Below are 72,089 nucleotides of genomic sequence, written 5' to 3' on the forward strand. Positions count from 1 at the left end.
TCAACTTTTCTGTGACTTCTACAAAAGAACCAGACACACCGAGAAGTTCTGCCATGCCAAAAAAAGGTCCGAGAAGGCCTATCTTGCTACATCTAAAGAAGAAGAAGACCATGGAGCAAAAGAAGAAGAAGAAGACCACCAGGAGAAGGACAAGCCTCATCAGTCTTCTATTCTAATCATGACTTTTTTAGCCTTGTATTGCCTAGCCCTAATGCTTCAAACATAAGCTTGTAAACTCCTATGTAGCCTAGTACTATAGCCTCTGTACACTTTGTGAGGCCCCTGTTACAGCCTCTAGATGTCCATCATGTTTATGGTATCCACACTTAGCCTTTTCTATGACAGCCTCTGGTGTTTTCCATGTTTATGGTGTGCCTACGCTTTGCAGGTGTTGCTTTCACTAAAGCCTCTACATGCTTTGTACTTCTAGTTATGATTGAGGAGAGGTGTTGAGATATTTGCAATCACAGCTACTTCAATCTCTTTAGATGGAGCAGTGCGGGGTCAGGACAATAATCCCATAAGTACACTAGGAGGATGTGCTACCTAGACTTTCCTATAAAGCATTGTACTTGCTTATCATTTTCACATGAGATAAATACAATGTCATTGTCAGTCTTATACACAAGAATGTGTTTATGAGTCCAAGTCTCAATCTTGGAATCTAATTCACTTGTGTAACTGGCTAAGTTCTTGTCTTTGTCTATGTCATCATGATCTTAATCTTCATCTTTCATCCACCATAGCATCTGCCATGCTCTAGATCCCGCATCTTTTACAAAACACACTCTTCTCCATATACTAATTTAAAAGGGGTGTGGCTTGTAGCTCTTATGAATATCATATTATAAGCCCAAACATCCATATGAAACTTCTTATCATGATCACGCTTACCTTCAGATATAGTCAGATCAAATCCCCACAAGTTGCTTATCAGTACTCTCTACTTGCCCATTAGCTTGGGGGTTGTAAGGCGTGGTCTTATTATGTTTAATCTTCAAAGCTTCTATTCGAGCCTCAATTACTTTATTCAAAAAATGTGTCCCGTGGTCAAACACAAACTCCTTAGGTAGACCAAACTGGCAAACAATCTGTTCTAAAATAAAACTAGGCATTTCCTTTGTATTATCATTTATAATAGCATGGGCTTCAAACCACTTCATGAAATAGTTTATTGCCATAATGATATAATGCTTTTGTATAGTTAACGAAGAATGTATAGGTCCTACAAAATCAATAATCTACTTCTCAAATGGTAGTATAGTCATAATAGGAGTCAATGGGTGCTTCATATTCTCTGTATTGTCATGCCTCTGACAAGTAACACATCTCTTGACATGCGCAAATACATCTTGGAAAATGGATGGCCACCAATATATGACTCTCAAAGCTTTCTGTGCAGTCAACCGTCCAACAAAGCACCCTTCACAAGGGGAGTCAAGACACTCCTCCAAGATAAATGGAACCTTATCAAGCATGACACATTAGTAATAAATATCATCGATCCCTTGCTGATATAGTGTTCTTGTAAGAATCAATGCAAATTTTAAAGCTTGTTATCTCATTTTTCTCTTTTGAGCCTTCGACAAAGTAGCTCCAATCTCTCCTGTGGATAGATAGTGCATTATGGCAATATACCAGAATGGAATGCATGCCGTATCGATTTTCAATAGATCTTCAAGGTCACTATCTTCAGCCAAGACTTCCTTCGGCTTCCTGAAATCCACAAGGCATTCAACGATGATCTACAACTTCGGTGTCTTACTCACAATTTCATAGTCAAAATCTTGCAAAGTGATCACCCACTTTGCTAAGCAGTCTAGTGGGTTGCAACTTACTAAATAATCACCTCAACCCCTCTATCTTCATATAAAATACTACCTTGTAATACAGGATGTAGTGCTTGAATTTCTTTATTGCAAAGACCATTCCAAGGCACAGTTTCTCAATGTATGTATATTTAATCTCAGAGACTCCCAATTTGCAAACTAGCAAACATAATCAAGTGGTACCATTCTCCTCCCAAATCTGGGCTAAACAATAGCTGATATTATACATCGTAGCCCCATTGAAAATATGTAAAATATCATCCCTTTTAGGTTCTTTCAAGACTATCCCTTTTCCCAATTTCTTCTTCACATCCTCGAAGGATACTTGATAATAAACAGTTTATGGACAATAGAGTCATCAATGGCAATGTCCTCACAACCAAATGCATTAATAAAATGTTGATAATATCTTACTAACAACAAAAAGCTATACACTTCTTTAGGAGTACATAGCAGACTCATGGCGACGATAACCTTTACCTTTTTAGAATTGGTCGCAATACCAGCCGAGCTAACGACATGGCCCAACGACAATCCATAGCACACTCCAAACATGCATTTTATTGGGTTAAGAGTAATATAGAGCTGCCTACATTGCTTAAAACATTTTCTTAGAATAATCAGCTATCTCTCCTCCCTTGAGGTGGATACCCCCGAGTCATCAATAAAAACTTTTAGCTCCTCTTTGGAAAATATCACTGAAATTTTTATCAGTCGTACGTTGCCAAGACCATAGCGCATTGCATAATCCAAAAGCCATCACATGATACGCAAAGGTGTCAAATCTAGTGATAATGTCATTTTCAACTTATCTTCCTTTGTGATAGCCATTTGGCTATACCTACCAAAGCAATCCATAAACGAATAGATATACCTACCCGTTAACTAATCTAGAATTTATGATCAATAAATGGCAACAAATAGTAATCTTTAACTATCTATTTATTGAGCTTCCTAAAATCTATGGATTGCCAAAAGAATCCTCTAATATCTAATTCTGTCGAAGATAAAGGTACCTCGCTTTGAAAAGATTTAGGATATGCATCCACTATTACGCATCTTACACCTCTACCAAAAATCAAACGACCAATAGGTATATCAACTCGACAGACGGATTACAAGATCCATGGCCTTCCTGATAATACTTTGATAACTTGGCCACCCTGCAAACCTAATAATCCTAAAGTCCAAAATGCATTCCATATTAGCAACAGTCACATGGACTTTGGTAATGCAACCTTATGTTTACCTTAAATTATCATCAACCATCCAAAGAATTGTGGTTGCATCCTTTTGGATTTCCAATCCAGCCTTTCCATCAATTTTGAACTCATAATATTGATAGAGGATCCCATATCCATAATGGCATGATCCACTAATATGACATCAATATATGCTACCACCCTTGGGCAATACTTTTTAGCATGTTCAAACCAGTTGTCTCCCATACGGGCTATTCCCAAGGAATTGACCATGTGTCCAATGTGAAGAATCTTCTTGAACTCTTTACCCACTCCTGTAGATAACTTGATCAACTGCATGAGGTTTACATTACGCTTTACATTACAAAGAGAATCGGCTAAGTCAAATTCATGATAATTAGCAATGGTTCTCTTCTCCCACCAGACCATTCTTTCTCTTGGTTCGTTGAACATGCTTACGTGCCTCTTTCTTAGCTTTAACCTTCTTCTTTGGCAGCTCCTTATTGAAGTCAACTTTGCCATTATCAACCTTTAAAAGGACCAGCTTCCACTTCAGGATTAAGGACTTATATCCCCTTATCATCTTGTTTAGGATTTTTCTCAATAGTTTTTACATTATCTCTAATTCTTCTTTAACCTTCTGTCCTCTTGTAATGGCTCGTAAATTGGAAGCCTCCTCTTCAACATTCTGCATTATGCTTCCTCTTCCATTTGAATTGATCATAGATGTAGTAGTTGCACCTTGACTTCCATTAATCAATGCCAAATTATTTATAGGACCTAGACTCGAATTTAGGTTTACCCTAGATAGATAGGCTGCTTGTAAGTTGGACTCTACCTCCTCTGCTAGTGTAATAACAAAGTCTGTATCAGTAAGAGCAACACTACTCAACTACACTTGGAAGTTGAAGTCTAATCCATGTAAAAAGTATTGCAATTGTATAGCATGCGGAGTAGGAATAGAGGTTTGCAATTTGTAAAACACCTCTTTCAATTTCTTGGCATATGCTCAAGCATTCTCATGGGGCTCTTGATGTGTCACATTCAAAATGCAACCAATACTGACCTCCTCTCTCAAGGGTAAACTCTCTTTAGAAGGCTACAAAGAATAAGTCGATCATGGTTATGGTTCCGGCTTCCAAGCCATATTACCACATTATAGCTCTTCCTTTCAAAGTCATGTTGAAAAACATCATAAGATTCCCTTCATCCTAAATTTGGCAATTAAACTTTACTTTTTGGAACTCGCTTAAGTAAAGCTTTGCATTTTTCTCTACTAACCCACTAAAAATAAATAGAGAAAAACCTAAGGCTGGCAAATCCGACGTTCCTATAAGTTTTGCAATGGGTTGCACTATCATGATAGTTGGGTTTACTCTAAAGGTTTGTACTCGAGGGGTTACACTCCCACTCAAGGTAGATTAACTTTTCAAGAAAATGGGAATGCTAGAGCTTCCTCCTCTCCCTAATAAACTGACTAGGATATTAATTGGGTCGACAAGATCTCTCTTTCTCAAGGATATTCAACTACTACGCTTAAGAGAATACCTCCAAATGATCTCAACTCACCATCTATCCCTTTCATCTCTTTCTTGTCGTTGCATCTCGACTTGATGGTATCTATCGCAAAATAACACGTCTACTTCAATGCTCTTTGATATACACTAAACAATTGGTCCCTATTAACTAAGATTCGAAAACTGCCACTTACTAGCATCTCTCGATAAGCGCATCACATGTTGGGAGCTAAAACGGGCCTGACACTAGCTCTAAGGCTCTAGCCCAACCTCTATGCTTATCAAATCATCCTCACGACCTTGCGCCAAGAAGTGTCTGGAGGCTATACACTACTCTAACTAAATCATGTGTTTGTATCAATTGCAATCCAAGAGTTTCCATTCCCAACTCCAACAAAGAGAGTACCCAAACATTCAAGTGATCAACACTTTGATTCACATACATAAAGGGCTCTCCCCAACAGAATATTGTGGCTCCTACAAGCTCTCCTATACCCTAAGGATTGGCCCAAGGATGTGTCGTTTTAGACATAGAATACGAACGTAACAGAGTTCTCTCATAATATAAATGTAGTGATCCATGAGACTATATATTCCTAAATATCTTTCCATTTCAGTTGCACGTCTTCTACTATTTATATTTTACTTGTACAAATATAAGGAGATTTCGTAATGATTTTTCATTTAAACAAGCCCTAAAACACCCACTTTGACACATAAATAAAAGTAAATCGAGACAATCCTTATGCTTTATCTTCATTACACATTCACAAATATTCTTCTAATTTTTGGTAATTTTAAACACTTAAACTAATTTTTTCTTAATTTTTTCTTCATTTAACTATTTTCAAACTAATTTTTTACGCTCTTAAACTAATTTTGAACGCACTTAAACTAATTTTTTCTTATTTTTTTCCTTTATTTGACTTTTTTTATGATTTTTTTATTCATTTCAATATAAATTATTGATTTCTTTAAGTTTCTTGATTTGTATAACTTATGTAATCTATCAATAGACTCATTTTCATGTCATGTGAATATCATTCGATTCCCCGAACCTAAGAACAATCTCATTTTCCATTAAATCTCGTGTTTTAAGTTTTATAGTTTTATTGTTTTTAATATATGCAAAGAAAAATGAATAATTTTTTGAAATTACAGACATCAATAAACATATTTCAATCATTTGCAATCATCTTTCTATCATATGTACTAACGATTCATCATAAAAATTAAATAAAGATCACTTACTCGAAAATTCGTATACATATGTCTTGTATTTTGAGAAAATAGAGCCAACTGACACTATTTCCAAGCCTGCTAACGCATCCAAATTACTCGATCTACTTTGCATTACACTTTCAAACCATTGTCCATCACATTGATTCGTCAAATCATCCCTCCCTCTCTTTCTCATACGCAACTATATGAACAAGGAACAAAGAGGAGAGAGAAACACGAGAGACAGACATACAGAGAGACTAAATTTTTATCTCTTCATTTATTATATCATTTTATGCAAGAATCGAAGCAATGGAGAGTGAGAAAATGATGGGATTTAATTATCATGACAATCAAAAAAAGTATTTTTTAATGAAAGAAAGGGGCGCCAAAAAAAAACACGTTCCTCTTCTATCTCATGAGCTTTTGGTGGACTTTGACCTCTTAATCATGGTTAGCTTTAACCTTTAACTTATCTAATTCAACTTTTGGCTTTTCACACTTGGCTACAAGTGATTTTATCTTGGACAAAGGAGCAAACGGCCCTAAGAATCGTGATCTGACTAGATGAACGACTTTTTGGTATCAAAATCTATCACAGTGGCCTCTATCACATGGGTTTCGGCTTTCGGATCTAGTAGCTACTTCATAACACCAAACCTTGCGGCCATTAAAAGGGAAGTCAAACAAACTCCGATTGATGAGTGGACACTCGCATTGGATTCCTCACATCAAAATGCATCTAGGAAAACTCTGACTCCTTGATTCATGATTGTTTCATTTTGCACCAAAAATGCCCCTTTTACAGGTCTTGGGTCACTTTCGCACTTGAATTCTAGCTTTAAAATCCAGTCCCAAATATGACTCTACTTCCCACAATAATGGCATGTAAAAGACTTACGACTATGGGACTTACTATGAGACTATCCATGAGACTAAGACCTTTGTGATTCTCTATCACAGCAGTCATTACCGCTCTTAGCATCATGTATACCTCTAACATTCAATGCATGAGAAGGATAGGTCGCATCCACATTCTTTCTATTTGTATCCTTTGTGAGTAAAGCACCCTAAACATCCTAGAGTTTCAAGCCATCCTTAGGCATATTAGCACACATGGCAATATGGAAAGTATCATTTGTGACTAAAGCACCCTCAACATCCTAAAGTTTCAAGCCATCATTAGGTATATTAGCACACATGGCAATATGGAAAGTATCTCATGACTTAGAAAGTATCACAAGCAAAAACAAGGGAGATATATTATCCTTGAACTCAATGCCTTATAAAGTCAACTGGCTAAAAAATGAATAATATTCATTCTAATATGTGGACGCACTAGTATCTTCCTTCATGCGAAGGTCCATGAGATATTTTAACCAATACATTTATGATGTAGAAGTTTACTTATCATAAATATTACACATCTTTTCCCATATCCGCTGGGCATTATCCTCAAGTGCCACAACATTGAAATAAACCTATTTAGATAATGATAGTATAAGAGTGGATTTACATTGCTCATCCAACTCATCCCAATCATCCTGATCTATATCTTTGGGCTTTATATTCTTGGTTTTGAACGGCCTAACTTACTTCTTTTGAACCAAAATACTTGCGTACTCCAATAAGTAAAATTAGTGTCATCAAGCTTTTGAAAATAGTACTGTTATTCAAAGATCCAGCTATAATGACAATATACTATTGCAAAATCCAAGAGAGTGAAATGCCCAAAATGACTACTAAGCAATCCCAAAACTCAGCCAAACCAAAACAGGAGAAAATATCAAATTAGAGAGTTTCCACCAAGTGTGAGCAATAGACTACTAAACTACAATGCTTTCTCTCCAAAAGACAATGTTGAAAACTGTACTAATAATACTATTGTAATAAATGCAAAAGTATGTCAATACCACTGTGAAAAAATAATCAAAATTTTACCAAGCTCCCACTTCCAAGAATATCCGAGTAACAACCAAGATAGATAAGAGCAACAAGTTGTAAAGATGCATACAACCCATACTAAAATATGTCATAAACACAAGGGGATCATCAACCAATACATCCCATAGGCATATGTTGAGATATTTGCAATTACACCTACTTCAATCTCTTTGTAAGGAGCAGTGAGGGCTCACAACTAGAATCCCATATGCACAATAGGAGAAGTGCTACCATCCAGTTTCCTATAAAGCATTATACTTGCTTTCTTTTCTAATGCAATGTCATAGTACTTTTGTCCTTCAGTAAAGTCTCTATGTCATTGTCAATCAATACACAAGATTGTGTTTATGAGTCCAAGCTTCCATCTTGGAACCTAATTCACTTGTGTAACAACCAGTCATGTCAATGTCTTCATAAACTCACTCTTTCTCTTCCAACCTCCATAGCTTACGCATCTGCCATGCTCTAGATCCCACATCTTTGACATGGTATTAGAGCTCAATTGAGCATGGCGTTAGCTCAATCCAGCTCTTCTCTCTGCTCTTCCAGCTTCTCCTAACCTTAGGTCAACTCATGTTTCCAATTTTCACTCTACCTTCAGAGTGAAGCTTCAATGGCTGCCATAGCCAGACAGGACCCTACTCACTCGGAGGAGTTGGATCTCTCCATCCAAGCAATATCTCCTCTTGCTTTCTTCTAGAGGATCATTCCTCAAGTCAAGGCGCTCCTCCCTGGCCCATCAAACATCAATATTACTCATCGCTAAGCCCAACATCGTCGTTCTTGCATATCAATTCCCAAAATGTGCCTGCTGTCATTCGTACTGATACCACCATCACTACAGTTCGTGATATTGATGACCACCATAGGGCATTGATAGCCCATCACTCAAGCTTCATTTCCATTTTTTAAAAAAATTAAAATCATCAAATATAGCTCCTACAATGTCAGAAAAACCAAGCTGTCCCCACAAACCCTAATTGTGACTCCATAGCCATTTTCACCTAAGCTTAAAAATCTCATCATTTTCTCTCTCTTGCCACCTGGAGCAACCCACTGCCACTCTGATATACTTTCCCAGCATCAAATCAAGAAGGAGAAGGACCTAGAAAGATTGAAGAAGGATCAACGACCCCGAACTAAGAAAATTCAAGTTCGACATCAACTCAAACATAGTCTTAAATTACATAATGTGTTTTCACACTATCATTACTTGTGTCTCTTGACACACTATAATCTGCTTGTGTCATTACTTGTGTCTCAAGTTGATTTACTGATGTCCTTGCAAATCCAACATGGGAAAAGACTCTCCAACAGCTCGCTTCAAAAGAGTCGGGTTTCACACCTAGCAAACCCACATCAAACTCATCCTAATAAAGAAGGGCCTCTGGGCCATTACCATTGGAGAATAAAAGAAGCCTCATGATGCAGCAAAAGAATGATGATAAGGCTTAGGCCATTATCAAACTGGAGCCAGACAACACCTATATCCACCATGTGGATAACTGTGATACTTCATAGGATACATGGAAGAGACTTGAGACTTTGTTTGGTGCACAGTCTAAGTCATCAAAGTATGGTCTCTTAATTGAACTTTTCACGCTTGAAATGAAGTCTAGCACATCAATTGCCACACATCTAAATTACATGAAATGACTTCTAACCCAACTTGCAAGAATCAACATTAAAATGGAAGAAGATGTTTGCATTGGTGGTACTTTAGGTGTTTATATAGCCATTGGAGGAGTTAGGGTTAGGGTTTCTCCTGTTCTCCAGTCTTTTTACACCTAGCTATCCTTATCCTCTCTAATGTAGGGAGAGTTCCTGTGCTTACCTTTCAATACCCCCCCTCAATGCCAGGTGGCATTGGATACAAACATAACAAGATGCCTCCCCTTAATTCTCAATGAGATGCCTTTATAAATCAGGCTACAAGAAAAGGTTATAGGTAGAGAGTATTACAAGACTAAAAAAAGTCGATCACCTATGGATTGGGAGGCAAAGTTGACCTTCAATTGCTTAGGTACTTCTAGAACACTGGGACACTTACTGGTGATATGCCCGGTCTTTTTGCATTTATTGCACTTCATTTTGTCATGATATTTCTTCCAACAGTTGCTCATAATATGCCCCTTTTTGTGATAGAATGAGCACTTAGTAGAAGTTGTATGAACTAACACTTGCTCACTGAAAGTAAACGTTGAAGACCCTTCAGTATGGTTTCTCTTCTCTTCATCCAGGCATAACTGGATGGTACTTGCTAAAGTTGGGGTCGAGATATTAGTTAGGATAGTCATAAGGGTTGGAAAAACCTTCTTCACAGACTTTAACAAGATGGCAATGGCATCTTCATCATGGATAGGTGTCTGAACATAGGCAAGCTGTGCCATAAGCCCCTTCATATGTGAAATGAACTTGCTTAGATTTTCTCCCTGTTTGTATTCCAAGCTAAAAAACGCAATCTTGAGAAATATCTTGAAGTTCTTCTATGTAGCACCGTAGAGCCTTTCAAGCTCATCCTATTTTTCTTTTGCAATTATGAGCTTGTCAATGTGATGAATTAAGGATTTATCTAAATGAAGCATGATGATGACCTGAGTGTTCATCATCTTCTACATCAAGGGGATTAGATGGGTCAATTACTTTGGTTCCTTTTATGAAGGGCCTATATCCTCTTTCCATCATTTTATATTTGATCAAAACCTGCCAAGGATGGAAATCTTTTCCATTAAATTTTCAAATTTGAGAACGGACATCAGCATATGTTGTGGCCATTGGGAAGGTCTTACCACTTGTTAGAACAAGGGCAGTGTCTAGTCCCTTACAACCTTGCCACTGAATGCGGAAGCAAATCAAACAATTGATATCAAAATTGTAATGAGGAAAAAGGCTAAAAATCATACATATGTAATATTTTAAAATATGACTTGGGTGGTCCTTTCTTATGTATAGTCTTCTTTCGAGGTTTAATGGTCTTTTTACGCTTCAATGATGTGAACCTAAACTGGACTTATGGCTCCTCCTTATGGTATGCCTTAGTGGATGAACCTTGTGTTAGGCAAGGATGGTCTATGATTTCAATGCTTATTGCTGTAGTAGGAGCTCATGCTCAACCACCAAGACCCACGAACCGCTTATTGTTTCAAGGATTTCAAGCGAGCTCTCATGGCTATATCTCACCTAGCCGACGCGCCGTCGATCCTCTCGAGGTGTAGTGAGCTTAACTTACTGCTAAAATGAGTTGCCTCCTGTCTCACACACGCCGGTAGCTCCACGATCCTAGATGCTAGCTTGAGCATCCTCAAGCCTCCTCCATCTCCAAGCTCCATCCACCATAGCCACGCACGCGGGAAAAGAGAAGAGAAGGGAAGAGAGAAGAAGAGAGAAGAGGAGATGATGAAGAGCTTCATCCTCTTGATCCCTCACTCCCACACACGTGCTCACTCCCTCACACTCTCTCTCAAGAGCACACACACAAGCAAGGTGAAGAGAAGAATGGAAGAAGAGAGAACTCTTGTTAGCCACATACCAAAGAATAAGCTTCTCATTCACTTTTCAACTTTATATACAAAACCCTAAAATCCCATGGGCATCCATCCCTTTTTACATGACCGGCCATTGTGGCAAGGTCCCTTTTTCTAATTCCATCTTCTTGCTTCATGCCCTAAGCCTATACGCGTCTTTTCTTTTACAAATGGCACAGGAGGGAGCCTGGCGCTCTTTTACAAGAGTGTTTAGAGTTTTTTGAGGCGCCTTTCATTTAAAATTGCGCTTTTCGCCTCGGCTTAGCTTTAGGGGCCGCCTCTACGCCTTTGCTCTTTTTCCATTCTTTTTCCGCTTTTTCCTTCATTTTTCCACCATCTCGAATTGAGGTTAACATTACCCCCCTCCGAGATGGGTGCCAGTCCCATGGCACTTCTAGCTGTTTGTTGGGAAAGGGTAGGCGATTGGCAAGTTGTTGGTCAGGTGATGGTAGGGCCACATGTGGACTCAGATGCTTTGGAAGCTTTGGCAATGATAGTTGACGAAGAAGCCAATCAAATGTCAAGTGGATGATAGGGCCTCCGAAGTTGGTGGTTTGCCACATTTTGTAGTGCCTGAAAGGAGAAGATGCGATGCTCTACCTAAGGGAAGTATCTACCTTATTGTGTGATGCATTGTGCTCGTGCTGGTGGAACGGGGAGCTGGGTCTAACCGCAAGCAGGCCTGGGTGATGTCCCACACTTAAGGACCCCATTCATGCGGTAGGGAGGTGTAGTGTGTATAGCGTAGGGTGAGAAGTCTAACCATAGGCGAGTGTTACATCCCTAGGTATGTCCTACCCTTGATGTGCCCTAAGCGTGAAGTGGGGGGTCAAAAAAGGGCTAGGGGGTTAGGAGTGGATCCGGCCGACCAAAGCCACCGTACATGCCTAACTTGAGGACCCCTAGGTGCAGTGATCGTGTCCTGTGTGGTCCTGGTTGTGTCTTCATGTGAGTCTTTATTTCCATGTCTTTTTCTTTTTGTGATGTGTTTTCTTGCCTTCCTTTCTTTCTTTTATTTTTCTTTTCTTTTCTTATTCATATTTTTTTAAAGCCAGGATGACAACCAGTTTCTAACTTTCATCCTCAGAGTAAGGTGGAGAAGGGGGGCGGATAGATTTACTTAAAAACCGCCAGCTCTGCATGTATCCCTTGAGATTCATGTAAACATGGAGTGAAATGGTGGAGAGAAAGGGGTGATGGCGTTAGAATTAAAAAAAAGGGGTGGGAGGCCAGGTTCTTGTGGGGTAGGGTCCTGCTTAAGTAAAAGTTTAAGAAGCCTAAGGTAGTTACAGGTGGCTATGAAGGTTGGATCGGGGCAAGAGGAAAAGTCGACGAGGAAGCAGGTCATGGAAACGTCTAGGCTTTCAAAGGTGAAGGTGAGAGCTTGTTCAAAAGAGGCACAGTTAGGATTATAGATAATGGGGAAGTCATAGCATCCATGGAGGATAGCGTCAAAATCCACTCCTACCCTACGAGGGTACGCCATAAATGTAGGGTTGTTCCTCTCGTAGGGTAAGGTGTTGCAAAACGCCATCCAGGCGAGCATGCTAATGTCACACACTCGTCTCCTCCACATGGGCTGGCAGTTATAGCCTTGTACAGAATGTGGCACTTCAAAGACCTTATTCTACCAAAAGTCTGTACAAGGCTATAACTGCCAGCCCTTCCTCTCAGTGGGTGGTATCCATTAGTGTATTCAAGAAGGCTTTCTCTAAGTGGGTGGTATCTCCTTCCTCTGAGTGGATGGTATCCATTAGTGTATTCAAGAAGGCTTTCTGTTGAGGATTGAAGGCTACTTGGGCAGCCTCTGCTCTGCTCTCTATGAGAATTTTCTCTTTTTCCACGAGAGCCAGGGGACGCGCCAAGGTCTTCATCTTCTGTTCATTCTGTCCCGCCCATTCTTCAGCTCTCTTCTTCATTTCCTCCATGCCTTCCCCCTGCCTTTGCACCAGAGCTATGAGTCTTTGCTCCTCGTCTTTCAATTCTTTGCTCATTCTCTCCTCCTCTTTTCTTTCTAAGTTTAGCTTCTCAATCATGGTCTCCATCTCCTTGTAATGTTCTTCTTCCTCTTGCTTCCTTTTCTCTTCTTTGGCGGCAAACTCCTCCAGGCCTCGTTCGATCTGATCATTCTTTGTGGTTAACTCTTCATGTTGCATGATCAAGAGTTTATACACCCTCTCCATTTTTACCAACTCTTGATTCTCATCTTCCAACCGCTGCCTCCAACTTTCCTCCTTGTTGTCCTTAGCCTTCAGCTCTTGTTTGAGATCAAAGATCTCCTTTTGTTGCATGGCTATCTGTCGGGTCTTTTCAAGCCAAAAAGCAGCTACCAACTCTTTTTCCGCAGCTAACTCAGCCATAGCTATCTTACTCTCCTCTTTAGCTTTCTCTAGTTGAGAGAGCAATTCAGCAACATATTCGTCATAGTTAGTTGGTGGCATGATTGTCGTGTGGATAGGAGTGGTTGAGGCCCCAACTTTCTAGCGTGGTAAGGAGGTCGTTGGATGCTCGTCTTTCTCCTATTCCAGATTGTCTTGGCCAACAGCCGTGACTGATTTGTTGGCCTATAGCATCAAGGCTTTGCCTAAGCGGTACAGCTTGCGGCACAGCCGCATCTATCGATTTTGGTCGAGGGGGTGAGACTGGTGTGCTTATGCTGGAGAGATCTTTGATCTTGTCCTCTAGGATGGACTCAACGTATTTTAGGTGCTCTTGGGTCTCTTTTACCCATTCCTTCACTTTCTTGATAGCCTCTAGTTGGCACTTCGGATCCGGGTATTCCCCTACCTTAGCACTTCCCTTTTCTGCCACTGTGTTAATAACCTTCCTTCCAGCTGGCAGAGTCATGGCACTCTCAGTTTTTAGCGTGATCTTAGTTTTGGTTTCTCTCCCCATCGAGGTTCTCGACGCCGAATAGCCCCAATGGGACAGATGGCATGTTGGCTACACTTGAGGATGGTTTTCGCTTGGGACAGTCAATGAAGAGGAGTGATTCTACACTCAAGGCACCTTAGGTTTGCCTTGTCTCTATTTGGTTGCTCCCTTTTAGGACAACGTGATGAGACGTGCCCTGAATGACCGCAAGTCCAATATATGATTGGATCCTGCGTCTGCACTCCTAGGCCTCTACCTCGGCCTCTTCCTAACGCCATCACCGGTACTGGTTGATAGTCCATAAGGACTATGTTGCTCTCGTCGTCGTGCGAAACGTATGGATATACGTAAGTCTCTTCCTCATTTGGCTCCTCCACGTAGTGGACTAGAGCATCACTCGGTGGATGGGTCACGTAGGGACCATGCGGTCTAGGTATGCTTATAGGGTTTATGACCATTCTAGGAACAGCCAGTTTAACATCGTTAGGCGCAGGAAGAGCCAATGGGGCTCCCCTTTCGAAGAATTGTTGGGGTCTGCTCACTAGATATGGCTGGCCGTATGGTTATGAGTACGGAAGTCTTCTCGGTATCCATTAGTGTACACTCCCCTTCCTCTGAGTGGGTGGTATCCATTAGTGTATTCAAGAAGGCTTTCTATTGAGGGTTGAAGGCTACTTGGGCAGCCTCTGCTCTACTCTCTACGAGAATTTTCTCTTTTTCCACGAGAGCCAGGCGACGCGCCAAGGCCTTCATCCTCTATTCATTCTGTCCTGCCCATTCTTCAGCTCTCTTCTTCATTTCCTCCATGCCTTCCCCCTGCCTTTGCACCAGAGCTATGAGTCTTTGCTCATGGTCTTTCAATTCTTTGCTCATTCTCTCCTCCTCTTTTCTTTCTAAGTTCAGCTTCTCAATCATGGTCTCCATCTCCTTGTGATGTTTTTCTTCCTCTTGCTTCCTTTCCTCTTCTTTGGCGACAAACTCCTCCATGCCTCCTTCGATCTGATCAGTCTTTGCGGTTAGCTCTTCATGTTGCATGATCAAGAGTTTATACTCCCTTTGCATTTTTACCAACTCTTGATTCTTATCTTTTAGCCGATGCCTTCAGCTTTCCTCCCTGTTGTCCTTAGCCTTCAGCTCATGTTTGAGATCAAAGATCTCCTTTTGTTGCATGTCTATCTGTCGGGTCTTTTCAAGCTAAAAAGCAGCTACCAACTCTTTTTCCGCAGCTAACTCAGCCATAGATATCACAATCACTTCCTCCACTACTTTAAGTGACATGACTCTCCTCAAGCTGTTGGGCAGAAGGAAGCTAAAGGAGAAGGGTTTTTTGTCCCTTTCCTATCGCTCCCAAACTATTAATTCAGTGTGGAAACCTGTTAGGAGGTCATCTGGGCATGGTGGTAGGGGTACGGATTGTTGCACAACCAGCTTGGCTCTCATTTGTTTCGTGGTTTCTTCCACCAGTTTCTTTCTCCTTTCCCTGAGGGCGGCTTGTCTTTCCGCAGATGTGTCAATTGATGGTTGCTCTTGGGAATGTGGCGAGCGGGGTTGTGGGATCACCTCTTCTTTAAATCTGCCCATATCAAATTGGAGTTCAGCTTCGTCCCTCTGTTGGTCTGCTTGCTGTGTTTCCTCTTCAAAGCCTAGTGCATCGACCTCCTGGGGGGTTAGGCCGGCCGTCAATAAGTACTTCTATTGATCATCAAGGCTCAGTCCCATGACATCGGGTTGGGGTAGCATGTGCAGTCTTACTTACAGGGCCGTGCGGGCTATGCTTAATTTCTTATTTACCACCTTGAGGGACTCCCCTTTCTCTGAGTGGGTGGTATCCATTAGTGTATTCAAGAAGGCTTTCTATTGAGGGTTGAAGGCTACTTGGACAGCCTCTGCTCTGCTCTCTACGAGAATTTTCTCTTTTTCCACGAGAGCTAGGCGACGCGCCAATGTCCTCATCCTCTGTTTATTCTGTCCCACCCATTCTTCAGCTCTCTTCTTCATTTCCTCCATGCCTTCCCCCTGCCTTTGCACCAGAGCTATGAGTCTTTGCTCCTGGTCTTTCAATTCTTTGCTCATTCTCTCCTCCTCTTTTCTTTCTAAGTTCAGCTTCTCAATCATGGTCTCCATCTCCTTATGATGTTCTTCTTCCTCTTGCTTCCTTTCCTCTTCTTTGGTGGCAAACTCCTCCATGCCTCGTTCGATCTGATCAGTCTTTGCGGTTAGCTCTTCATGTTGCATGATCAAGAGTTTATACTCCCTCTATATTTTTACCAACTCTTGATTCTCATTTTCCAACCGTTGCCTCCAGCTTTCCTCCCTGTTGTTCTTAGCCTTCAACTCTTGTTTGAGATTAAAGATCTCCTTTTGTTGCATGGCTAATTGTCGGGTCTTTTCAAGCTAAAAAGCAGCTACCAACTCTTTTTCCGCAACTAACTTGGCCATAGCTATCTTCCTCTCCTCTTTAGCTTTTGAGAGAGCAATTCAGCAGCGTATTCGTCATAGTTAGCTGGTGGCGTTATTGTCGTGTGGATAGGAGTGGTTGAGGCCTCCACTTTCTAGCGTTTTGGATCTTGTCTAGATTCGGCGTCTGCGGCCGGCCTCTTCTACCCCGTGGCCATGGTTTCCATGCTCTTCCCTTGGGCTAATTCTTTATTGATGAAATATTACATCCAGGCCACAAAGTTTGAGGCATCGGTACTAGTGGAGATGCTTGAGGTGAGGGTGGCTTCTTCGGTGGTAGACACCAAGAGGGTCGGGATAGGACCGATCGAGGCTACATCGAGGTTGCTAGGACCTGGCAACAATATGTCGGCTTGCTTCGGTCATGACATGCAATGGGATAGGTGTGGCCTCCCCATCGAGGTTCTCGACGCCGAACAACCCCAATGGGACAGATGGCATGTTGGCTACACTTGAGGATGGTTTTCGCTTGGGACAGTCAATGAAGAGGAGTGATTCCGCACTCAAGGCACCTTAGGTCTGCCTTGTCTCTATTTGGTTGCTCCCTTTTAGGACAATGTGATGAGACGTGCCCTGAATGACCGCAAGTCCAATATATGATTGGATCATGTGTCTGCCCTCCTAGGCCTCTACCTCGGCCTCTTCCTAACACCATCACCGGTACTGGTCGATAGTCCATAAGGATTGTGTTGCTCTCATCGTCGTGCGAAACGTATGGATATACGTAAGTCTCTTCCTCATTTGGCTCCTCCACGTAGTGGACTGGAGCGTCACTCGGTGGATGGGTCACGTAGGGACCAAGCGGTCTAGGTATGCCTGTAGGGTTTATGTCCATTCTAGGAACAGCCAATTTAACATCGTTAGGCGCAGGAAGGGCCAATGGGGCTCCCCTTTCGAAGAATTGTTAGGGTCTCCTTGCTAGATATGGCTGGCCGTATGGTTGTGAGTACGGAAGTCTTCTCAATAATCTGCAATGCACGATGTCGTGACCGAATCTACCGCAATTAATGCAAGGTCGTAACCTAGGGACTTGACACTCGACCGGCAAGTGGTTTCCGCCACAGTACACGCATTGGACGTGTGGGCATGTTGGTCATCTCAACATATCCTTCAGTTTGGCTATCTCCATTTTTACCTCAGCCAAGTCTTGGTTTGTTTCAATGGCTTTTCCTTTGTCCTAGGCCGTTGGACCTGATCGTCCACTAGAAGCTGATGCTCTCTCTGAACTCCGCGAGTTGGTATCTTCTGAATTTGAGCTCCTGGAGCTCCGCTCATTCAGCTAGTCGTCTACTCAAATGGCCTCTTTAAACACCCTAGCTAGCAAGTCTCGCTGCAAGCTCGAGTTGCCTGCCAAGGCCTTATACAATTCCTCACTCTGTATTCCACTGATAAACACGGTGGACACCCCTCTTTCGGTAGGTCGTTCGCCCATGGGGATTCTCTTGAAGAGGCTCCTCACGTGGGTGACATAGTCGCAGATGTCCTCTTTCTCTTTCTGCTTGACATTCATCAGTCTTACTAGCAGATCGTTAGAGTATCCGGGCTCGGAGAATCTCTTGATGAAGAGGTTTTAGAGGCCGTTAAAGTCCGCTCATTCTCCAACATCTAGAATCGTGTACCAAGTCCTACCCTTGTCGCCTAAGCAAAGCCTGAATGCTTGAGAGCGTTGAGTCAAGTCGGTGAGGCCGTTGGCCTCACAAACTTGCTCGAATTGCTCTACAAAGCTGTATGGATCATCATGGGGTTGGTACTTGTCGAGTTGCTTTGCAACAATTGGGATTTTAGACTAGCCCTTAGAGCCTTGGTTTGCTCCTAATCCTGCTAGTAATGATGTCGCTAGTGCTACAACACTACTCCGTTGCTATGTTGTCGAGCAGCCGCTTCATGAGAAGCTCACTCAATGTCAAGTCTCCTTCAAGGGCTCTCTCATGATCGGTCCGATTCCCACTTGCTAGGTTCACCACCCACTGTATCTCGCACAATTCTGCATTCTGCCTTAAGCTCCTAGCATGCTGGTCTTGGTGGCATTTCACTATACCTTGTAGCACCTTGTGGGCTAGCTTCCATTCCTCTGTCATTCTGTCGCAATACTCATATCAAGCGTGCGCATCGTAGCTGCTCACTAGCTGCTGAATTGCCTCTGGAAAAACTCCTAAGTCGAGTTCCTCGTTCGGCCTGCGGTCAGAGCTTTTCTCTGTCATGATCATGTTCTCGTGCTCCACCAAGCTGTCGATCAGGTTGAGCAAGTTGGTCAGATCCACTTCTCTAGCACCACTTGCTTGGTCCTACTCTGTGCTTTGGTCGTCCATCTATGTCTTGGGATCTTCTCCTATTGGTGGATTCCTTGAGGTATTTATCTGAGTGAGTTCCTTGACTTATTGCATCCAATCCTCAATTTATCTCTACTCAGTGTGTGTGTGTTCTTTCCCGTGCACTTATGCTCAATCAGGCTTTCAGTTGTCCTTAAGTGTACTTCAAGTGCGGAAATTCAGGGTGAGTGCGGAAAACAAGTATATAAGCGGCTTACGCACTCTCGCTTCGTTTTAGGCCTGATAGGCTTGTTGATCCACTTCTGGTCGTCTTGTCAGGTTTTAGGATTTCTCGTTGCGTTGTCTTACCCGTTTAAGATTTGTTTAGGGTCTTTGGCTCAGCTGGCTGTCACTAGGACTTTGGGTCTCGCAATAGCCTACTCAAACTGCTAAGTGACTGCATCCTATGAATTTGCCTATTCTCTGCACCAGAATTGAGTTATGCACATCGGGAGGACACACAAAGGTTTACGCAGCCAAAGTCAGGTCTGGTCTAATTTCCTAAAAATTTGGAAAAATCCTTACTCGGTCCAACTCGTTCGATTTGCAGGAGCCGAGTGATGGATTCAGACGGGCTGAGGGCCGAATGGAAATTGTGGGCCGAGTGATGGATTCAAATGGGCCAAGGACCAAATGGAAATTATGGGCCGAGTATGTCACTCGGATAAATTCCGGGCCGAGTTGTCGTGGCCGAGGGCCAAATGGGAAGCTCGGACAGGGTGACTCGAAAGGGGTGATTCGGACGGGCCAAGGAGATTCACTCGAACGGACCGAGGAGGCAGGGCGAGGACTAAGTTTCGATATGGCCGAGTGAACTTTTAACCGAATTGGTTCGCTGGGGACGGGCCGAGGGCCGAATGGGGTAGAATGGCCGAGGGCCAAGTTGCGAGTGGACCAAGTGATATGCTTGGACGGGGTGACTCAACTAGTGGGCCAAGTCGGCCGAGGGCCGATTTTGGGACTCGGCCGCCTAGGAACCGGCCGCTCGGACGGACCGAACGACGCGCGACGACGGCAACGAAGGCACTAATTTGCTCAAATCTTGTGACACATGCAATCGTATCACACAAGCTTCTAGATCAATACCAAGGCATAAGGGGAAGGGCTTAATATACTTGGAACGCGCGGTAGACTCCCTAGCAGCAAGATCGAATCGAATCTCCAAGAGCTCTCTCTCTCTCTCTCTCTCTCTCTCTCTCTCTCTCTCTCTCTCTCTCTCTCTATGTCAGGGTATGAAATGAGCTCTTCCTTGATCTCTTGGCTCTTAAACCCCTTCTCGAGTAAGGTTTTGATATCCTCAATCACTCACTTGCCGACATTAAACATCCCAAGTACTCTTTTTTTCCATTTTTGCATGATTTATGCCCTGTTTTACAGTAGCAAACCCTATGCTTTTCTGATCTGATTTCCTAATCCTAACCTACGCTAAATGCAACAAAGATCGAAGGCAAAAAACTGAAATGTTTTCTCCCATCTTTCCCAATCATCAAACCAACAAAATAACCCAAAATACTTACTTGTTTCGAAGATCAAAAACCCAAACTTTCTACCTATCTCAAGCTCCATTTCGGGGATGAATCGCTTACTTCGATGCTCGATATGAGGTTCGCAAGTGCTCAAGCTTGAATCGGTTGGTCCCGGCAATGGAACCAAAATGAGGTGGGAGCTCACACTCAACCGCCAAAACCCACGGACCGCTTATTGTTTCAAGCGTTTCAAGCAAGCTCTCATGGCTATCTCTCACCTAGCTGACGCGCTGTCGATCCTCTCGGGGTGTAGTGAGCTTAACTTGATGCCAAAATGAGTTGCCTTCTCTCTCGCACATGCCGGTAGCTCCACGATCCTAGATGCTAGCTCAAGCATCCTCAAGCCTCCTCCATCTCCAAGCTCCATCCACCATAGCCGCGCACACAAGAAAAGAGAAGAGAATAGAGAATAAGAGAGAAGAGGAGATGGTGAAGAGCTTCACCCTCTTGATCCCCACTCCCACACACTCGCTCACTCCCTCTATCAAGAGCACACACACAAGCAAAGTGAAGAGAAGAAGAAAAGAAAAGAGGACTCTTATTAGCCACACACCAAAGAATGAGCTTCTCATTCACTTTTTCAACTTTATATACAAAACCCTAAAATCCCATGGACATCCATCCCTTTTTACATGACCGGCCATTGTGGCAAGGTCCCTTTTTCTAATTCCCTCTTTTTGCTTCATGCCCTAAGCCTATACCCGTCTATTCTTTTACAAATGGCACAGAAGGGAGCTCTGCGCTCTTTTACAAGAGTGTTTAGAGTTTTTTAAGGCGCCTTTCATTTAAAATTGCGCTTTTGGCCTCAGCTTAGATTTAGGGGCCGCCTCTACGCCTTTGCTCTTTTTCCATCTTTTTTCCGCTTTTTCCTTCATTTTTCCGCCATCTCGAATTGAGGTTAACAATTGCTAATGATTCCGAGGAGAGTACAATGACACTCATCCCTCTGATTTCATTGACCAATGTACTTGAAAAATGTCACACAAGATATGCAATATAATTTTAGTGTATGATGGTCTATGTGTTTATAATTGTACACATAGCACTCAATTGTTTTAATTTCCTGATAAAAACATTCAGATTGTGTAAGTACCAGCAGCAGTGATGATTAAGCATTGTGCCTTAGTTCTTACAAGCACTCATCTGTGGCTCGTGTTGCTAGAGATGGTAGATGTCAGTCTTGATGAGCTTGATGATGACTTTCCAAGTACAATAACCTTTGAGATAAGGTTCCCAGATTAGTAACTGACTCAAAAAGAGTTGACTCAGTGAAAATCATTGTTAATGACCAAACATTGAAAATTTTGAAAGTTAAAGAAGCTTGAAGCTTCCTGGCTATGGTTGCCAAGAAACTGAGAGTTAGGGTTTGGCTTCTAGCAGCCAGCAAAGATGAAATTTGCCCAAGCCCTCTTAGGGGGAGATGGCCCACTAAGGGGGCTATAAAAGCCCTATGGTAGCCAAGGAGATTGCGCCGCCTACTGCCAACGCCATGCCTGGAAGCGTCACGCTGCCCAAAACTGCGCCGATTCTGAGTTTGATGCAATGTCGTCCTTCTGCATGGTTAATGTGGAGGTTTATGGTGCTGAGCTGTTGCGCCCTGAGCTGGAGAAGAGTTCCTTAGAAGGGGCCTTGAGCTGAAACCTCCTCCTTTGTTCTCCCCAAGTCCTCCATCAGAGGTGGATCTGGTTTGGCTATGGAGGCAAGAGGTAAAAGATGAAGATGATGGAAAAATCATGTGCACTTAGTGAAGTTGAGAGTATAGGAAGCTAAAGGGATCAGAGAAGGCTCTGATACCATGTTGTAAATCAGAGTTGGAGGCTTGAGAGAGTGTGCACAAGAGGGAGAGAGAGAGAGCTCAAGTACAAGAGAAGATCTTGTTTAGTTAGTTGCTCAAAGTACAACTAGTACACTCTCCTCATCTTGAGTGTGTACTTTAGGTTGTTTATATAGCCACTGGAGGAGTTAGGGTTAGGGTTTCCCCTGTCCTCTAGCCCTTTTACACCTAGCTACCCTTATCCTCTCTAATGTAGGGAGAGTTCCTATGCTTACCTTTCAACACATGTATGAATATGCTTATGGGAGTTGCAGATCTAAACTACATTTGTTACTTGGAGTTTGGTTACACTATGACTGATTGTGGTAAATACACTTAGTTTATGTCTTGAGCAATTGATGATATTTGCAGCTACAGCTAGTAAACCGTAACTGGGTTGTGGAAACTATTTGAAGGCACTATTGTTGCCTAGTTGAAAAGACATTGCATTGTCTTAAGCTGGTAGCATTATGGCTAATGTAACAAGCATTGACAATATCACTCAGACTGTGGGGGAGAAGCTTGACAATAAGAACTTCAATCTATGGAAGTTTAGAATGCAAAACTTCCTAATTGGAAAAGGTTATTGGGATTTATGAACTAGAGATGAAGTTGAATCGAGATCGCCTGATAAATATCCTACTCCTGAGCAACAAAGAGCTCATGAGTAGTGGATGGAAAGAGCTAGTAAAGTTCTACATTGGTTCTCCTTATGCATATCAAATGCTATGGCCATGCAAATCACTAATTGTTTAACTCCAAAGGATGCATGGGAGATTCTTATAAAAAACTATGGTAATGTCACTCATGCACGAAAAATTCAATTGAAGCAGCAGTTCGATAACATATCAAAAGAAATGGCAAAAACATACAACCTTATACCACAAAAATTAAAACCATTGCAGATCAGCTTGCTTCTATTGGATCAAAGGTTGAGGATGATGATATAATTGCAGTTATTCTGAATGACTTGGATAAGGAATACAAAGCCTTTGACATATTGATTTTTGTGAGACCAAAACCCCCTGATTGATATGAGTTACTTGCATTGTTGCTACATGAAGAAGTCAAACTTGGTTTGAATACAAGTTCAAGTATCTCTTAGAGTAGAGATACCATCTTTTACTCTAGTCAAAGAGCTAGAGGTGGCGTGAAGCGTCTCGAGGTTGTGGTGACACTCGAAATGCTTATGGATAGCAGCAACAAAATGCTTGGCAGAATCAAAATGCACAAGGTCAAACAGGATCGGGATCTTTTAGAGGCAGGGGGAGATTACCTAGAGGCAAAGGTGCAGCGCATTAATGAGCCAACGGGTGCAAGAGCAGTGAAGACCGTCTGGCACGGCACATGGGCAGCGAGAATGTTGCAGCAGGCAGTGGGCCATATAAGGAAGGGAACGAAGTTATCAAGGGTTGTTAATTCCAAGAGTTTAAGGATCGAGTATCCAAGGGAAATTAGGATTTGAAGGCAAAGGGCTCTCATGCTTGACGGTTAGACCCTTCACGAGCCCTTTCGGTCAATCTCTTGACTAGCATCCTGAGTGCTCTCTATCAGCAGAGCTAGTTATTGTATTATCCATAGTCACAACATTTGGCAATGGTACTACCACAATTATTCCCTGATTCCACACTAGTTTTTCCCTTAGCACTGTGTCACTATCACTTTCCATCTCACTTGAGACAATTGTATTGTTCTTTCATATAGCAATATATTTTTGGGTTGATCGTTTGAGTACACTTTGGTATCTAAGTTCATTGTTGTGACTGTGTCAAGCTCTGAACCCTGAACACTGACTGTAGAGTATGGTCACTGTCCACCTGTGTCAGTTCTGAGTATGACCGAGCTCTTTCCAGTGGCAATACTGCTCAGACCCGATCACACTGACTGTAGAGTATGGTGTCACTGTCCACCTGTGTCGGTTCTGAGTATGACCGAGCTCTTTCCAGTGGCAATACTGCTCAGACCCGATTACACTTACGTGTCACACCACCATTAGGACATCTCCTATAATATGGATGATGGACGGGCAGGCAAATTCAAATACACATAGAGCGGATGATTGGGAGTCTACTCGTACTGGGCAGAGCAGAGCATGACAGAGCTTTTCAAATGGACATTTTGGAAGCACTTACAAGGAGGGTCTCATACAATCTATGGCTAGTTGCTCACGGGGTACTGGTTATGGGCACCTGGTTAACACAAATGCAGGAGAGTTCATGCCATCATTGCCCCAGACAATGTTTGGAGACCCTGAAGCATTGCCTTTGGTCTTGAAAGGGGTCTTAAACAGTGTGGAGAGGGACCTGCAGGCTTCTGTGATTGGCGGAGTCAAGCCTAGGGTGCATTATCTGGGATGCTTTCTGCTGACACTCAGTTGGACAGGACTGTGATCTACTCTGCAAGGCAGTGACACACTACCTGCATCATTGAGGCCAGACCATGCACTGTGGCAGGATTAGATGCCCTTCCCAGTCAGCAGGTGCTACAGCCCTCAGCATCAAGGTCAGAGGTCTGGGAACCTGTTAGAGACCTCACAAGATAGCAAATCTGAAAGGGCCTGTTGTGAGCTAGTCGTCAGTGAAGGGAGCCCTACAGTCTAAACCACTATGCCAGGGCTTTGATTCCTACATCATTCACTTGTTGCAGGGGTGATGGGAGCAGCTCCAGGGAGGGTGATTCTTGCCACCAATAGGAGCAGTGGCAGAGGTTTCTCCCAACCTGGAGTCACCAGGGCCTGTTTTTCATGCTACAAGATGGCCACGCCCAATCGTAAAATACCCCCCTCCTTGGCTTCCATCCCCATCCCCACCAGAAGCCCTAACAAACAGTGCATATATTAGATGCATATACTTTTGCTCCAGCTACACTAGTGAACCATGAACTTCTTGGATTTTAAGTGATATAACCAGACACATCTTATTTTTTCCCCCCTTCCTGCCAGCTCCCACTCCCAAAAAGAAAAAAGGGAAAAGATTGGGAGCCAATTGAAAAATTGAAGTCCTGCATAGCACAAGAAATTCGCCAATTTTCAAGGTTATTTAGAATTGGGGCCTTTAAAAATGATGGTTTCCAACAAATCATTGAGGAACATCTATGAAAGCAACCAACAAAAGCACCAAACTTCTACCCTGTGGAAAAAATCACAGTATCTCTAAAACCATTTTTCACCTTTGAACAAGAAGGGCTGGTAGCTTTGGTCCAAATGAATGATTTGCACTAAACAAATTTTACCAATCTATTGTTCAGGATTGGATCCCATTATCCTAGACATAAAACCCTCTAGTTTGTTCAGAAATTCCTCCCTGCACACCACAGGAAATAACTTAGTACAACATTTGCAGTAAAGAAATTCTAGAGACCTGCAAATTGTTATCAGACAGCAATTTGGCACCTGTCAGGTTTGAACAGGAGATATCTATATACAAACCACTGAAAAAACCAAGCTTTTATCAGTAAATAATAAAAGGATCCCTTTAAGGACCTATGGAACAGAAAATTAGAAGGAAAAAATGACATGTGTAGTCGTTTAAGGCTAAAATGCCTGGGGCATTGGTGATGCAAGATATTGTAGCCCCAGACATTTTCAGACCATGTTGTAAGGCCATACTTTTGAGAAGGGAGACGGAAATTGAAATTTCAAAATGAACAAACAATTCATAAGAAAGTGTCAAATTTTGGGATAAAGGAGGGTGGCAAAAATCCTTACCACTGAATAGAAGATACCCACCAACTCAAAGAGACTTGGGAAAAGAGGTAACTTGTCAATGGCCTGTACATATTCGAAAGCATCTCCAATAAGCAGCAAGATCAAAATAGTAAAATATAATTTACTAGGAAATCATGGATCTTCTTTAAGAACAAGTAACACCAGGGTCCTGAGAATAATATAATATCCTAAGATGTAGGCACCAGTTTAAATTTCCTGATTCAAGGAGTTCTGGCATTAACATAAAGGCTGTTAAGGATTGATTGATTGCTTTGGCTAGCCTGTGTGCATGAATGTGCACATGAGTGTGTGTGTGATGCATGGAGATGGAGCAATTGCAAGGGGCCTCATGGGCACCTGCTACCTGTATACCTAGTGTGTATGCATGCATGTATATGGGTGAATGTGTGATGCTTCATCTGCACCTGCTACCCATATGCCTAGTGTATATGCATGCATGCATCTGGGTGTATGTGATGGCATGGTGATGGAGCAATGATAAGGGGCCTCATCTGTTCCTGCCACCCATATGCCTAATGTGACTCTATTTTCATGTGCGATCGACCCTCTTAGAATCCATGGCACTCCAGCTTTGTCACCATGTCCTACAGACTCACTACTGTTTCATGAAGCTGTGCAAAATCATCCCCCAGCTTCCTCTGTGGATGTAAGAAACCTCTGCACGTGTTCTTGCAGATCTCTTGATCATATTGGATGTGCAAGCATATGCTTTTCTTTTGGACTTGCAAAAATATCTATAAAAAATAAAAATATGTGGATATGATGCAAAATAGGATGCAAAGGGGGACCCCTCAAAGGGGGCCAGCAGCCTTAAGTTTAAGCCATAGCAACCATCAGTAGGCACACTATTAGCCCAAAGAGACAACACAAAGTGATAACTCCATATGCTCACCAGTTGTTCCAAGTCCATGTTTGCTAAGTACCCGGACAATGCTAACCTCACCAAGATTTAAAAATAATACTAATGTGTGCTGTGTCTGAACAGGAAAGACACACATTAAGATGTCTGATTGTGACGTAAATTATCCAACAGTATACATCATGATGCTTTAAAAACAAGAATTACTTGATTAGATATTTAAAAAATTTGCAGATGTGTTGCAAATTACATACACTAAGAACGCCTATAGATGCCCAAAGTGAAAGGAAAGCTGAGAAACCCAAAATTCCAAGAGCTATCTTGTCTTCTGTTGCATCCCACTGCACCCCAAATGCAAACAAACCACATTAAAATTGCACATGATCAATACTTCTATTTATTGTTGAAGATTCAATTATTCCAAAAGAGACCATAATTGCAGGTATATGAGACCATCCTCATCTTAAAATATTTATGCAGGAAAAAGGACAAATGACCATTAGTATGCAAACACACGTGCACAAATCTGTGCATTATTTGTTGTACCAAATGAACAAAAAGTTTCACATACCTTCTCTTGAAGACTCTTCAAGGTTTCTTTCAAAATCTCATTCATATCAGGGTCGTTTGTTGCTTTCACAACAATCCTAACAATTGGACGTGACCCTGTTGCAAATGACTATATTTAGAATATGTGAATGTGGGAAAACCATGCATAAATCACATGGATATACCCAAGATATCCACCATCAAGTATAAAAATGTCACATATCACTATCTATGATTGTTAGATTGACACTATGGAGTCTGGACAAAGAAAACCAATTCAAAGTTCACTGCAACATATCATCGAACAACCCAAACGTGAAAGCAATGGATGTATCACCATCAAACCATGTGTACACTAACAGAAGTGTAGACTCAAATTTTGAAGAAACATAAAAAGCTCTAAAGGCTCTCACAGCAAGCATACTTGCCACAAAATTCAAACACGCTCTTGATAAAAAGAGTCCTGCAAGCCTCAAAAGTCTTGTATTAAGTTGGTGGCCCATCCAAAGGGTTTGATTTTTAACTCTAAACACATTTCCAAGAATATAAATTTCTTTCAAAGACACACCTTAGTGAAGATTGCCACCAAGATAGATTATGAACTACAAGATTCCTTATCAAGGAGTACAATCATAACAAGCAAGGAGGTGCCAAGTACAAGGCAATAAAATAGCCAATGAGGCAGGCTGTAATATCAAATCATGTGTGGGGCTCCTAGGTGGAAAGGCTCCCTAGTATGAACAAAGCCTCTCGCCTTCTGCTTATGCAATCAAAGTCTCCTTAGAATCTCTCGTCTATCTCAATAAGTGAATAATCTCAATCCAAATACAAGAATGTCTCCAAGGTAGAGGGTGATGTTGCACTATTGCATTGTTGGACCTCGCTGTCTAGATGAACCATCATCCATACAAGGGCTACCAATGATCTCCCATGTGTGACAATGGTCTATGGTCCTACTTATCTAAGAAAATTCAAGAGTGGGGATGATGCTTGAAAATCTCCCCTAAAAGTCCTCATGTCCACAAGCAAGTCCTTTGTGTGTGACCCATGCTATCCCTCTCCAGCTCATTATCATCTCATCATGAGTACCATGGAATATTAGTCTAGGGACTCTCCTCCAAACTTGTTGAGCCCAAGGCAATTCCAAATACAATGTCTATGTTTCCTCTACCAGCCCACATCTCAAACAAGCAACTGATGTTGGAAATGGAGGAAGAAAGAGAGAGTGTGTAAACACAAGATAATGAGCAAGAGTGATCAGCAGTTCCACACTCAAAAGATGCAAGTGCTAGAATGATAGAATGAAAGTATAGTAGGTCTAAGTAGGTTAGACCTATCCCTAACTCAACTAGAGTTTATTTAACTCTAGAATTGACTCTAGAATTGGTAACACAACCTATTAATGCATTTCTATTCACACTACAAACAAACTAACTAAAACATTGGGCACTACCCATAGAATTGTCAAATTCTAACACCCACTGCAGTGCCAATGTGATAGAAGTACAAAAAGATAGGTCACCAAAGTGTAGCAAGTTGAAGAACTTTCGAAAAGCCTTAAACTTCACACGAATCTCTCCTGTATAGCATCTCTCTCTGACATAATGGTAATGTATCTCAATGTGTTTTGTGCGAGCCTGAAACACAAGATTCCATGCCACTACAATAGCACTCTGATTGTTAGAAAGAATGAGTGCAAAACCCTCCAGAGAGATCTGTAGATTGCATTTTACAACCTTGTCATCAAGCTTCCCACAAAGCTCTTCCAAAACATGTGCATAGGCTATGCAGCCAAACATCAAAAAGTAGTCAACTTTGGGTTTCTTACCATGCCAAGCTTGGAATGGTGTGATCCTCTTCAATGCATTAGTGGGTGCACAATTAAACACATGGTTTGCACATTGAAGGCTTTGTAGCCAAAATTTATGAGGCAACTCCTTGCTTTTCAACATACACCAAGTGATCTCCATAAGACTGCAAATCTTCCTTTCAGCAACACCATTTTGCTAAGGGATCGCCCAAACAGTGGCTTGATGTGTCATGCCATGATCGAGTAAATATGTCTCAATAGCATGAGACATGTATCCCCCCTCCCTATGCGAAGTATTTGCACTTTTAAGGCAGTTTCAACCTCAAGCTTTGCCACAAGATGTTTAAAATGCATGAATACATCAGATTTGGCCTTCAACCCATACACCCTTGTATACCGAGAGTAGTCATCAGTAAATGTAACAAAGTAAAGATGACCCCCAAGTGCACGTGTCCTCATGGAACCACAAACATCATAGTGAATAAGCTGCATTTTTTGGATAGCATGCACTGCACCATCCTTTTTAAAGGTGAACCTGTGCATTTTTCCCAAAATACATTCCTTGCATGCATGAGAAGGTGTAGTCTCCAGTAGAGGCAATGCATCTATCATATGACACCTCTGAAGGGTCATCAAACTCCCAACACTCATATGTCTATAGGGGGCATGCCATAGCTCCGCATTCTGCATAGCGGGTGAAAAACTAGTGACCCACTCATCAAGAAAATCGATCAACACTACAAATGATCAACCCTTGGAGGAGCATATCATGCTCCATCCTTATTTGGACCAGATTTTAAGTGAGGAAGAACTTCATGTGGCCAATCGCATAGACTCAAGGGATTTCCTCACTGATGTCCTCACCTACATTGCACATGTGGACATTAGAGCATGAGATATGGATCACTATGCACCAATGGAATACAACCCTCACTTCTATGAATGGTTACTTCAACAAGAGTCCAACACCAGCACAACATCCCCACACCCTTGTACATAAGTCCATTAAATCTAGGGAATTGTCAAATTATTTTGCATTAGCTTGCTTAATCCTTTTTGCAATTCCCTTCCCTTTTGTATCACCCTTGAAGGGCCAATAGATACTTTCATAATGGTTAGTTCTCGAGGGGCAAAAGAAACCATTTCATTAGCAGCATGCACAAAAGATGGCTTGTCTTTCCACTGCACATAGGTACATAAAGAGTCGTGTGAAGTGCTAGGCATAGTAGCTGCCATGTCAACATCAGTCTTTTTGCCTCTTTTAGAGAGAACATCAACCCAAGCATAATCAGATTGGTCCAAAGGTTGCATGAGATATTTCCGCTTATCCATGTTTTTTAGCATAGGGGTCTCATGATCCTAATGGCCTTTCAACCATGAGATCTTCATTAGCAATCGGCAAAATTCCAACATTTGGAGTTGCGTTTTCTCTGGACCCTTGGCCACAAAATTCCCCAACTTCCCACAAGAGAAATAATGGCCTGCAAAAGTGTCCCATTTCTAGCGAAAATGCAATGAAGACAGTCCAGGACAATTCAGATGCAAGCAATTAGGGATTTTACAAGACCTGTCCTACAACACACACACTTTTGCAATAGTAGCTCTCAAACTTGGAGGGAACTAAGACAATGCCAGCAATTGCCATAGCATATTTAAGTAGGAGCTAATACACAGCAAGACAACCTTCCACTTCCACCCACACCAGGCATTCGTGTTGAACCAACCATTGGAAATCTACCATCAATATACATGGCACAACACGCACCAAACATCTTTCAAAGAACAAAGGCAACCTTGCCAACAGATCATCACGATACATTCCTCTCTCTCTCTCTCTCTTTATTTTTTTCGTAAAGGGTAATTATATTGAATACGAAAATACAATGTATCAAGATTACAAAGTGCAAGTTGTTGAGCTAAAAAATGCTTTACAACTGATTAGCATCTTTAAACATCCCCAAAACACACTTAATTAATGAAAAACACAAACTTGATGCACAATTCGAGAGAGTTTCAATGGTCCCAAAACCCTAATTTTTTGGGGCACCCTTCAACACCTATCAATAGACAGGCTGCCCACCATTCAGCCTCAACCTTTTGTGTAGGTTTCTCACTCTACCGTGCAGATTTCAACCATCAACTACCTACAATCTGCTGTCCAGCCATCTTCAATTGCAGCCCATCACTACCAAACCCTAGGCGGCCTGTTTTTAGCTATCACCCTGCTATTTGGAGGTCTCCATATGCTGTGTCATCATAGCATCTAATCAGCCTGCGTTTTCAGCATTTGGTGCCAAGTGACAGGCTGTTGCCGTCTCTCCCACCAAGCGACTGCTGAAGCACCTATGTTTTTGTTGTCCAACGAGCCGTCTACATCAACACACTTCTCATGTTGTTGCCTGACAGTTCTTTGCCTCGAGTGACTAGTTTTCAACCTTCTCTGGTGCACTCGAGATCCGTCTGCAATGGACGCCACTCTCCCACACTCCATTGTTCTGCCTTTGGGCATTCTGTACACTATTATATTCATTTACAGCATTAATTCACTTCAAAGTTTCTTCTCTTTGTGTTTATCTCCGTGTTTGAGTTTTGAGTTTTGCATTTCTGTTTTGTGTTTTGTGTTCAGGGTTTGATTTTTACTTGTAATTGTTTGAATCTTTGTGTTTCGGTCTTGGTCGTACATGTTGTGTTTCCTCGGTGCAAATCCTAGCATATCTTCACATGGTATCAGAGTTTGTGCTCTTCTAAAGAGTATCCTGCGGTGATTGTGGAGGCTAGTTTTGTACAGGACTCACACGTGACTCGATTCAGACTAATAATGTCTCACACACCTTTTTCTTCGGATCCTGTAAGGCCCTACCAGGGTTCTCCATCATTGGAGGCTCTAAGAATGCATTATGGTCTAGAGAAGGAGGTAGACACACCTTCACCTTTACCATCTTCTTCTTCTTGGTTTGATCATCTTACAAATGAAGAGTTTGAGGAGTACTTGCACATTGTATACAATCAAGTTTACACCCCTCCAACAAGTGCTACTACTCCATGTGGATCAATTGATGAGACTCGCCATCTCCCTAAGCTTGGAGAGACCACGACATTCAATGCGTTTGGTGATCCATCACCTTCATCTTAGCCAGGCCTTATGTCAAGTTCATAGAATCCTTTTGAGTCATATGAGCCAAAACCCTCTCCTGTTTCTTCTTTTGTTGTGCAAGATCCGAATGATTTTCAATATGTTAACTTTAATAAAGAAGGCTCTCCAAGCAAATATCCTTCATTTGGTGGTATATCTCTTTCATTTGAGCAAGTAAACCACACTTCTCAACTCCCTCCCATCCCACCACTATCTTCTCCACATTCTGATCTCCTAACATCTTCATTTCAAAACCTGGGATTACACTTCACTTCTGCTCAAAGCACACGAGGGGTTGAATCTTCCATCTTGGCTTCTAGCACTTTCTCTTTCTCTATCCCACCATCTACCTACCCTCCATTCACTACACCTCCTAGTGCCTGGTTAGGGAGAATGCCACCCTTTAACACTCTACCTTTCACCTACCCCCACTTTACCACATCCTTACACTCTAGGATGGTTGTGATGGACACCTCCCTCACTACCCTCGAACACTCAAAACACTCTCGTACCACCTTTCAAATGCAAGGATATCCATCCTATGCTTATGGACTGTCGTCACACATCTCTTGGGTCACTCCTACGTAGGGATTTCCATCATTTGCTCCCTGTGTCCCTATCCCTCCACCTTGTGCTCCTCATGCGATTACCATACCCATACCCAATCCGCTTGTTCCCACATTTGGAACCACTATGCACACTTCTTGTATACATGGTGAGCACTCTGGGATTCCTTCCCAAGTGTACTCTACTCTCCCACCCTATCCACCCTTCCCCCATTCTCTATCTCCTAGCACTACCACTCCTATCGCAACAACAAAGAATGCCTTCATGAATAAGACTCATTTTAACGGGTCAAATTTTACCACTTGGTTGAACTAGATGCAACAAGTGCTTGAATCTTAGGGTCTTTTGGACCTCGTCATTGGTCCTCGATTAGCTCACCCTGATCACATCCAACATGGAGATTCCGCAATGCCATGGCCAATGTTGAGTTAATGTAGGAATTGATTCCTGAATTCCACTCTCAGTTACAACATTTTGCCCTCATATCTAAGCATTGAAGTCATCTCGTTGACACTATGCGGCACAAGATCACACTCAATGTATCAATCTCGAATTTGAGCTTCATGAGTTTTCCATTAAGAAAGGGGATGATCTAAAAGTCAAGTTGGCCGAATATCACCAATTACTCACAAAGTTTGCCACTATTGGCTTCCCAAAGTCAAATGACCATCAAGTCACGTTCTTTTTGAACAAGTTGCCTAACAAATACTTTCGTTTTCAAATTGCCGACCTTCTACGAGTTTGTGTGTCAATTATTGCATTACCTGAGCTGCATGATCAAGTCCACAAGAAGTCCTTCACACACATCTATTCAAAGAGGAGAGGGTTGGTTGTCTCTTCTTCGAGAGGGAAAAACAAGAGTGGCAAGAACTCGCAAGATGCGAAGTCAAGCAAAACAAGGGTGACACCCCTTCCATAGATGAAACCAAAGAAACATGACCCCTTTGGCAACAAATTGCTAAGAAAAATTAGTTTTGCACACACTGCCAGAGGTCAAGCTATGTGAACGAGGAGTATCGTACCAAGGCCAATGGTCTTCCACCCATAAAACCAAAGTAGACTATTGCAAGACTTCCTCCATTCTAGTTGGCCCGTCCAGTGGAGCTACACCTCTTGTTGCCACACCCTCTGCTCCATCTATCCCAGTGGCTACTAGACGTGGCATGCAGACAGCCTCAGCAACCTCTATCTTTCACTTCTCCTAAAGGATTAGCTAATTAGTCCACTAGTGGCTCATCTATTGCACTATACGCATCCATTCCTAGGGTATCCACTCCACCTTCTAGGACCCCTTTTCCACCTCGTCATATTCAACGGTGGCCCCACACATAGACCTTCCCTTTTCAAACTTCGGCTGAATACTTACATACTCATTGCATTGCACTTAGCTTTGCTTTTCTTTATTTTTAGTTTTATTTTTTAAAGCATCTCACTATTTACCTCTGTGCTTGTAGATTTTGATCTCTTTTACATGATTTCGTATTTTGGTGTAGGACTAACATGCAGATTTACACTAGTCCTTCCTAAGCTGGAGACATGAGCTGTGGGCTATTCCTTTCATGGTTCCAGCTACTTGGGAGTTTTGCTATTCTACTAGTATGGAGGCTTCCCCTCCTACGATGGATCGTGCAACATCTCTCTTGATGCTCTCATGATAGTGTCTTCTATCTTTGCTCTTCCAGTAGGGATGCTTCATCATCTTCATCCACATGATTCTCGGCATCACACAAAAACCGATATTCTCAAGGTCCTCTTCCTTCTTGGCATCGATATCCAAGGTGAGAGAGGGTTCCTATCCTTCTTGGATTCTACATGTTTCAACACTTGTCTTTGACATCAACCTTCCCCCCTATAGTACCTTCCCTTATGCATTGCATGATTTCATTATCTTTATACTAGGGCACTTATGCAAGTGAACAATTTTCCCACAAGGAACACTGTCCAAGTGGCACCTGCTACATGAGCATTCCTAAGCATATAGCATACTATGCATACCATTGTGCAGAGCACTAGTAGACAGATCCTAAGCTGTTTCCGCTTAAAAATTACACCATATCCTTCTTCACATGATATTCATCACCTTTCCTGTAAATGCCCCGAACAACATGGTATGCTTAACAATTATGATATTCGCTTGTTTTTGAGATTTAATATAAAAGAGAATGAACACTTAAAGCTGAAAATGAAAATTACTCACAAAATTACAGCCATGAAAATGTAAAAGTAATGGAGACAAGATTGAGGGTTGAAGATGGGCAACCCTCCCCCCCCCCCCCCCGAAGGAATGTATTTCTGCTCAACCCAAGTCCCTTAGGGAAGAGCTCAGTTACAATCAACCTGAGAATGAGGAGAAGTAATTCTCTCTCACAAGATCATGCAAAGATGTACAAACACACATGCATTATCTATTATGCAATGATAAGAACTAATTTCTTTACAGTATGAGAGAAGAAAGAGGGGAAATCAACCTTTCTCCATCGTTGATCAGCAGTACTTGGATAGGGTTTGCTTCTTGTTGCTAAAATGGAAGAAAGAGCTCGAGAAGGAGGTGTTGTAATGAATTTACAGGCTTGCTGTCCTGTAAAACAACAGTGATAGAAGAGGGAATATGGAGGAATTTGATAATGGAGAAGTGGGGGATGATGATGGGGATGGATGGGGCCAGTTTCTGGCTATCTGTGGGTGCTGTACATGAGTTTACAGCAAAGAAAAATGATGATGAATGAAGAAAAACGAACTCTTATTTATAGGAGAGAGAAGAGCTAGTACAAAAGGGGAAAGTGGAGTAGCACAAGACAAGTGTCCAGCCACATGTCATGAGATGTGACAAATGGTGGGACTCTTGGAAACTTGTGTGACAAGTGTCATGACACTTGTCTCTTCTCTATGGCCTTCCTTTTTGGGCTGAATACTGTCAAGAATAGAAACAACCAAATTTAGTAAGCACAGTCAAAGTACAAAATTTACTATTTTTAAAATGACATCCCTATTTTTTTAGAACTAGCATTTTTAGGCTAATTCGAGGCTCCTAAAATTTAGGGACCCCCAATATGGGTGTCATATGAAAGCTTTTTCCGTGTACATCGCAAAAACGGTATCAGAATCTTCATGTGACTTTCCTATGCAAAGAAATGTGCATTTCAAGCTTTCAGCCCACACATGCATATTGTACAAGCATTTCATGATCATGCCATCTTGTTGATTGTAACCGTCTGTTCTGGCGGATCTAGCCCACACTTCAAGGCATCAATCCTTCCTGTGTGCGAGTCTAACCCTGATATGCGTGAGTTCTGGTCACAGGCGCCCAATCGGGCCATATAGGTGGAAGTGTGAACTATCTTTTCTCTAACCCACCGCGTAGGTCCACCATAACCTGTGACCACTCATCAATGGCCAGCTCCAATGCACTTTTCTTTATATCTAATTAGTGCAAAGGAAACAAATTTAATAAATCATTATATAGACAAATTAATGAAAAAGGATACAAATTCTGTTTCTATAGAGTTGTGACATTTCCCTCATCACATTGAAATCCTCGAGTGGATGGGTAAGCTTGTACTATTTTGTGATGTGTTAGGTGTATCATTCCTACTCCCTTGTTTTGGGTCACAATAAACTTAATCGGCCACCACTCATAAAATTAACTTTCCAACCCAAAAAAAAAAAAAAAAAAACATAAGTTCAATGTGGTTCCATCCCCCTTTGTAGAGCTTGATAGGCCATTGGGCAGCTAACCAACACCCTTTGTCCAATGTGTTGTCCTCTTTGGGGTGACTACTTGGGACTCCTTTGATAAGATAACCATCGCCTATGTAGTCTTGGTAGACCACTGGGCAACCACTGTGCAGCCTTTGTCCGATGCCCTAGCTGCTTTGGGGTGGGACACCTTGGGGTAAACATTGCAGGTCCTTCCTTTTCGGCTCAATTTTGTGCCTGAGAGGGGTGTTGAGTTGAAACATGCTTTATAACTAATCAGCATCTTTAAATAGCCCCAAAACACACTTACTTAATGAAAAACATAAAATTGGTGGGCAGTTCGAGAGAGTTTCGATGGGCCCCCAAAAGCCTAATTTTTTGGGGCACCCTTCAACATCTATAAATAGACAAGTTGCCTTGTTGAGCTAAGAAATGCATTCCATACTGATTAACCACTTAAGCTGCCCCAAAACAAGCTTAATTTAATGAAAGTCCTAAAACGAGGAGCGGTTCAAAAGACTTCAGTGAAACCCTAATTTGGAAGGGTCCATTCTCATCTATAAATAGACAGGTTGTCCCCCATTCAGTCCTATCTCTTTCATATAGGTTTCTCACCCTTGTGTGCAGATCTTAGCCATTAGTCTCCCACAACGTGGCGGTCCACAGCCTTTGCGACTACTACCATCACCTCATTCTACTGTGGCATTTTATTGTAACATTCTACTACTGTGTTTTACTGCGGCATTCTACTATGTTTTACTACTGCATTTTACTACTGTTAGTGATCAAAGCCAGGCAGTCCAGTCGGACTGCCACAGTCCGACCTAGTACAGTACAATCGGCTCGGCTGCATTTAATGCAGCCGACCTGCAGTTATTTTGCGCCCTGATTCTGGCTATTTATAGCCGTGATTTCCAGCAGTCTCCCACACTCTTCTGCTCGCAGATTACAGGCTGGAGGCTCGCGTAGATTCCGTCTCTGTTCGCAGGTTTCAGACAAGAGATCGTGCAGACTGCAGCGGACTTTGAGGTGAACAGCAGGTTGCATCGTCGAGGTGGAGACACGCAGTCCAGCGCACAGCGCCCGTGTACATATCTGCATATCTTTGTATACAGCAGATCTTCATCTTCCATTGTCTCTTTCTCTCTCTTCTCTCTACGTTCTCTCTCTCAGTCCTACGCTTCCGCACCGCTGCACTCTAACATGGTATCAGAGCAGTGTAAAAGGGCTGACTGAGTGAAGAACCAACCTGAAGAGGAGTTTCCATCGCGACACAAGGCTGTGTTTCCAGCGTTCGAGGGCGAGCAGGAGGGCTGCGTCTCGGAACAAGGCTGAAGCGAGCGTGGGCGCGCGGGGAAGAAGTCCAGGTGGTGGATTTGCTGCTATTTACTGCTGTTTGACGAGGAGGAAGTTTGAGTTTTCAGCTTTCAAGAGCAGGTTTTGCTTTTTCATTGCCTCCGGCGGGTGAAGAAGTTTCGGGACACGGAAGAGCCCTAGCAGGCTGCGTTTTCACAGTCAGAGGGGGCTGATTTTGTGTTTGTAAAGGCATTACAAGTGAAGATGTCTACAGAGATTGACTTGGAGTTCCAGACGATCATGGACCGGAAGGTGCCTGTCTTACCGACTCTTCCCGCAGATCAGAAGCTTGATAGCGACAATTATCGCATTTGGCGCGTGATGATGTTGGCCATCCTTGAGTCCTACGATTTGGCGAAGCTTGTACAGGAGAAGATCGACCGGCCCTCGGTGAGAGATGAGGCCAAACTCTCTTCTGATGCTCGTGCGGAGTTGGCCAAGGCACAGTCTTGCTGGGACAAACTGAATGCCCAGATTCGTTCCTTTCTTTTTCTGTCTTGTACTACAGCCGTGATAGCTCACATCGAGGACTTGATGGTGGCTCGGGAGATATGGCTGGAGCTTGATCAAATGTATAACCGGATGACCCTTATGAAGCGGGTTTCTTTGGAGGTACAGATGCGGACCTTGTCCGTGAACAAGTCTTCTTCGTTACGGGAGCACATCAACAAGCTTAGACAGCTTCAGATGCAGGTTCAGAATGCGGGGAAGTCGATTTCCTCCGAAGACATGCCGATCACACTCTTGTCCCAGTTGCCGCCACGATTCGGTGCTTTCTACTCCGCCCTTATTGCTTCGGGGCGAGAGTCCACTCTTTGGTGGGAAGAGTTGATTCCTATGGTCTTGGACCAAGAGGAACAACTGAAGGGACAGAATGCTTCCAAGTCGGAGGCACTGACAGGTCAAGCCTCTCAGAAGAAGGGGAATGACCAAAAGAAGAAGAAGGAGGATAACAAGTCAAAGAAGGACAAAGAATCCACATGCCATATTTGTGGAAAGACCGGCCATTGGAAGAAGGATTGCCCTGACAAAGATAAGAAGGATACCAACAAGAAGGACACAAAGGATTCTGGAGCGGTGGCTGCACCTTCATCAGCTGCGTTTCTTCATCTAGCTGTCATTGAGGACTCTACACTGAATGCTTCTGATGCTACGATGACAGCTCCCCAGGCTCGAGAGTGGATCGTTGATAGTGGTACCTCCCGACACATGACTCCTTCATCAGATGGTGTTGCCCAGTTGCGACCTTCGCATGGGCAGATTCTCATTGGAGATAGCTCTTCGGTGTCTATTGCAGGACGGGGTGAGATGCAGCTTATTCCAGATGGACGTGGTGGTACCCATACCTCAGAGGTCTTGCATGTACCAAGTTTAGGGTATCATCTACTGTCTGTTCATAAGATTTGTTCCCTTGGACTTTTGGTGGAGTTTGACAGTGATTCGGTGCGAGTCCTTGATCGTGGGTCAAGGAAGGTTCTTTTATCTGGATATGAGGAGAACGGCATCTACAAATTGAAGTCTTTCACCGCCCTCTCTACTCTTCTTCTTACCTCTCAGACATAGTCAGAGCTATGGCATGCTCAGTTTGGTCACCTTAACTATGATTATCTTCGGAAGGCGTCACGTGGACAGCTTGTTCGAGGGTTGCCGGACATAGTGGTGAGCCAGCAGCCATGCGTCTCCTGCATTCATGGGAAACAGCATAGGGATGCGATTCCCAACGAAGCTTCGCGGCGGTCTACTTCACCGATGGAGCTTGTATCTACATATCTTTGTGGCCCTATGAGGAAGGAGTCCTTGAGAGGGAGCTCGTACTTCATGTTGATCGTAGATGACTACAGCAGGATGACATGGGCCTATTTCTTGGCGTTGAAGTCAGAAGCCAGGCAGTCCAGTCGGACTGCCACGTGGCAGTCCGGCCTGGTACAGTACAGTCAGCTGCATTTAATGTGGCCGACCTGCAGTTATTTTGCACCCTAATTCTGGCTATTTATAGCCGTGATTTCCAGCAGTCTCCCACACTCTTCTGCTCGCAGATTACAGGCTGGAGGCTCGCGCAGATTCCGTCTCTATTCGCAGATTTCAGACAGGAGATCGTGCAGACTGCAGTGGGCTTCGAGGTGAACAGCAGGTTGCATCGTCGAGGTGGAGACACGCAGTCCAGCGCACTGCGCCCGTGTACATATCTGCATATCTTTGTATACAGCACACTTTATACAACAGATCTTCATCTTCCACTGTCTCTTTCTCTCTCTTCTCTCTGCGTTCTCTCTCTCTCAGTCCTACGCTTTCGCACCGCTGCACTCTACAAGAAGGACAACAACAAGAAGGGCACGAAGGATTCTAGAGCGGTGGTTGCACCCTCATCAGCTGCATTTCTTCATCTAGCTGTCATTGAGCAGCAGGTTGCATCGTCGAGGTGGAGACACGCAGTCCAGCGCACTGCGCCCGTGTACATATCTGCATATCTTTGTATACAGCACACTTTATACAACAGATCTTCATCTTCCACTGTCTCTTTCTCTCTCTTCTCTCTGCGTTCTCTCTCTCTCAATCCTACGCTTTCGCACCGCTGCACTCTACAAGAAGGACAACAACAAGAAGGGCACGAAGGATTCTGGAGCGGTGGTTGCACCCTCATCAGCTGCATTTCTTCATCTAGCTGTCATTGAGGACTCTACACCGAATGCTTCTGATGCTGCAATGACAGCTCCCCAGGCTCGAGAGTGGATCGTTGACAGTGATGCCTCCCGGCACATGACTCCTTCATCAGATGGTGTTGCCCAGTTGCGACCTTCGCGTGGGCAGATTCTCATTGGAGATAGCTCTTCGGTGTCTATTGCAGGACGGGGTGAGATGCAGCTTATTCTAGATGAACGTGGTGGTACCCATACCTCAGAGGTCTTGCATGTACCAGGTTTAGGGTATCATCTACTGTCTGTTCATAAGATTTGTTCCCTTGGACTTTTGGTGGAGTTTGACAGTGATTCGGTGCGAGTCCTTGATCGTGGGTCAAGGAAGGTTCTCTCATCTGGATATGAGGAGAACGGCATCTACAAATTGAAGTCTTCCACCGCCCTCTCTACTCTTCTTCTTACCTCTCAGACACAATCAGAGCTATGGCATGCTCGGTTTGGTCACCTTAACTATGATTATCTTCGGAAGGCGTCACGTGGACAGCTTGTTCGAGGGTTGCCGGACATAGTGGTGAGCCAGCAGCCATGCGTCTCCTGCATTCGTAGGAAACAGCATAGGGATGCAATTCCCAACAAAGCTTCGCGGCGGTCTACTTCACCGATGGAGCTTGTATCTACAGATCTTTGTGGCCTTATGAGGAACGAGTCCTTAAGAGGGAGCTCGGACTTCATGTTGATCGTAGATGACTATAGCAGGATGACATGGGCCTATTTCTTGGCGTTGAAGTCAGAAGCTTTCTCCCACTTCAAGGACTGGCTTCTCTTTGAGGAGAACCGATCGGGCCGGAGATTGAAGACCTTGCAATCCGACAAGGATGGTGAATTTGTTTCTAATGAGTTTGCTTGTTTTTGTGCAGATAAAGGTATTCACCAGGAGTTTGCTAATACCAACACTCCTCAAGAAAATGGCATTCTTGAACGGAAGAACCGAAGTGTGATCGAGATGGCACGCACCATGATGGAGCACCGACAGACACCTCAGTTTCTATGGGCTGAGGCTGTGGCTACTGCAATCCACATCCTTAACCAATCCCCCACTTCGGCCGTTGATGGGATGACACCTTTTGAGGCTTACTTTGGGACTAAGCCCGATGTTTCTTATTTTAGGGTCTTTGGGTGTGATGCCTATGTTCACATTCCCAAGGCTTATCGTGATAAATTTGAAGCAGCTTCCCGAAGACAGGTGTTTGTTGGTTACAGCTCTCAGTCCCAAGGCTATCATTTGTATGATCCTGTCAAGCGGGATGTGTACACCAGTCGAGATGTGCGGTTCGTGGAGGTTCCGGCCATAGCAGCAGGTGAGGAGCATCCCGTTCTTGGAGATCCAGGGGAGAGTTGGGCTCCCGCGACAGTTCCTTTGGAGCACGCGCCTTTTGATTCTGATTCTGTTTCTGATACAGAGTCTACTGTTCCACCGGTCACCGCCGAGGAGTTACCACCGGTGGATATCCCAGAGTCTTCAGCTGATGGAAAGAGACAAGGAGAGGTCCAGCCTCCTCCTCGTTGGGCCCGTGACACACTCCGTGATTCAGGGATCAAGGGGGCCCCTAAGGAGTGGGGACCGCAGGATGGTCCACGGCGGTCATGAAGGCACCAAGCACATTCTATGGAGCTTGTTTGCTCTAACTATTGTTTGATGACCCGTGTTATGCAGGATCGAGAGCCCACCTCCGTGAAGGAGGCTTTACAGTCCGTACCATGAAAGAAAGCTATGGAAGCCGAGTTGGAGGCTATTGAGAGGAATGGCACTTGGTCACTTGTGCCTCGCCCCCCGAATAAGAAGGTGATTGGCGTCAAATGGGTCTTCAAGACCAAGTACCTTAGGGATGGTTCTTTGGACAAGCACAAGGCTAGCCTTGTTGCTAAAGGTTTTGCACAGCGCCCAGGGATTGATTGTCATGACACTTTTGCCCCCACTGCTCGTATGGTGACTATTCGAACTGTTCTTGCTTTGGCTGGCCATAGGAGATGGCCTATCTACCAGTTGGATGTGAAGTCGGCCTTCCTCAATGGTGATTTGAAGGAGGAGATCTATGTAGAGCAACCTCCTGGCTTTGGATCTTCAGATGGGAAAGTCTACAGGTTGAGGAAGGCCTTGTATGGCCTCAAGCAGGCTCCGCGTGCATGGAACGAGAAGATTGATTCGTTTCTTCAGTCACAGTTGGGATATCGGTGTTCCAAGGCCGATCCGCAACTTTATGTACACACTTCCGAGGCTGGTTGTGTGCTTTTTGTGTTGTATGTTGATGATTTGATTGTCACAGGTGATCGTGCACAGAAGGTCAAAGAGACGAAGGCAGCTTTACATCGGACGTTCGAGATGACGGACTTGGGTCTACTCCATTTCTTCTTCAGCCATGAGATTTATCAATCTCAGAGGGGGATCTTCATCTCTCAGCAGAGATATGTACAGGAGCTCTTGGTTTCTTTTGCGATGGAGGATTGTCGGACCCTTTCTACTCCTATGGATCCGAACTGGAAGGCCACTTCCCATTCAGCTTCTCCCATGGCGGATGCTTCCTGCTATCGTCAATTAATTGGATCATTGATTTGGCTCCTCAACACTCCTGTTGATCTTTGTTTTGTTGTTGGTCTCTTGGCGGGATTCATGAGTGAACCTCAGACGGTGCATTTGCAGGCTGCCCAAAGGATACTTCAGTATTTAAGGGGAACATCTGATTTAGAGATTCACTATCCAGCAGAGGCACAGGTGGTTCAGATCTTGTACTTGCAGGTTGGAGCGACTCGGATTGGGCCGGTGATGTGGACCACAGGCGGTCTACAACAGGTTACTGTTTTACCTTGGGTGCAGGTGTTATCTCCTGGAGTAGCAAGAAGCAGCCCACAGTAGCCCTTTCGTCTACTGAGGCGGAGTATCGGGCTGCGCCTTCCACCACATGTGAGGCTGTGTGGCTTCAGAGATTGTTGGAGGAGCTTGGCTGCCCCCAAACTCGTCCTACTTTGCTGCAATGCGACAATGAGAGTTGCATTGCCTTGGCACGGAATCCTGTTTTCCATGCCCGGACGAAGCACATAGAGATCCAGTACCATTTTATCAGAGAGAAGCTTCTGGATGAGACCATCACTCTGGAGTACTGCAAGACGGAGGACAATCTTGCAGATTTGTTTACAAAGGCGCTTCCCCAGGCTCTACTTCGGAGCCATTCTAGATCCCTCAAGCTTCTGCCCCACCCAAGCTCTGAGAGGGGGTGTTAGCGATCAAAGCCAGGCAGTCCAGTCGGACTGTATAGTCAGACTGCCACGTGGCAGTCCGACCTAGTACAGTACTGTCGGCTGCATTTAATGCAGCCGACCTGCAGTTATTTTGCACCCTGATTCCGGCTATTTATAGCCGTGATTTCCAGCAGTCTCCCACACTCTTCTACTCGCAGATTACAGGCTGGAGGCTCGCGTAGATTCCGTCTCTGTTCGCAGATTTCAGACACGAGATCGTGCAAACTGCAGCGGACTTCGAGGTGAACAGCAGGTTGCATCGTCGAGGTGGAGACACGCAGTCCAGCGCACTGCGCCCGTGTACATATCTGCATATCTTTGTATACAGCACACTTTATATAGCAAATCTTCATCTTCCACTGTCTCTTTCTCTCTCTTCTCTCTACGTTCTCTCTCTCTCAGTCCTACGCTTCTGCACCGCTGCACTCTGACAACTGCGGCATTTTACTGTGACCTTCTACTGCTACATTTTACTACCATGTTTTATTGTGATGTTCTACTGCGGCATTCTACTACTACGTTTTGTTGCTTCATCCACATCATCAGGCATCATCCTCTACAGCCACCTCAGTCTCCTCACACTCTAGTGATTAGTGTTTGATGTTTCTCTCACTCTGTCACTCCGATTGGTGGTCACACAACTTGGGATCCGTCCCCGGTAGACGTCACTCTCCAACACACTGCTCTCCCCTTGGGCACACTGTATACTCTTACATTCATTTACAGCATTCATTCACTTCAGAGTTGTATTCTTTCTATCCCTTCTTTTGTTTGTATTTGTGTTTGAGTTTTGCATTTAGGGTTTGAGTTTTGCTTTCTATGTCTATGTTTGTCTCGTTGTGCTTTTGTCATGGTTGTACACTATATGTGTTTCCTCAGTGCAAACCCGAGGAGTGCCTCCACACTCTTTTTCACATGGTATCAGAATTTGTGCTCTTATAATGAGTATCCTATGAATATTGTGCAGAGCTAGTCTTTGCACGAGGCACACAATACGACTCGTAACCGAAACATAATGTCGCAGACACCTTCTCGTGACCCCATGATGTCTTATCAAGCTTCTCCATCACTAGAGGCCCTGAGGAGGCATTATGGACTCCACGAGAAAGATGATACTCCATATTCACCCTCACCATCACCCTCTATGTTTACACCCATGCCAGATATTCCAAATTGCATTAATCTCACAGAGAAGGAGTTTGAGGAGTACCTACACAGCAAGTATGGACCAAAAGACATCCCTTCTTCCAGTTTTGCTACTTCTTTCGGGGGCCGTTTGGTGAGGCTGGCCACCTTTTTTATCATGGAAACAATACAACATGTTGGGACGAGTGGCAATCCATCTTCATCATCTTTGCCAAGCCCTTTGTCAAATCTTTACTCTCTTTTGTAGACTTTGTTTTTAGCGCAAGGCTAACATACAGGTTTATCTAGTCCTACCTAGGCTAGAGATATGAGATGCATATCGTTCCCTTTATGGCTTCATCTTCCTAGGAGTTATGCTCTTCTATCAACATGGAGGCTTCCCCTCCCGAGGTGAATCATACGGCATCTCTCTTGATGCTATAATGGCAGTGACTTCTACCTCGCTCTTCTAGTCGGGATGCTTCTTCTCATCATGGTTCTTGGCACCACATGAGAACAGACATTTGGCTCTTTCTCCTTCGGCGTCGCCATTCCAAGTTGAGAGGGGGTTCCTACCCTTCTTGGTATTCTACAGGTTTCGGCACTTGTCTTCGACATCGGCCTTCCTCTCCACCCCCCCTCCCCCTCCCCAGTTGTACTTTCACCCTTTGCATTGCATGATTTCATCATCTTTGTGCTAGGGTACTTGGGCAAGTGAACAATTTTCCCACAAGGGATAGTATCCAAGTGGGCATCTACTGCATGAGCATTTCACAGCATGTAGCATACTCATTGTGCAGAGCACCACTAGATGGATCCTAAGTTGTTTCCACCGGTGGTTTGTACACCACACCACCATTACTTCTTCACCATTCCCTCATCATCGACATCCTGGAGTGGATGGGTAGCTTGTCTGTTTTGTGATGGGTTGAACCTAACCATCCCTTCTCATTCTCCCATCTTCTACTCAGTCAACCACAAACCATCTCTCACTTTTTTTAAAAAAATCATTGTAATTTCATCCACCTTTGTAGGGTTTGGTAGGCCACTGGGCAGCCAACAAGCATCCTTTGTCCGATGCCCTATCCTCTCTAGGATGACTACTTGGACTCCTTTGGTAAGATAACCATCGCTTCTATAGTCTTGGTAGGCCACTAGGCAGCCGTTGTGTACCCTTTGTCCCATGCTCTGGCTGCTTTGGGGTGGGACGCCTTGGGCAAATCGGGTTGGCCTTCTCCTCATCCTGTTTTGGGCCTGAGAGGGGGTATTGAGCTAAGAAATGCATTCCATGCTGATTAGCCACTTGAACAACCCTAAAACAAGCTTAATTTAATGAAGGCATTTTATTGCGGCATTCTACTGCTACATTTTGCTACTTCGTCCATACTATCAAGCATCATCCTCTACAATTGCCTCAGTCTCCTCACACTCTGGTGATCAGCGTTTGGTGTTTCTCTCACTCTGTCACTTCAGCTGGTGGTCACAGCACTTGGGATCTGTCTTCAGTGGACGTCACTCTCCAACACACTGCTCTCCCCTTGGGTACACCGTATACTCTTACATTCATTTACAACATTCATTCACTTTAAAGTTGTGTTCTTTCTATCCCTTCTTCTGTTTGTGTTTGAGTTTTTGTGTGTGAGTTTTGCTTTCTATGTTTGTGTTTGTCTCGTTGTGCTTCCGTTGTGGTCGTACACTTTGTGTTTCCTCAATGCAAACCCTAGCAGTGCCTCCACACTCTTCTTCACATGTCCACCATTCAGCCTCATCCTTTTGTGCAAGTTTCTCACTCTACCGAGCAAATTTCAGCCATCAACCACCTACCATCTACTGTCCAACCATCACCGACTGCAACCCATCCATCCAGCCCTAGGTGGCCTATTTTCAACCATCACCCTACTATTTGGAGTTCTCCATCTACTATGACATCATAGCACCTGATCAACCTATGCTTTCAACATTTGGTGCCAGGCAACACACTACTGCCATCTCTCTGTTAGCGATTATCAGTTCCTGGCGGCGCAGGCTGCCACGTGGCAGTCTGGACCGACTGTACCAGTCGGCTGCATTTAATGCAGCCGACCTGATCACATTATTTTTGGCTATTTATAGCCGACATTCTGCACATTCTTCCACAGTTCTGTTTTGCAGATTTCAGGCTGGAGATTTGTGCAGACTGCAACGTACTTCGAGGTGAACAGCAGGTTGCATCGTCGAGGTGGAGACACGCAGTCCCGCGCACTGCGCCTGTGTACATATCTGCATATCTTTGTATACAGCACACTTTATACAGCAGATCTTCATCTTCCACTGTCTCTTTCTCTCTCTCTCTTCTCTTTGCATTCACTCTCTCTCTCAGTCTTGGTCCGACGCTTCCGCATCGCTGCACTCTGACATGGTATCAGAGCAGTGAAGAAGGGCTGACTGAGTGAAGAACCTGCCTGAAGAGGAGATTCCATCGCAACATAAGGCTGCGTTTCCAGCGTTCGAGGGCGAGCGGGAGGGTTGCGCATCAGAACAAGGCTGAAGCGAGCGTGGGCGCACGGGAAAGGAGTCCAGTTGGTGGATTTGCTACTGTTTGCTGTTGTTTGAAGAGGAGGAAGGCTGTGTTTTCAGCTTTCAAGTGCAAGTTTTACTTTTTCATCGCCTCCGGCGGGTGAAGAAGGTTTGGGACGCGAAAGAAAGAGCCCTAGCAGGCTGCGTTTTCACAGTCAGAGGGGGCTGCTTTTGCGTTTGTGAAGGCATTACAGGTGAAGATGTCTACAGAGATTGACTTGGAGTTCCAGACGATCATGGATCGGACGGTGCCTGTCTTACTGGCTCTTCCCTTAGATCAAAAGCTCGATGGCAACAATTACCGCATCTGGCGCGTGATGATGTTGGCCATCCTTGAGTCTTACGATTTGGCAGAGCTTGTACAGGAGGAGATTGACTGGCCCTCGGTGAGAGATGAGTCCAAACTCTCTTCCGATGCTCGTGCGGAGTTGGCCAAGGCCCAGTCTCACTGGGACAAACTGAATGCCCGGATTCATTCTTTTCTTTTTCTATCTTGTACTACAGCCGTGATAGCCCACATCCAGCACTTGACGGTGGCTTGGGAGATATGGCTGGAGCTTGACCAGATGTATAACCGGATAACCCTTATGAAGCGGGTTTCTTTGGAGGTGCAGATGCGGACTTTGTCCGTGAACAAGTCTTCTTCGTTGCGGGAGCACATCAACAAGCTTAGACAGCTTTAGATGCAGGTTCAGAATGCGGGGAAGCCGATTTCCTCCGAAGACATGGCGATCACACTCTTGTCCCAGTTGCCGCCACGATTCGGTGCTTTTTACTCCGCCCTTATTGCTTCGGGGCGTGAGTCTACTCTTCGGTGGGAAGAGTTGGTTCCTATGGTCTTGGACCAAGAGGAACAACTGAAGGGACAGCATGCAAGGACAAGGAAAAAGAATCCACATGCCATATTTGTGGTAAGACCCGCCATTGGAAGAAGGATTGCCCCAACAAAGACAAGCAGGACATCAACAACAAGGACTCAAAGGATTCTGGAGCGGTGGCTGCACCCTCATCAGCTGCGTTTCTTCATCTAGCAGTCATTGAGGACTCTACACCGAAGGCTTCTGATGCTGCGATGACAGCTCCCCAGGCTCGAGAGTGGATCGTTGACAGTGGTGCCTCCCGGCACATGACTCCTTTATCAGTTGGTGTTGCCCAGTTGCGACCTTCGCGTGGGCAGATTCTCATCGGAGATAGCTCTTCGGTGTCTATTGCAGGACGGGGTGAGATGCAGCTTATTCCAGATAGACGTGGTGGTACTCATACCTCAGAGGTCTTGCATGTGCCAGGTTTAGGGTATCATCTACTTTCGGTTCATAAGATTTGTTCACTTGGACTTTTCGTGGAGTTTGACAGTGATTCGGTGCAAGTCCTTGATCGTGGGTCAAGGAAGGTTCTCTCATCCGGATATGAGGAGAACGGCATCTACAAATTGACGTCTTCTACCGCTCTCCCTACTCTTTTTCTTACCTCTCAGACACAATCAGAGCTCTGGCATGCTCGGTTTGGTCACCTCAACTATGATTATCTTCGGAGGGCGTCACGTGGACAGCTTGTTCGAGGGTTAGTGGTAAGCCAGCAGCCATGCGTCTCCTGCATTCGTGGGAAGCAGCATAGGGATGCGATTCCCAACAAAGCTTCGCAGCGGTCTACTTCACCGATGGAGCTTGTATCTACGGATCTTTGTGGCCCTATGCGGACTGAGTCCTTATAAGGGAGCTCGTACTTCATGTTGATCGTAGATGACTACAGCAGGATGACATGTGCCTACTTTTTGGCGTTGAAGTTGGAGGCTTTCTCCCACTTCAAGGATTGGCTTCTCTTTGAGAAGAACCGATCGGGCCGGCGATTGAAGACCTTGCAATCCGACAAGGGTGGTGAATTTGTTTCTAATGAGTTTGCTCGTTTTTGTGCAGATCAAGGTATTCACCAGGAGTTTGCTAACACCAACACTCCTCAAGAAAATGGCATTCTTGAACGGAAGAACCGAAGTGTGATCGAGATGGCGCGCACCATGATGGAGCACCGACAGACACCTCAGTTTCTGTGGGCCAAGGCTGTGGCTACTGCAGTCCACATCCTTAACCGATCCCCCACTTCGGCCGTTGATGGGATGACACCTTTTGAGGCTTACTTTGGGACTAAGCCCGATGTTTCTTATTTTAGGGTTTTTAGGTGTGCTGCCTATGTTCACATTCCCAAGACTCATCATGATAAATTTGAAGCGGCTTCCCGGTGACAGGTGTTTGTTGGCTACAGCTCTCAGTCCCAAGGCTATCGTTTGTATGATCCCGTAAAGCGGGATGTGTACACCAGTCGAGATGTGCGGTTCATGGATGTTCCGGCCATAGCAGCAGGTGAGGAGCATCCCGTTCTTGGAGATCCAGGGGAGAGTTGGGCTCCCGAGACAGTTCCTTTGAAGCCGGCGCCTTTTGATTCCGATTCTGTTTCCAATACAGAGTCTACTGTTCCACCGATCTCCCCCGAGGAGTTACCACCGGTGGATATCCCAGAGTCTTCAACTGATGGAGAGCGACGAGGAGAGGTCCGGCCTCCTCCTTGTTGTGCCCGTGACACACTCCGAGATTCAAGGATCAAGGGGGTCCCTGAGAAGTGGGGACCGCAGGATGGCCTGCGACGGTCAGGGAGGCACCAGGCACATTCTACGGAGTTTGTTTGCTCTAACTATTGTTTGATGACCCGTGTTATGCAGGATTGAGAGCCCACCTCCGTGAAGGAGGCTTTACAATCCGCACCATGGAAGAAAGCTATGGAAGCCAAGTTGGAGGCTATTGAGAGGAATGGCACTTGGTATCTCGTGCCTCGCCCCTCGCGTAAAAAGGTGATTGGCGTCAAATGGGTCTTCAAGACCAAGTACCTTAGCGATGGTTCTTTGGACAAGCACAAGGCTCACCTTGTTGCTAAAGGTTTTGCACAGCGCCCCGAGATTGATTATCATGATACCTTTGCCCCACTGCTCGTATGGCAACTATTCGAGCTATTCTTGCCTTGGCTAGCCATAGGCGATGGCCTGTCTACCAATTGGATGTGAAGTAGGCCTTCCTCAATGGTAATTTGAAGGAGGAGATCTATGTAGAGCAGCCTCCTGGCTTTGGATCTTCAGATGGGAAAGTCTACAGGTTAAAGAAGACCTTGTATGGCCTCAAGCAGGCTCCGCGTGCATGGAACGAGAAGATTGATTCGTTCCTTCAATCACAGTTGGAATATCGGCATTCCAAGGCCGATCCACAGCTTTACGTATACACTTCCGAGGCTCGTTGTGTGCTTTTTGTGTTGTATGTTGACGATTTGATTGTCACAGGTGATCATGCACAGAAGGTCAAAGAGACGAAGGCAGCTTTACATCAGGCATTCGAGATGATGGACTGTGGAGGAGCTTGGATGCCCCCAAACTTGTCCTACTTTTCTGCGATGCGACAATGAGAGTTGCATTGCCTTGGCACAAAATCCTATTTTCCATGCCCGGACGAAGCACATAGAGATCCAGTACCACTTCATCAAGGAGAAGCTTCTGGATAAGACCATAGCTGTGGAGTATTGCAAGACGGAGGACAATCTTGCAGATTTGTTTACGAAGGTGCTTCCCCAGGCTCTACTTTGGAGACATGCCAGATCCCTCAAGCTTTTGCCCCGTCCAAGCTCTGAGAGGGGGTGTTAGTGATTATCAGTTCCTGGCGGCGCAGGCTGCCACGTGGCAGTCTGGTCGGACTGGTACAGTCGGACTGTACCAGTCAGCTGCATTTAATGCAGCCAACCTGCCTTTTCTGATCACATTATTTTCGGCTATTTATAGCCGACATTCTGCACATTCTTCCACAGTTCTGTTATGCAGATTTCAGGCTGGAGATTTGTGCAGACTCCAGTGTACTTCGAGGTGAACAGCAGGTTGCATCGTCAAGGTGGAGACACGCAGTCCCACGCACTGCGCCCGTGTACATATCTGCATATCTTTGTATACAGCACACTTTATACAGCAGATCTTCATCTTCCACTATCTCTTTCTCTCTCTCTTCTCTTTGCGTTCACTCTCTCTCTCAGTCTTGGTCCCACAGTTCCGCACGCTGCACTCTGACACTCTCCCAGTCTTGGTCATACATGCTGTGCTTCCTCAATGCAAACCCTAGCATATCTTCACACAACTTGGCTCTAGGCCATCATGTATAAACCAAATACAACAGATTTAGCAAGTACAACAAGACAAGAATGCAAAAGGGACCCCAAGACTAGACAGACACAAGGGATCAAGAGTTTTGACGGGATTTACCCACATGGGCTTGGGCCTTAATTGCCAAAATCTCCAATACACCATCTTCAAAGAAGTCCCCCAACACCACTTGACCCTTCTTCTTCACAAGACCCCCTATGCACTTATTCATGTCACCAAGACAAATCCTTGGATACACCTACCGCTCAAGTTTCCTACTGTTGTCAAGGACCCATAGCCCCTCAAAGAGCACTCGCAACATCAACAATCATTCCGATCATCGTCATGCGTCCACGACCCTCCAACTCAGCTAGCTTTTGATCTAGCTAGTAGAGTCAACACTCCATGGGATCGCAAATATCCAGGTTCTTCCTCCCCCAACCAATGTGCCTTCCTCCTCACAGGCTTAACATCACACACATTCTCTCTCTCTCTCTCTCTCTCTCTCTCTCTCTCTCTCTCTCTCTCTCTCTCTCCCTCTCTCTCTCTCTCTCTCTCTCTCTCTCTCTCTAAAAAAGTAATTATATTAATTACAACAAAAGTACAAGAGTACAAGAGTCACAAAAAGCTAAAGAGACAATACAATAGCTAAGGAAACCACCATATACCAAAAGAATAAATCCTCTCAAGGGAGAAGGTTTGCATATTGAACAAAATCCAACTGATAGTGGAGAAGACCTTTCAATCTAGTGACATGACTTTGAACACTAGAACTAGAATCAAAAATAAAGGTATTCTTGACCCAATCATGACAACCACCTTAGAATCTGAGAAAATGCAAAATGTCTTCATGTGCGGATATGCAGGAGTAGAAAATTTCGCCTTGCTAAACACCCAATCAGAGAGACACATAAGAGGTCCCATCACTTTTTGGCGAATGTCAGACAGGAGAGACCAAATCTTCCTAGCCAATGGGCAAAAGATAAACTTATGCCTGGAAAGGCTCTACACTAGTAGTGCAAAAGAAGCAGGTGATATAGAAATATGTCTTCAAGAGAGGTCCAAAGCAAGGGATAAACCATCAATTAGCATTCTCTAAGGAAAGACCTTGCATTTGAATGGAGTTTTATTAATCCCTCTTTCCATAATCGTCAATTTGCAGCATGATCTGCTTTGTGAAGGCCCCACATAGAATTAGCTTTAGCTACCAGCCAGTGACAATCCCTAACAAGTAGGTGATAGATCTAATTAACAAAAGCAGCCTCTAAATGCAGCCAGCCCGCAAGTTTCTAATCTTGCCAAGAAAGATCTAGGGCAAGGCTAGGGAAAAGTTGCCAATCTTGTAGATGCAAGGAAAGCAAGTCCCACAAACCACGGCATCCGCAAGGGATCCAAAAAACCCATTAGATGGTGCAAAAGGAAATTAGGACACCTTGTGCTGACACTGTGACATCATCAGCAATAGAAACCATTCCCACACGTGCCATCCAATTGACCCCGAGGCAATCATCTTGTGTACTTTCCAAGAGACTAGCCTAGAAATAGCCAACAATTTGGCCTGCAAAGGGTTGCATGCAACCAATCCTCCGTTGGATGCCAAACCGCCTTATGAAGCACAATCTTCCATGTGCATACCAAACGAGTCAAAAAAAAAAGAAGATGGTATACTAATTGGTTGATCAATGTTGATCAATGTTAAGCCCTGGATTAGTGTTCCCATGCACAACACCCTAGTCCTACCCGCCCCCCGCCCCCCCCCCCCCCCCCCGCTTCTGTGTGTGTGTGTGTGTGTGTGTGAAGGAGTTTGAATTAACGAATTGAAATATTTACAACACGCCATCCAACCAACCTAGCATAATCAAAGAGATATAGCAAACACTCATGGAGCCAAAAGGCTACAAAAATACAAAGCTAAAAGAACAAAGAAGGGAATCATGAAGCGGGCACAATGGGGGTTGTGTGAATGATATCCATCCATGGGGAGCAACCTTCCCTCCATGTATCAAACCAACTAAAACCATGGAAGTAATTTGCCATAATAGCAATCCTTCAACACAACCTACATGACTGTGGATACCTAAGGCCGAATCAAAAATAAAATCATTGTGTGCCCTCCAGATGTGCCAAAAACGCGCAAATACCTTCAAGTGGCAACTCCTTGGATAGAGCACTAGCACTAAGTCAAGCAGACATGTTGAGAAACCCATTCATTAACTTCATTTCTTTTCATTAATTCATCATAGGGGCTGCTAGGACCTGCGTTTTTGCAGCCTGGCTCCTCCTCCATCACCTCGCATACATCTCTCATAAAGGCTGCTCGGACCTGCATTTTTACAGCCCGGCTCATCTTCCATCATCATTATCCTCCTGGTTAGCATCTGGGCTGCTCTCCCTCTGTTTTACAACTCCGGCTCTCTAGGATTTGCGTTTTACTGCCCGGGTCACTCCCCGACATCAAAGCATTGTAGTTTGCTCCCTTGACAGCTGGTGGCATGATGCATCTTCCACATCTTTGATGGCATCAAAGGACTGCGGTCTACTCCCTCCAACTGTCCTTCACCTTCCAGTGGTTACTTCCTTAGCCCATTGCCCAGAGGACTACGTTTCGCTCCCTTCATTGTGCAGATTTCCCACAAGTGTTGTCACCTAATTCAGACAAGACAATGCAATTATCTTCTGAGCTTCGGCTCTGCTGTATCAACTTTTCTTCTCATAGCATGATTCAATGCATCATCACCGTGTTCTTGTGTTTCTGAGTTTCTCTTCTCTCTCTGTGTTTGCCATACACACTCTATGTTACTCCTCGCAAACCCTATTGTCTCTCTGTACCGTCGCTTATTTTGACATGGTGTGAGAGCATACCTGTTATTTTTACAGTCGTACTACTTAAGATTGTCGATATCGACCTTTGCTCCCTACCCCACCATAGTATCTGCGTCTTCCCCATAGCACTCCTTGTGCCACCTCACCAGAGATCATTGTATATCAACTATAAGATTTTATGCTCAAGGCAATAAGATGCATCCAATGCGCACTAAGCTCTTGCAAGCAATAGGAAGCTCTGAGACCCCACATGGCGAGATAAGCCCTCCTTGAGACACTGCAATGCACTACAGAGGTTTCCCCCCACCCATTTTTAGGTCTAGTGGCTTTCATGACCCACGGTTTTGTAGTCCGCTCCACCGAGAGAGAGTGGCTATTGGGTACCATCTCCTTGTCAGTCCACTCCTTCAAGAGATGATGGCTATTCAACTCCTTCGGCTCTGCAATCCACTCCGCTAAGAGACAAAGGTTGTTGCTAACTTGTAGCTCCACACAAGCTACCCATTTCCCCTTCTCCCTTATATGGCTCCATGGACACCAACTGCAATCCAAGTATCGAGGAGCTTTTGCGCTCCCTCCTCTAATCAAGTTCGAGAGACCACCTTTGGGAGCCCGAAATACCTTCTTTGATACTACCAACCACATTTCTTTCATCATGAGACACTCCCGACTGTGATCAATGAGTTTCTTCAATCCTTATCTCTCAACAAGGGGGACTCGGAGGGGACTTTTGAGGACAATCCCATTCCTTCAACTTCAAAGGGGGTCCCTACTCATTGTGTCGTTCTTCACATACCCTTTATCTTCTTGGGGTGGTTGACATCTCCATGCTAACTCACCCATTGATACCCAAGATTTACAGGTTCTTTCTAGTTCAGGGCCTTGGATGTTTCACCCATGACTTGGTGGCTAGGCCTTCTTATTCCTTCTAGCATGGAGTCAACAAGCTTGTGGCTTCTCTCCCGAGGTTGAGTCTTGGGTACTATCAGCTCATCATGTCTATTGTTCTTCATTATAGGTTACCTTACAGGTGGAACACTCGCCTTATATCTCAGTTCGTGGACAGTCCTTTGTAGTTATTTGATGCTTGGCGGCCTGTTCCACTCACTACAAGCTGTCTTTATGGGTTGTTTATGGGTCAAACGCTGCCGCTCAGCTGGTCTACACCTTCAGTTGACTGGCATCATCAGGATTGTAGCAGGCATCATCGTCTTCTTCACCCGCCAGGATTTTGGGCCCTCTACTGCTGCGTTTCACCCAAAGGCAGGCCACCCTGCTGTCCCTCAGACTCCAGAGTGCAGTGGTTGCTGGTGATCTTCTCTCTCCTCTCCAATGGCATCCAAGAACTGTGTTCCACTCCCTCTATAGTTGTCCTTCACCTTTCACATGATGTATAGAATGCTCTGAGAATACTGAACACAGAATGCTGTCATGAAAATGTGGAACAAAGAATGCTCTAAACAGAGAATGCTGCCCAGTGCGAAATCAAAGGGCAAATTGAAATTTAGGGTTACTGGTTGCAGAGGATAGCAAGTTGTTTCAGAATTCTGAGAAATTGAGCCTCAATTTGCTGGGATAGAGAGATTTCAGTTGACAGAACTTGGAGGGATTTCGAGTTGTTAGCCCAATCTTCTCAATTTCATAGCTTCGGCCTTTTCTTATTGTAACTCGCCATTTCTGGAGCTAACGAGCTGAATTTCCTTTATTTTGTTAATTTATGTAACAATTGCTTGTACTTACTTTGAAAATCAGGGTTTCACCACCCTTCTTAGCCCAAAAGACTGCTCTCTCTCTCTCTCTCTCTCTCTCTCTCTCTCTCTCTCTCTCTCTCTCTCTCAGACACAACTATAGCCACACCAGATATTACAAACCAAGCCTCAGATAGACCCATGCACCATGGATAGAGCCACAAAGAGATGCAGAGATCACACCACACATGGCCTGCGAATCCACATACTACTTGAGGTACATGCAGGATACAGATGATACTGGCACACAAGCAGTCTAAGATGACATTGGCATACCATTGATCAGCCCAACTTAGCCTATCTACGTTGGTAGACCCCTAAGGGACATCATGGGATGACTTTCATGCTCTTCTTCCCTTCACATGACGTCTTACCAGTTTCACTACTTTACCATATTGGCAAATGTGTCAAATCCCTAGTTTTCATTTCTCCCAACTGTTTGTTCTTCCTAACTAGATGTTTCTTTTCAATTACGTGTTCTTTACTCTACTTGAGAGCATGATAGTTCCCTAAGTCTCAGACGTGTCTATTTTTGTCTCACAGGCTAATTTGGCGTCTTATAGACGTACGTGTGTGTGTGTGTGTGTGTGTGTGTGTGTGTGTGTGTGTGTGTGTGTGTGTGTGTGTGTGTGTGTGTGTGCTTCCCCTTGTGAGTTTAAGTTCGCAAAAGTTATCCTGTCACTCTCAACTTCCCGTTGTGAGCTTTAGTTCGCAACTGCCGCAATGTGTTTATGTTGTTACGCTACTATTGGCCAGCCAAACCAGGACTCCTGAGAGCCACGTTCTTAAACTAGAACTTGCCTAAGAGCTACCCTCAAAATAATTGCCGTCTAACTTTTAGAACTGGTTGCCGTTGAGAGAGCATCAATTATCGCAAATTCCAAGAAGTCATCAATCTGTCTACGAGGTGACACTCGCACAAAGTTGAAATGGAAATTGAACAGAGATTTAGACCTAAGATTCATGATCGATCTGACCCGGCATGAAAGGTTGCGTGCAGCCATAGCGAAAATCTAGGTCATTGAAGCGTTTTTCTGAGACCTTGTCTCTACATTGAGCAAGGAACGAAGGGACGGAAGAGAAAAAGGGAAGAAGCAAAGACGGGTACGAACCTGTGGGCGCCCGAGGGAGACGGGAGAAAGAAACCCTTATTGCACATGGTCGCAGAAGCGGAAGAAGCGTTGTCTGTGACAGAGGGAGGTTAGCAGACGAAAGGATGGCAGCGTCCCTCCCACAATGATAATGGACGAGTGCCATGGATCGCACTAAGGAAGCCATAAAGGTGGCAATGCGAGTTTTAATAGTCAATGTCTGATATCACATTAGTGCGTAGCGTTGAATGCTTACCACTAAAGGAGGCGTTACAAATTACTAATACGACTATGCACACTAAAATAGAAATCAAAAATAAAATCATTACACATAGTCCAATTAGCCCAACATTCCCAAAACCATAGACAACAAAAAACCACCAAAACCTGTGAATTTGGGGTTTCCAAAAACCTAACCCTTCATATGCATAGAACTTCCAACAAGTGATCGCCAAACTCAAGACAACAAAGACCATATGTGTTGAGCAATGAAGGAAGCCAAAAACCTATGACAAGAGGTCTCTTCAACCATAGTACAAAAAAAGGGGTCAATTGAAATGGTGCATCTCGAGAGGGTAGCAACAAGCAGGAGACCACCCACCAACATTCTCCAAATGAAGACTTTGTGATTAAATGAGGTTTTATTGAGGCATCCCATCATCGTTATAAATTTCCACCATGCTCTACCCTTGTAGAGAACCCATAAAGAATTGCCTTTATGCATAAACCATCCATGATCCTTGATAAGCAAATGATATATACATGTTTTGCAAATGCTTGTTCTACTATCAATTGATTATTAATTTTCTAATCTTGCCAGGGATGTTCCAAGTCCAAGGAAGGAAAACGCCACCGAACAAGCAAGGAATCTGAAATTGTTTCCCATAAATCACGTTACCCTCTATGCACATAAAAGTTCATTTGCATGAAATGGAATGACTGCATAGTAAAGGTGAGCCATATTATTTTGATCCTATTATCACATGACAAGTGTCCCTTTTCGCTTAATGGAATAGGGCTAGCTTCAAAACCTTGCTTAAGTCCCTTGATTCAAAATCTAGTTTTTGCATCTGTAAGGTAAGCACATTTACATGGTATTCACGTGTAAAGAGTCAAACCTCATCATAGCTCAATTTTTATTTCACCACATTTATATTAGTGTTGGGGGTAAAGGCGCCTCCGCCTAGTCGCTCGTGTATTACTACACTAATAATCACCGCCACTGCATACTACAGGTGGCGGGCACCCATCATCGTCACTTTATTCTTTATTCTTTTAGTGACATTTTGAATAAAGGAAGGCCCGGTCACACATTGTGATTGTTGAAGTTCCCATTTCTTGTCTCTCTCTTTCTTGCTCTTGCTCTCCCGCCATAGCTCTCGAGTGCAAGCTTCGATCCTTCTCACCTTTCAACTGGTATCATAGCACGGCTTCCGACTCTTGAGCTTGGCTCGTGGCATTCTCAGCTTCCCATCGACTTCCCACTCACATTGGGTCTCCTTCCCAGCAGCCATAGCTTATTCTCTTGAGCTCCCGTCACTCCCCAGCTTCTCGAGCTTCTTCCTCGCCTATTGAGGCACCATCAGGGCATTGACATTGAGGTATTGCTTCATTATTTCAAAGATTTATCTCAGTCCACAGGTCTAGGTAAATAGGGTTTTCACAGGTTGTGGGCAGCCATAGCTCACACCTCTTGGAGCTTCCTTCACCTGGATCTTGCTTCCAGCCTATCAAGGCTTGCTGAGGCTTGGTGTAGGCCTTCTTTGGCCCCCATTTGTGCCCACTTTGGGCCCCATTGTTGACACGTGGGACAGCAGGCCCCCCCAGCCAGCTCATGTTTTTTTTACACCTGTTTCAAAATCTGGCCCAAAAATCACTCGTTTTGTCATATCTCGAGCATTCGGAACTTGATTCAGGCAAGGTAAGAGTCTAAGTTGGGGTTTTGGCACACTCCGAACACGATGGTGATGTTAGATTTTCCAAATTCTGATGACATAATTTTTTGCAACAGATTTCAGGTCTGAGACAGTATGCATTTGTATGCCTATGGCTTATGTGATGCTTTTACTGATGTCTATTGATACTGGATCACTTGTGGATGTTATGCCTCTTATGTGAGACGCATTTGGAGCTGATTTGGCTCAGCCATTGACTGTTTTGAACAATCCCAGATCTGTCCAAAATAGGGCGGCCACCTGTTACTTCAATTTTATGCTTACAGGTCGTGGCGTTTGATGCCCAATTATGCCCGGTTTGGTGCCTATACATACGGGAATGTATGCCTATGGTTTGCCTATGGATTTGAGCTTGGATTGAGCACTGATTTGCTTAGTTTACAGAGGTTATATGCTACTGGAAACTTCAAGGCTGAAGCTATTTATGCCATAGTTGGGTTATGCCTATTGATCTCACGGGGTGCTCCCGACTACTCGATATGATGTCATGATGTACTTGGACTATGCCACATGTCTTGTTTATGCTCCGGAATGCTTTTAGGCTGAGATTAGAGCTCGATTTGGATTTGACTGTCACTTCTTTGCAGCAGGCATTTCATCTATGACATAGTTTATGCCTAGGCTACCCAGTCAAGTTATGATGTCTTGGTGAATGCTTTATACTTTGGCTGTGGATGGTAGTTGTTTCAGCTCGTCTCGACATTCATTTGAGTATTCCCTTGAGCAATTAGACATTGACTTGGATTTTTCCGTTACAACTTGGCTTTTTCCATTACAACCTTAGATACTATTAAGGCATTGTCTTGGTTACCTGTCTTTGGTACTTTGACTTGGTTTGCTTGAGCTGTTGAGCTCGTTTATCCGCCTTTTGAGCCAGTGGGAGCATCTTATATGCTTGACCGACATTGAGCAGGAGGTTTATGCTATTTGAGTATTTTGCAAATACTTGAGACTTTGGGATCTCTTACACTTAAATGTTGCATGGTTCATGCACTGATATCTTGGAGTTGCTTTTGACCTGAGCTTGGGCTTTGCACTCTTGTGAGCATACACCTACTGGTGTCAGGTCTTGCCAGTATTATGTATACTTTGCCCTATTGTCCAAGGGGTATGCCTACTCATCATTGACGGATGCTTTGGTGACATGTTTGGGTGTTTGCTCAGGGTCTTAATGACTGTTTGGTGCTGATTTATGCCCGTTTATGGCTGGTCATGTCTTGGCTGTCATTTCTTGACTTAGTGTAGTGATTTGGTTAGCAATTGCCTCTCACAGTACCCTGTTGTTATTTATTACAACAAGCATATAACCCCAGACTGACATGGATTTTTCATGCTGAAATATTCTGAAATGATGTATTTTCACTAGTACTTGGTGGGTAGTAGCTTTGGCTACACTTTTCTCACCATTTTTCTCTTGATTTTAGTGATTTTTTGTCATTTTCTGCAATAAACAGCAAGCAGTTTTAAACTGTCTGCAGTCTTCCAGCCTGCATTATGGTGAGTTCGTCCACTGATCATGTTATTTTCAACATCATTGAGCTTGATGGTATGAATTACTCTTATTGGAAGAGCCAAATTTGGCAGGTGTTGGTGCAGAAATCGTAGATCAAACCTTTGAGATTGAGCATGCATCTACCTGCAACTATGCCAGATGAGGAATGGCTTGAGCTTGATGAGTTATGCAAGTCCCCTATCGTATTATCTCTCACAGAATAGGTTCATTACAATGTATTTGAGGAAGAACAGAGTGCATGGCAGTTGTGGGATAAAATCAAGAATCTCTATGACAAGAAAAGTCCAGCGAGTCAATTGTATTGGCTGAAGCAGCTTATGGATCTGTGCATGAAGGAGAATGTGACTATGTCTGCTCACTTGAGCCAGTTCCATGCTATACTCAAGAACTTGACTTCACAGGACATCACTTTTGCAGAGAACGTCACTCCTCTTTTCTTGCTTGGTACTCTTAATGAGTCATGGGATGTATTCCGCACTGCATTATGTGCCTCTACTACTACCTTGAAATTATCTAATGTTGAGAGTGCTCTTCTACAGGAAGAGGTTAACCATAAGAATTTGGATACCTCTCGTGTGTCACATGCTATGACAGCTAGAGGTAGGAATGATGGATATGGAAAGCATGGCAGTGGCAATGGCTGTGGACGGGATTCTCAGAAATCTCGGTCCAAGTCTCGTGGGAAGTCACATAGCAAATCTCGTGGCAGGAATGCAGATGTTACTTGTCACCATTGTGGGAAAAAGGGCCATATTAGGTCACAATGCCATGAACTATACAATGAAAGGCGCAAAGATAAGGGGAAAGACAAAGTGTAGGGTAAGTCTTCTGATTGCAGCATAGTGCCTGCAAAGTCACTAGTCTTCATTTACTTTCATGATTATCAATATAATATAATTATGCATGCACGAATAAGGAAAGACTGACCTAGAACTAAATAGGAAAGGTGGGCACCTAACTTAAGTGGAAGACCAAACTCAAAGCCCTATGTGTAAAAGCTAGAAAGTGGATAGATAAGCTCATTCTAATGGTGTGTTGAGAGCATTCTTCTTCTTCTTACTTCCACTCTATCTTCTTATGCTTCATCTTGCAAGTGAGGGAGAATGTGAGCATGAGACACATGGAGAGAGTGAGAGACTCGAAAGGTGAAGCTTCTTTCTTGCCACTCCCTTTTGTTTTCTTTCCTTTCTTGGATAAGAGGCAGATTGGAGAAGAGGTTGGGTTTCTTCTCTTCTGTCGCCTCACATTTCCTCTTACGGATCATGCACTTGAAGATGGGATTGGGTGCTATGGAATAGAGGAGGCAGATTGAGAACCACCATATCGATCATGGAGCCACCATCAAGCTTTTTCTTCATGACATCGATGAGAATGTAAGGTAGTGAGTTCACGACACCCTTGCCAATTCATTCTTTCTTCCTTCCATATGAGTTGGTACAAGAGATGCATCAGTTATGTGAGAGGTAGCCATTGTTGAATCGAGTGAAGTGCTTGAAATAATAAGCATTCCCTCAAGTTCAATGATCGAGTTTGTGAAAGCTCTGATATTTTGGTTCTATTGCCAGGACACAATAGCATCACTAGTGAGGCATATATTCTCTTCATCATACATTGAAATAAAAACACAACTCCAAAAGAAATAGGAGCGCATACTCTAAAATGGATTAGGACTGAAGCTCAAAACGAGTATAAGGTAGTATAGGATAGATGTAATAGGAGAGATTATATGATTTTGGGGTGAAATTTTGTGTTTAAAGTAGAGTAGGGATTTAGTTTAGCCTTAGAAACAAACATTAAACCATAAAAACTATTTAAAAATCTAACTTTTTGATCTTTGTTTGATACCTTGTGGATTGGCAAGGTGCCTACTCACAAGTTCAAAGTAGGGGGCTTGCAAAAGCAGGGGGTTTGAGACATCATGTATCTCTCTATGGCTTTTGTGGATTGAATGAAAAGTTGTCTTTGCTTGTTGAATTTGCTATTTGCAATTTCGGGACCTAGATGATATCTTGGTGACACTAAAGAGTAGGGAAGGAGAAGAAGAAGAGGTGCTACATTATGTGGACCTCTCTAGCATCTACATCTCAAGGTGAGGCCACAATAGCCTTGAGGACTTCAAACTTTCCCATTGGCCCCCCCAATTAACATTTTAGCCACCATTGACTCAAACAAATATGGCTAGTTGAACTCAGCCCCTCCTCCTAATCTTGCTTTGAATATGTCACCTCAACCCCATCAATTTGAAGTAAGTCCTTAAGGCCTTTGGCATCCAAAATTGGTCAAAATGCCCTTTGAGAACCTAACAAGGCCTTCTTTTTTATTTTTTATTTTTCTCAAAGAGGGAGAGAAAAATTGGCCCAAAATTGATTAAGACCTTGAAAGCCTTTATAAAGTTTTTTTTTTTCCTTTGGCGTAAAGGCCTAAATGAGATAGCCAATTAGGCCATTGTAAGGTGGCCGAGTTGGTTTGCTAGAAAGCAACCAATTAGCACAACTCTAGGTGGTTGACTTGGCTTGCCACAAAGTAGCTGATTAGGCTACCATAACATGATTGAATTGATCACCTTAAGCGGCCATTTGGCCGAACTAGAATTAGCTAAGTTCTAGGCCAAAATGACCACATCAAACCAAATTGGCCAAGTATAACACCCACTTCAATTCAGATGCACATCAAGTTGAATCCACCATCAGCCACTTTAGGCTTACAAGGCCTTCACAAAGATGACTAGCCCAATTGTAATTTGGCCACCACCACTAGCACTCTTTTGCTTACTCAACTGGATGCGATGTTTCTATCACCTCTCCTACTAGTGTCCTGATCATCTTGTGCCAATCACATCACTTGCAAGTGTCCTAATCATCATTACATGCTCCATTTGTCATGTCAAATATTAACCACTAGCTCATGATGGCCCTAGCACACTTGCCCCATCACTCCTCCTAGTCCCATCATCATCTCGATCGTGCTATCACCCTACACTCCACACACACACACACACACACACACACACACACACACACACACACACACACACACACACACACACATGCATGCATGCATGCAAAACACAAGCATGCATGCAACCATTCCTTATATTGTTACCTTTAGCTATGGTAGGTGTTGCATTAACATGTCCTACACACAATACATCCCCATTCCTAATACACACCACACTAGCCTAGTCGCATGACACTAACACTCACACATGTAACACTCACACATATGCAACACCCTACCTAATCACACATACCACACACCATGCACACGTTGTCAGAGTGTTTGGGGTCAAAAGTCTACCACAGGGGTAAGAGACACTAGGGTGAAGGGAGATTCAGGGAAATAATTTGATGAAAAAGAAGGGGTTCGAAGAAATAGAAGATGTAGAAGAATACTTATAGAGGTGAAGCCTGTCAATTTATTTTTGCATCCTGAGAAAAATCCCTTATAGACCAAAAACATGCATCAAACAGTAGCTTCTTCTCTACTACCCAAACTGCCAATCTGATGCTTCAGTTGGCTCCAAAAGGGGGGTAAAATTCTAAGTCACCTACTTAGAATACTCCCAGATCACTCCTTCTCCCAGTTCAGAGTGTTGTTTATAGCCTATAAACTGCGATCACACGATTTCGCCAATCCTTCTTTTTGCATAAAATCCCCCAAAAAATGATAAAAGCCACTTGCTTTTTTTTAACATATCATCCTATTCTAGAAGTTGTCTAATCTTTTGGATATTTACTAGAAATAATATCAAAAATATCAAAAATAGACTAAAATTGTCCAAAAATCTAGTATTTTTGAACCATCCACACTACGGACACTGACACTAATGACTAATATGGCACTGACTCTCTAGATCAATAAGAAAGTTGAATGATGATGCACTCTAGAGGTTTTCACAATGTGTCCGCGTAGCGGCACGACATCCACCCCCTCTTAATCTACGCATTCTCCAACATCAATAAGAAAGCTGAATGACGATGCACTCTAGAGCGGCACGACATCCACCCCCTCTTAACCTGCACATTCTCAGACATGTGCCAAAGTCTTATGGATCTATAGTGTCAGAAGTATCCTCTGCCATGTTAATGTCTTCATCTTCTACCTCTTCTTTTTCCATATTCTCATGTTCATACTTAGTATCCAACTCCTTCAACTCATATGTTGAAGGCTCATTATGTTTAAAGAGCTTGATACATTTTCCAGCCACTAGAATCCTCAGAACTGTCCCATCCATCTCATTTAATGCATCAAAAACAAACCTTACCACGTATGGACCAAACCACTACTTTTCCATCTTCTAATTGCCACTATGCTGATTTTCCAAGCTGTTGTCATAAACCGGCACACTTAGTCCCCTTCTTGTATAGCTCATGTGGTCAAAGTCTATGTCGCTGGTGGTCAAACCTCTTCTTGTTCTTGATCCTTGTAGTCTTCAGCTTTTTCATGGTTGTCTCAATGTCTTCAAGTCTTCTTTCTAACTGTCTAATGCTTAGGACCAGCAACTCTTCTCTATTCAAACCCTTCCCATGGTAGAACACTCCAAGTAGCAATAGTCTCCTCAATAGGCATGATTGGTTGTTGTCCATACATTAATTCAGCATGCATATACCTTGTAAATGCACTATGAGTGGTCCTATCAACCCATATTAGGATTGTAGGCTGAAGTTAAAACCATCCTGCTACCCAATCGTGAAAAGAAGTCATGAACCTCATCCGCATCCAAATCTCCTCTATCTGCAACCACTTTATCAACACAACTATACATGCAAAAGACTTCTTCCAATAAGAACATGCAAACTACTTGAGTAGTCTTTGTACTAAGAGCTTGACCTTCCACTTGATTTGTCAAGTCTTCTCGTGCAAGCACAAGTTATCTCATACTCCATAAACTTATAGGCATGGTAACCAAATCAACTACCCATTTGTAATGCATAGACAATGGATATGTCGATTGCAACCCATTTCTATGCTTTACCATGGAATACATCTGATAGTCTGCATGATTCCACATAATGCTCCAAATCTTTATACATGTTTTGCCACCAATACTTCTCTTTAATCTTGGTAAATATGCCCCAAACTCCTCTATGCCCAGCCCACAAACTTTCATGAAACTCCTGCATCACCTGTTGTTGAGAAGCCCTATCTCCTAATACACGTATTGGAGCTCCTCTCTTTTTCTTTGCATGGTTCCATAAATATTTGTCTTTCAAGAAAAACCTATAAGCTTTTCTTTTAATCATTTTGAATTTAGCTTCAGACCACTCAGTCTTTTTTGTCATCAAGCTGAGATATTGGCCTATTTTTAGCCAATCATCCTCGTACAACTCTTTAAAAAATTGTGTTCTCAATCACTGAAGCATAACATTGATGATGCTTTCTCTCTACTGGACATCTCTTCTCCATGGCTGTAAGTTCTTTTGTTACTACTGAAATCCTTATTACAACAGTTGTACCTAATTTATTTGTTGTTATGACAGTTGTACCTACATTAATGACAATTGTACTTGCTGTTTTCAGATCTGTACCTACAAAACATTAGCTGCATACTCATTCCCTGCTGATGTCATAAAGTCATTTTCAGCACCTATCACATCATCCTCTTCATCTTCGACTCCTCTTCATTTCCATCAGCTCCTCTTCATCTTCAAACCTTGCTTGTGAAAGCATGTCAACCCATGGGGTTTTCTCTACCTGCAATATGTTGAAAATCAGGGTTAAGTGACTTTATATATGCAATCCACCATAACATGGCAATATTAGGAGTTGAGCAATTTACTATCATGCCCAATAGAGGTAGACAATCAGTCTTTACCACTACATGAGCTCCCATAAAATATTCCCTCTCCTCTTTTGACTTGAGAATACCGTCATTGATGTTCATTGAGAACCTTTGCCCCAAACCGAATGGCATACCTATTCCCATCAGCATCATCTTGACATGTCGCCCAACCAATGCCAATTGGACTTGTATCCATAGTGAGAATGATAGGCTTCCCATTCTCATAATTTGCTCTCTTTAGTGTTGGAGTTGAAATCAATAAGCTCTTTAACTTCTAAACTGCCTTCGTATGTTGTTTGCCCCACCAAAACTTTTGCCCTTTTCTCAAGAGTTGATATAAACTTTCAGCCACATGAGCAAAATGCGGAATCCATATCAAGTAAAAGGCACATGCATCCAAAAATCTTCTCACGTCGAATACATTCAAACATGTCTCCCACATCCTGCTTATGGCATCAATGTTTACTGGTGAGGGCTTTCTTCCATTGTTGAGATGACAAGCTCAACACATGCGAACATTGATAATGGACCGCCTGGTTAGATGGGTCCACACGTCTACGCTTAGCACGTTGGTGGTCATTATGACTCTCACATGGCCACTGACTCATTACTTATTATATTCAGGTTGTTACACCTATTTACAACTGGCATAGTTATAGCGCCAATCGACTAGTGTAGTCGGTTATGCATTGTTTGACTTAGTAGGCTACTTTCCTTTATGTTGTATCTTATCTATACTTTGTGTACATTGTAAAGTGTGTGGAAGAAGAAGAAAAATCAGCAAGAAAACGTTTTGGCCTCCATCTCTCTTCTTGTCTCTTGAGTGAGCTTCTTATTGTGTATTGTGTGTGTGTTCGGCACAACATCTTGAGCAAGTCCCCCCACCACGCGATTCTTGACATGGTATCAGAGCTGCGCTACTGAGAGAGGCTGATTTCGAAGGCTGAAGAGAAGGAGAAGAAGCAAGGTTTGAGAAAGCAAGCCACGGGTAAGAAGCTCTCCCATTCTTCCACTCTCTCTCTTGGATAGTGCCTGTGGAGGCACCAGAAGCAGGGTCGAGCAAAAATCTTAGATTGTAGTGAGATTTGGTGTGTGTGAAGAGCATTGTCTATTCTGCAGATAAACCCTTAAGGGCCTGCCTGCAGTTATTTTGGGCATCTGAGGCCGTTTCAGGCCCCGTTTTAGAGCCACAAGGTTGCGGACAATAGTTTCAGGGTACACTATGACTTCGACTGTATTGACCGAAAGTGGGTGCGCAGGTTACAGATTTCATATCTGTAAGTTCAAAGGTGTTTACCAGCAAGTAAACACAAGGTTTATCTGCAAACTGGTTGCAGATTGCATGTATTGTTGAGCAGACAGTGAAAAAGGCTGTTTGGTGTATTGCTGTGCACTACAGGTCGAGGGTTGCAGAAGATTTGCTTGCTGTTTGGTATTAGTTTTGTGATAATGGTAGAGAACAGTGGAAACCCCATCATTGAGAAGCTTGACAAGAATAACTACCCTTCATGGAAGTTCCGTGTCACGAATTTCCTTATTGGAAAAGGCCTCTACGAGTTTGTTTCAGGTGAAGAAAAGGAGCTGGAGGTGAGTGATCCTCCAACTGCAGAAGAGACAAAGGCACGGAAGGAATGGAATGCAAAAGATAAAAAGGTCATGTATTGGTTGTCTGCAATAATTGACAATAATATGCTGGGACACATTAGAAATGCAGAGAATTCATATGTATCTTGGACCATACTTGAAAGTATGTTTTCTGTAGATACAAAGGCTCGAAAGATTCAACTCAAGCAAGAGTTGAATACATTGAAGAAAGGGAATATGTCTATCAATGAGTATGCACTGAAGGTAGGGAGCATTGCAAATGCATTGGCAGCGATTGATGCAATGCCCGATGATGATGATTTGATGTCGTCTACCTTGGGTAGACTTAACAATGAAAAGGCTTGGAAGTCTTTTGTAACTCCGTATATGTCAGAAAGCCATTTCCAGATTTCGATGAGTTGGTCTCCCTTATGATCACTGAAGAGATCAACATGTAGAGTGAGACATCTGAAAGAAGTGGTGAACAGGTCTAAGCTTTCTACTCCAGTTCAGGAAGGGGACGTGGCAGGTTCTCTTCAAGAGGCCGTGGTACAGGATGTGGTAGTGACAACCAGCAAAACAGATTGAATCAGCAATTTGGCGATATGCAGGTTTCAGGAGGTCATGGTAACTTTAGAGGCAGGGGGAGCTTTAGAGGAAGAGGTGGATGGCAAAACAGAGGCTCTAACAATTCTGGTATTGTGTGTCACTACTGTGGCAAAACAGGTCATATTGCAGCCCAATGTTATGCTAAGAAAGATGATATCGGCAGTGGTAAGTTGCAGCAAGAAACTATGCATCATCTTCACGACAGAATGAAGACAAAAATGAACGTTTGTTTGTTATGCAGCATGTTGAATGCTGTTACAAGAAAGGGAGCACATGATGATGTTTAGTATGTTGATTCAGGTGCATCCAATCATATGACCAGCCATGCAGAATGGTTTGGAGAGATGCAGGATTTGCAAAATGCAGGTTATGTGCAGATAGGTGATGACTCATGCCACCCAATTTCACATATTGGAAAAGTTTCCTTATCCTTGCATGATGGTAAGACAGAGTCTTTCAGATGTATTACATGTGCCAGCTATTACAAAGAACTTGGTGTCAGTCGGTCAGATGGTAGAGCAAGGGCTGCAAGTCAGATTTAATGCAAAGGGTTGCTTTGTAGAAGACTTCAATGACAAGTGCAGGTTAGTTTGCAAAGGGAAGTAGAGTTGGACGTATGTTTACTCTAGATGCTGGAATTCCTACTATGAATGCTGCTATGTATGCTAAAGGAAAAGGTGTTGTTGCAGATATTGAAATTTGGCACAAATGCATTGGACATGCAAATGTACAAAGATTGAAATTAATGCAGTCCAAAGGGTTGGTTACAGGTTTGCCTACATTTAGAGTTGCAGAATTTCATAAGGTATAAGAAGCATGTCAGTTTGGTAAGCAGGCAAGACAACCCTTTTCACATGATAGAGTGTAAGCAGAAATATCCTTGATGTTGTGCATACAGACATTTGGGGGCCTACATAAAATGTATCTCTTGGAGGCAGTTCATACTTTGTTACATTCATTGATGATTGTTCTAGAAAGCTGTGGGTATATTTTATAAAGGAAAAGAGTGAAGCGTTTGAGCACTTTAGAACCTTCAAGGCTGCAGTTGAAAGAGAACAGGCTTGAAAGTAAAGTGCTTGAGGTCAGATGGAGGGGGAGAGTATCTCTCGAATGAGTTCAGTGATTTTCTGAGGTATCATGGGATAAAGAGACAGTTCACATGCAGATATACCCCACAGCAAAATGGGGTTGCAGAAAGGAAAAACAGGCATATTGCAGAAGTTGCACGCGCCTTGATGGGACTGAAAAGAATATGCCTAAGCATTTTTGGTCTGAGGCTGTTCATACTGCTGTTTATATTATGAACAAAACTCCCACAGCTGCAGTTCATGGTATGACCCCCGAAGAATGTTTTACAGGTAAGAAGCTTGATGTTTCACACTTGAAAGTATTTGGTTGCATTGCGTATGTTCATGTGCCAGATGAGTTGTGGAAGAAACTGGATCCAAAGGCTGAAAAGTGTATCTTTATTGGATACTCTTTAGAGCAGAAAGGGTATCGCTGTTATAACCCTATTGCATGTAAGTTCAGAGTGAGCAGGGATGTCATCTTTGATGAAATGAGCAGTTGGTATGCATCTAGTGGTGATGCATTGGATGATGATGATGATCATGACACTCATGTGCAGGCTAAAAAGCAAGAATCACGGACTCTTAGTGGACCAGAGACATCATCTAGTAGTCCTTGGTCTGGGAGACTAAGGAGTACCTCTACATCTTCGGGTGCATCTAGTAGCACTATAGGTAAAGACAAAGGAAAGAATAAAGTGTCAGAAGGCATTGATGCAGTTCTTGATGGAGACTCCAGTGGCTTAGAGAGCTTGGATGATGAGCTTGGCATTCCTTCAGTGAGAGGACTCCAGGTGTGCAGAGAGCACGCATTAATGCAAAGACTCCATTGAGTGATCCAGTGATACGTAGATCTAGCAGGGTTAGATACCCTGTTAAAAGATTTGGTTTTGAAGGTTATGCAGCTCACCATTATGCTTATATGGTGAAACTACTTGAGGATGTTGAGCCCACATGTTTTGAGGAGGCTGTTGGTCATGCTCGTTGGGATGCAGCAATGGATGAGGAGATGGCTGCATTAGAGGCCAATAAGACTTGGGATCTAGTATCATTGCTGAAGGGCAAGAAAGCTATTGGATGTAAGTGGGTTTATAAGATTAAGCACAATGCAGATGGTTCTATTAGTAGGTACAAAGCTAGGCTGGTTGCAAAAGGCTATGCCCAAACATATGGCATAGATTATGATGAAACCTTCAGTCCAGTTGCTAGGATGGCAACTGTCAGATGTGTGATTGCTTTGGCAGCAGCCAAAGGTTGGAGGTTGCAGCAAATGGATGTGAAGAATGCCTTCTTGCATGGTGATTTGGAGGAAGAAGTGTATATGGATCAGCCAGCAGGTTATGAAGATTTAGAGCATCCCACATATGTGTGCAGGTTGAAGAAGGCACTCTATGGGCTCAAGCAAGCACCTAGAGCATGGTCTGACAAGATCAGAGAGTATCTTGTCAATATTGGCTTTTATGTTTCTGATGTTGGATCACTCACTTTATGTGAGAAAGGGAGATGCAGGTTTGGTCATAATAGTCATCTATGTGGATGACTTGATTATTACAAGTGATAGTGATAGTGGGATTACTGAAGTCAAGGATTTTTTGAAGAAGAAGTTTGAGATGAAGGATTTAGGTGAGCTAAGGTACTTCCTTGGCATTGAGGTGATCAAATGTGATGATGGTATATGGCTGTCCCAAAGATAGTATGGCTTGGATATGTTGTCCAAGTATGGTATGACAGCATGCAAACCACTTTCAGTTCCATTGGAGCAAAATGTAAAGTTGAGTGTTGATGTTGGGGATGAGATAGAAGACCCTACTATGTTCAGAAGGATAGTGGGGAGTTTGATCTACATGACCATTACAAGGCCAGACTTGAGCTACGATGTTGGTCTTGTGAGTCAGTTTATGCAAGTACCTAGAAAGCCACATTTGGATGCAGTCAGACGCATATTGAGATACTTGAAGTCCACATTACATTATGGACTTTTCTATGAGGCAGGTACAGATGTACATGTGTTTGGATACACAGATGCAGATTAGGCTGGTAGTATGTCTGATAGAAGATCTACCAGCGGATACATGTTATCTCTTGGTAGTGTAGCAGTTGCTTGGAGCAGCAAAAAGCAATCTACGGTTGTTTTGTCGAGTACAGAGGCTGAGTATAGAGGTGCTGCTGTTGCAACATGTGAGGTAGTATGGCTAGAAAAGTTATTGGCTGATTTAGATGTGTAGGTGGAA

At 43.6% G+C, this 72,089-nt stretch overlaps 1 protein-coding gene across 2 annotated transcripts; it reads right to left on the reverse strand.

The window, feature by feature from the left end:
• Positions 1–25,308: 25,308 nt before the first annotated feature.
• Positions 25,309–57,589, reverse strand: LOC148032554 (protein CURVATURE THYLAKOID 1C, chloroplastic-like). 2 transcript variants are annotated; one of them, XM_087684124.1, is made up of 6 exons: positions 57,370–57,585; positions 27,374–27,468; positions 27,057–27,143; positions 25,923–25,985; positions 25,608–25,645; positions 25,309–25,518 (listed from the first exon to the last, which is right to left on the reverse strand). In XM_087684124.1, the coding sequence occupies exons 1-6, from the start codon at positions 57,533–57,535 to the stop codon at positions 25,452–25,454; spliced, it is 516 nt and encodes a 171-aa protein (XP_087540250.1). In that variant the 5' UTR covers positions 57,536–57,585; the 3' UTR covers positions 25,309–25,451. The 2 variants fall into 2 exon arrangements, with proteins under 2 accessions (XP_087540250.1, XP_087540251.1); XM_087684125.1 differs by lacking the exon at positions 25,608–25,645 and having other exon boundaries at positions 57,370–57,589.
• Between the last annotated feature and the right edge of the window lie 14,500 nt (positions 57,590–72,089).

Source organism: Lygodium microphyllum, chromosome 8 (assembly GCF_053477565.2).
Source record: "Lygodium microphyllum isolate KBCC chromosome 8, Lygodium_microphyllum_v1.1.10, whole genome shotgun sequence".
Classification (NCBI taxonomy): Eukaryota; Viridiplantae; Streptophyta; class Polypodiopsida; order Schizaeales; family Lygodiaceae; genus Lygodium; species Lygodium microphyllum.

Bases quoted from the DNA above. Each gene is read 5' to 3' on its own strand.
- LOC148032554 (XM_087684124.1), bottom strand. From the start codon at position 57,535: ATGGCTTCCTTAGTGCGATCCATGGCACTCGTCCATTATCATTGTGGG. The intron at 27,144-27,373 runs GTATGTGAAACT...TTTGGGGTGCAG, and splicing joins TGAAGAGTCTTCAAGAGAAG to TGGGATGCAACAGAAGACAA. The intron at 25,986-27,056 runs GTATGTAATTTG...GAATATGTACAG, and splicing joins CATCTATAGGCGTTCTTAGT to GCCATTGACAAGTTACCTCT.